This window comes from Rhododendron vialii, chromosome 7a (assembly GCF_030253575.1).
Source record: "Rhododendron vialii isolate Sample 1 chromosome 7a, ASM3025357v1".
NCBI classification, from domain to species: Eukaryota; Viridiplantae; Streptophyta; class Magnoliopsida; order Ericales; family Ericaceae; genus Rhododendron; species Rhododendron vialii.
This window is the reverse complement of record NC_080563.1, coordinates 3,891,743-3,949,268: the sequence shown is the minus strand read 5'-3', so window position 1 is coordinate 3,949,268 and position 57,526 is coordinate 3,891,743. Positions and strand designations below refer to the sequence as shown.

Sequence of the window (57,526 nt, the reverse complement as noted above, 5' to 3'; positions counted from 1 at the left end):
AAAAAATTTAGTGCTCTATTTTTTAATCCGTTTGAACAAGTGCGAATATCTTATTATTCTGAACATATTATTTTAAAAAGACATAATTAACTTTTGTCTTTAAGGCTCTAATAATCATGTTTTTGCTCCACGGGATCCTAAATAAAAAGCAGATACTTAATTATAAGAGTTCGAGAGACAAAAGTTAATTATGATCCTTTAGAATAATATGTTCAGAATAATAAGATATTCGCACTTGTTCAAACGGATTAAAAATTAGAACACTTAATTTTTTTAGATTGTTTATATATTAAAAATACATTTAAAAAATTATCTGTTTCAATTTTCAATCCGTTTGAACCAGTGTGAAGATCTTATTATTCTGATCATATTATTTTAAAGAGACATAATTAAATTTTATCTCTAAGGCTCTTATAATTACGTTTCTGCTTCATAAAATTGTAAATAGGAGGCTAAATTGTTTTTCCTTCCAAACGCTACCGTTTTTGAGCGTGGGTAAAGGGTGCTGTGCCTCCTGGCACAGCAGAGCCCCGCGTCCGCAAAATATACATATTTCTTAACAGCCACATAATGAAACCAACATCATTGATTAGCAATTGGACACTTTTGAGGTCCACACCACTTGGCTTTTGTTGTTTTTCCTGTCACCATCCATTACTATTTAGTTAATGCTCTATATGCATGCATGCATATGCATGGGATGTCTACATCCTTCATGAATATCTAAATGCCTTTGCATAACAATATCTTATCATAGAACTGTACTTACTATTCACTCCTATCATCATCACCAGACATTAGCAATTTGACATTAAATTTCCATGATTGTGATGACACATAAAGCTAAAATCCCACATCTGCTTTGATGCCTTCTCATGGCAGTAACTCATCACCCTTCAATTGGCGTCATCAAGAATTAAAATGTAATCATTTCCAGAAGAATTCTCCATGGTATGATGACATTTAATCAATGAAATGTAAGAAAATCTCACTCAGATCTTCATATGATTATTTTAGCTTTTAAGTTTTCACCCTTCTTAAGTACTGATGCAGTTCACAATTTGAGATATGAGTATGAAAAGCTTAAAGCAGAGTCCGAATATCATTTCTCTTCTTAATATTATTTCTTTGAAACTTAAAGGTAATTTTCCAAACCCTCGTAACTACATATTAGGAATTTCAAACAAGAGATTGTATCTAATACTTAGTACTCCCATCATTGTTCGTCAGGATCGAATTCTCCATGAGATTCATAGGACAATTGGTTAGACCGTAGGTGCAATGTTTAACTTTACAGATGAGGTCTCCGGTTGCAGTCCAGGATGGCCCAGCTACGCTTGGCAAAAGAGTAGAAGAAGCAACAGACTCCTTCATGCATGCTCCACTTAGCTCGGGGGCCTTTACTGTCTTTTTTATTTGAATTAAATAGAATAATGGGTTTTCATTCTTCTCTAGAACAAGAGAGGTTAATTCTCTATTTGGTGCAACCTTCATTTTGAAGCCTAGAGGCAAAAACGGTTATGTTACCCAATTTAACCGTTGCACTAGATGGGATTATCAAGTTGAATATAAGAAGAAAAATAAGCATCGGATACTCCCTGGATCCAAGATTACTGTCAAGAGTTGAAAAACTTAAAACTGGAAGATGCCACGCTTATAAAATAATCAAGAAGCCGTGTTCATTGCTTAACAGTAGCAGTGCTATTTTTTAAAAACAGTTGGGCTCATCTCGCAAAGTCAGCTTGCCAGATCCAAACGCAAAACCGGCCCGATACTTGACCAAGTTAATTGAACGACAAAATTAGGGTTGGAAAAACGAGCAAATCGAGAAATTTAGCGAACTTCAAAAAGATATTCGACTTCAGTTTGTTTATTAACAGAGCTGATCTCGGAAGAATCGTGGCCAACCATGAAAGGTCATGGATAGAAAAGAACAATCAACCCATGATAGAAAATTAGAAATGTGAGAGGGAGAAGAACTGAAGTAAGACAACATGATTTGTACTTCACAAAAAATGCTGAAGATAGTTTATTCACTGCTTGAAAATGTGTACCTCTGATACAATAATCCAAGTAATTTCCTGTGCACAGACATCAACCCCCTCCCCCCTTCCCTTACCCCTCCAACAAATAGGATGACAAAACTGCAAAATTCCATATATCTACAAAACAAATACAGAAAGGGGGCAAAAAAACAAGTCTCACTGCTCAGCCCTTAAACCACCTTCAACTTACCTTATACCCAAAAACAAAATATTGTACTAGTATTAGTATAACGAGTTGCCTTAATTAATAGCATACGAACGAGTGCACACGGTCTCAAGTGCCTCCATAATTAAGCCGGAAAAGCTGGTCATAGCTTGAAAAACACCCGGCAATCCCGTCTGAATGTTATTCAGCGTCATCGCTCTTGTCACCTCTACCGCCTTGGAATGCCTCAACATCTCCTCCTCCACTCGCCTTCGGCAAGCTGCCAGCTCAGATTTCTTCTCAGCAAGTGGGTCTCGGGCATCCAACGCATGCCCCGTATCAGGTCCAGTGTCAGGAAACCCAATACCCACCATAGAATACGAATGATAGTATTTCTTCTCTATGTTCCTAAGAGATGAGGACTTCTTCTCAAGCTCTTTGGATGTGGTTTCGGTCCTTTTCTTGATCTTGATCTCCTCTGTCTGTTTCAAAGAGATAGAGTGGACGACGTTAATGAAGCTCTTGATGGCTTCGGAGGCTACAGTGTCAGGTACGCGATCAAGGGCGAGCTTCCACTCGTCGCAAAAGGCGAACGAGTCAGACGGGTCCCGGTTGTTGCCGTTGGTTGGTTCGGCATTGACTGGGAGAAGTGTCAATCGGAACCATCCGTGGAGGGATTGGATGAAATCACGTTGGAATCTTATGAGGCGGCAGAAACTGGAGTGCCAGGCGGAGACAGCTGATTCCAGGTCGCGAGTGGCCTGTCGGTGGAGGTCGGAGGTGGACTCTCCCTTGGTTGATCGGTTTACAAGGCCCCGCACTTGCTGCACAACGTGGTTTTGGACTTCATGGAACTGGTTCATTGATCTCCACATGTACATGAACCTGGAACATTACTTCACTGTTGTGAATCGGGTTATATCACATAATCATCAGCTTAACATTAAGATCGCAACGTATTAAGCATCAACCGAAGGAAATTTTTTGAATCTTCTGGATGCTATTAAGGGCACTAAGCTATAAGCTCTCCTGGTTGTTTAATAGTGCAACAGGATATGTTCTGCCAAGGATATCAATTCCGCTAAGAAAGAAGGCCTTTTATTTTTTTGCCATCTGTTAGAAGATACTATCCCAATTCCTACCCAACTCATCAACAAAAGTATCTAACTTTCTCTCCATAGGAATTGAACCCACAATCACACTCGCCTAAGTACAACTACACAACCATTGAGCCAAGTGCCCCGGTTAGAAGCCTTATACATAAGTAATCAAGGCTTCATGAGCAGTGTACCTGACTAAACCATCAGCACACTCAACAAAACTTCTGTAGCTTTACCTAGACACTTTTCTTAGTCATCCATCAATCATACTAAAAAAATAAAACCAACTTTGATCACCCCACAGAGCAAAATGTCAATTTTGATCCAGAGTAAGCAGAACAAAGGGCCCTACTACAGTTAAAGCCAACGTACCTAACTCTTCATCCAGCCATTACTTTCAGCATAAGACATGGTCGATAATTGTCTAAAAGGTTGCAGATCAAAATACACAAGGACTCTTTGGTTGGGGCCACAACCTGTTCTGAAGGGGCAGCCAATGGGCGGACCTCTACTTACAGAGTATTGGAGGAAGTGGCAAGCCACATGCGGAACTGGGCTTCATTATTTTTCACCTAACATTGGAGAAACACAACCGTCTAGAATACCATGATTTACATGAGAAACTAGAAAGCATCCCAACTTACTTCGAATTGCAGAGTGACATGCCAAAACTCAAAATATAAAGAATAAAACCATCCTATGGGACCACATCCAATTTATTTTGTTTGGATAAATATTCTAGCAACCCCAAGTTTGGGGTTGAATACGAACAAGGGAAACCATAGAGGAAAGATTGTCAATTCACCTTCACAAGGGACACCACTGGATTTATGACTCATGATATCATGTGGAGCTGGGGAACTGATAAAATGTTCCCATCAACAAATTATTGAGCAAACTGTGGAATGAAGTTGATCTGTGGAGTGTGTCATCATCCATTATGCACATACAAGTAGTGTTATGATTTATAAAGAAATCATAAGAGCAATCAATACTTACCCATGACAAAGTTCGACAAGCTCGGGGACTAGTTCAGTGTCCCTTAGGCCGACGATGGCGGACGAGGTGGTGGAAGCAGCTTGAGATGTTACCACAATTAGTGACTGTAGCCTCTTTATTGATGCCTTAGTCTTGTCCAACTTGGCTTCGTCACCCCCTCTGTACTCCTGATTTTGTAGGGCAGCCAACTTCTTTTCATGCTCAATTTTCACCCCCTCTCTAGCCTACATTGGTTGCAATCAAAGCCCGCATTAACATTCGTCAACCACAAACTAAATGCTCAACACAATCAAATGCAGAAAGTAAAACCCATCTTCAACTGAACCCAGTAAGGAGTACTTGTGTTGTCAATTTAACCAGCTACTTGTGGAGTTTCACTGCCACAATAAAGTTGAACTTCAATTGCAGGCAAAACCCAGCAAGACCAAAGTAGGAAAAAGGGAAAAACAATTATAGCAGTCAGTTGCAGAGGGATTTTTATCTTCCTTAGTTATCATCATTAAATGCATTTAAGAATTTGGCGTTACCAATTAAGAACCCCTAATAAGTGAGATACAAGAAATTGATGTGCATTTTGCATTTTCATTAAATGGGCATGGTTCATATTTGGCACTTAACAATCCAAAAACTATCTCCAAAGCAAGTAGTAACATCCATTCCTAACTACGTTCAACATCCTAGCACAAAAGATCAGCACATGTGACAGGGGGGAGGCTTGCTACGCTACAAAAGTCACCGAGGGCATTTGCGTCAATTTACCACCGTAAAGAATCCAAACAACCAAACAGCACATTCCAACAGAGAAAGATACTGCTGCTTTATGGAAAGATACTTTGCTAGGTCAATGGTGCAATCCCTTCAAAGCTCAAACCCACCAAGATTACCCACAATAGACAACAATAATGTCACTCTATGATTCCCATTTCAACAATCTTTTGGGGGGACATTTCCGTCATTTATCAACAATGCGGCAGACCAACGCTATCCAATGCGGAGGGAAATCTCCCGTGCCCACAAATTCAAATCAAAATTTGATCCAAACTTAAACTAAGATCTCAATCGCAATAAACTATCAAGATTCTCAGTTTATAAGAAATTAGAATACCTTCACTTCCTCGTAGAGTTTTTTCTCCCAAGCCAAGAGCCGTTCCAAAGTCGAGCAAAGGCTCTTTGGACCGTCTGGCACGTCAATTGTACCCGGTTCGAACCGGTACTTAACTGCCAATGGCGGCTTCGAAGTCCAACTGGAGCTCAAGTTACTGAACACTCCACTCGAATGATACACCGTCTCTGCAACAAATCTCACAACAAATTCCAAAACCCCGATTGGTACAAAACGAAATACAAAAACCATAATTGCTAGAAAACGAAATTCAAATTCCTAAGAGGATGTAATAACAAAGAACGTGCTAAACTATTTGCTGGGTAGAAAGTAGAAACTGTGGCTTAGGCTGCTTTCAAAAAGTTTAACGCGAATTTCACAAAAATTCAAAAAACGAAAGCAATAATTTAGGAATTTAGAAACAAGCAGGGCTTACTCTTCAATTGTTTGAAACTCCGATCCAACTGAGCACGCCCGGTCTCCAGCATCTCGGACACTTGCTCGCCGGCCACAGCCGCTTTCTCGAAGTACTCCTTAAGCGCCGCCACTATCTCCGCCAGATCTCGGTGCCTCACAACCATTCTCATGTCAGATATCTCGCTTCCACCTCCTCCGCCGCCGTTGCCCCCGCCGTAATTCCACCTCGCAGAAGATCCAGCATCATCAGACTTCTCGGACTTGCTCATCTTCTCGTACCTCGCCGCCGCCGCAGGCACAGGTTTCGGCTCGTTGTGCACGGACGATCCGAAATTCGAACGCGAGCGCGTCCCGATCTCAGATCTATCGCCTCCGTAGTCTTCTTCTTCTTCTTCCTCGGAGGACGAAGTCGTCGAGTTGTAATGGTCGTTCCAATCGCTGTACTGAACCTCCTCCCTCTCCGTCTCCGTTGCTTCTTCTTCATCGTCCGCGTGGATGTGGTGGCCGTGTTGTCTATCACTGTGATGGTGCTTCTGGTAATTACTAGAATAAGTTGAGGCCTTATCGTCCTCGTGAACGTGGTGTTCCTGATGTCCATTACTACTGTAATGGTGCTTCTGGTGATTACCAGAGTAAGTTGAGGCCTTATCATCGTCGTGGATGGGATGGTCGTTTCGTTTACTCTGGTGGTTACTATGGTAATTATCAGAGTAGATTGAGGCCTTCTCGTCGTCGCGGTTTCGCCGTTCGAAGAAATCGGAATTTGGCGGGGACGGAGGGTAAAAGTTCTCCCAATTCCAAACCGACGACGCCTGAGAGGGAGTGCCCGAATAGGTAGAATTAGCGTTGGCGTTGTACGTGTAATTGTTGGGAGCGAAAGTGTGTGATCGGGCGGAATTGGAAGGGCTGGATTCGGAGAGGATGTGGGGGAGTTTAACGGGTGGTTTGCGGTGGCGGCGTGAGGGAGGGGCGGAGAGGATGTGGGGGAGTTTGGAGGAGGCGATGGTGGGGGACGGCGGAGAGAAAGCGGGAGGAGGAGGCGGCGGGGGAGGGTGTGGGGAGGGGACGACGCGGGGAGGGGGAGGAGGAGGGATGGTGGTGGAGGTGGAGAGGGAGGAGGGGGTGCGGAGGAGGACGGCGGGGGTGTGGTCGGAGACGGAGAGGGGTTCGCCGGCGGCGAAGAGGTAGAGGGCCGAACCGGTGACGCGGAGGGAGCGGCAGTAGTCGGAGTGGGCGGCGGCGAGGTGGTGGCGGGCGTAGACGGCGTCCTTCATGAGGCGGCGGCGGTCCTTGCAGCGTCGGACCGTGTCCTCGTTGTCTAGCTTCGACGCCGTGCATCCCATCGTCACCGTGTCCCTATTTTCGCTAGAGAGAGAGATCACTTACGAGGAGAGAGAGAGAGAGAGAGAGGCTACTACTCCATGGACGGGTGAAACGGGTGATGTCGAATCGCACTTTTACACATTTTCTCACTTCACTCCACCCTCTGAGTTGAACTTGTTGATATAGCATTGGAGCAGTAGTTTTAAATTCTTTCCACCTTTATCCATGGAATTTACACCACCATTGCGGGTTCCACCGTGGAATTTTCGGATTAATCTGGATCGTTCATTTTGTAGGGTTCATGGAACAATACGTTCACTTAAAAAAAAATCAAGTTGAACGGATATTGATAGATGAATCAAAAATTGAATTTTAGTTTATAAAATATACGGTCATGGATAATTCAACTTAAAACTTATCTACCGTCGATTTTATAAGTCAAAATTAATTTTTTTTATTTACTTATCAATGTCCGATAAAGCTTATGTTTCATGAAAATATACTATTCTACGAGCCCTACAAGATGAACATTTCAGATTTGGAGCTCACGAGGTGAAAGATTTCCACCTAAGGTAGATAAAATTTAAATTCTTTTTCTTTCTACTACTACTGGAACTAGTATTTTTTTTTTCCCTCACGGTTTGTTTTTCATGGAATTTGTTTGAAGTTGATAGCAGTCTCCAGTTGTTTACTATTTAGGGAATGAATTCGGTGTGCCCGGTCATTTTGAGACACCGTAACTTTTGGCATAACAAAACTACTATGAGTATAACCAAAACCTATTATGAGCATAACTAAAACCATTATGAGCATAACAGAACCATAGCAAAACATAACTTATTTGTTATGCCTTGGTTGTGTTTGGTTATGCCTTGATTGATTTTTTGGATATTCCTTGGTTATACCTTGTTTGGGTTCGGTTATGCTTGTAATGGATTTTAGTTATGCTCATAATGGTAAAGTTATGCCAAAAATTACAGTGTCTCCAAAATGACCGGAGACACCATAGCATCATCCGTTTATTTATTGTTGGATTTTTTTTGTAATAGTAATATACCAACAAGTCATTTTAAAAATACTTGTCGTGTTATTTGGTAACTACTTTTGAACCGACCTTTTTGTTTCTACGTTATATATATAGTATTTTATTGTGTCTTGTCTTTTCTTTTTTTGCTATCTCGGAAAAAAATACGTAACATCATCTAAGTTACTCGGGGTTTCGAGAACCAATTCTACTACCTCGGCATGATTTTCAATAAGTTTTCTTTCTGTTTATTTCCGAAATTTCTCTCAAAATCTTTACCAAACGACCTCCATGTGTATATGTTCGATCAATTTTATTTCTCACGTAATCGATAAGTTTTACAACTCAAATGATATGAACAATTCGGATCAAACTAGTAGGCCCGAGATATAGATATGTTCGATTTTGACTTTAAAATAAAAAACAAAACGAGAGGAATTGAAACACAACATAAATCATATACAAAACCATAATGGTAAGACCATAAGGTCTAGTGATAACAATTTTGCCACCTTTAAAAAAAAAAAAAAATCAGTTGTAAGGTTATGTGACACGGCTGAAAAGAATTTTTCAACGGACCCAGTGTTACCATTATCATTTTTATTTTTTATGACCATACTTTGGCAATATTAGTTGGTCCAACCAACTTATTGATGGGTCTATCCTCCAAGTGCCGCCCTAATATTTGTCGAAAAGTCTGAGGTTCCCGATGGCCTGTCAGGCCCACTCCGGCCACCGGACGGCTGATTCGAACCGTCAAAAAATTCTAAAAAAAAACCGAGTGGACCATCGCGGGAATCAACGGCATCCGACGTGTGTAGATGGCCGATCCAAGCACTCCATTTTTGTGTGTATAAACACTCATTGGCCGGAGTGGGCCCGGCGGGCCGTCGGGAATCTGATCGGGATTCCCCCTTCGGGAACTGTAGTGCTGCTCAATATTTGTGTCGTGAAAAGCTAAAATATCTACTGAGGACTAAATGTCGGAGCAAGCTCTCTTACACCTCGACTAAAAAGTGATTATTTATCAAAATACTTGGATCAAAGTGCCAAAATTTTTACTTTTCCAATTCCTCTCGTCGAGACGAATCAATAACCCATGAAAGTTTGTCGCAAAATTAAAAAATGCTAAAAAAAATCAAATAAGAACAAAATTTTTAGATTTAAATTAAGTTCAAGAGGACGCAGCCTAATATAGAGATCTTAAAATTAATTATCGGACAAAATTCGAGTAATCATAGGAATTTGATGATGGTGCAAACCGAACTTTCTTGGGTTAAGAGTTTTTCCGGGTACACAGCGAGGGTTAGAGTTACAAAATAATACATTTCTTGTGCATTTTTTTAGGGAGAAAAAAAAAAAAAACTAAGATTGTGAGGACTATTTCATGGAAAATGGTTTGGTAAAGCTGATGCAAAGGGCCATTACACTAGGGTCCCAACCCAATAAACTCATGAAGGGAGAATGTTTGGTAAAGGGTCCATTTAGGTCAATAAAAGGGGCTTTTATTCCCTTGCTTTTTTCTTCATCCGTACAGGATTTCTTTGGTCATGTTTTGAGAGGACTGGTAATCCATATAGCACAAAAATTATTCAATATATATATATATATAGCACCTAATTCATGGATTCCTGTTCTCTAAGAAAAAGCAAGGGGGGGGGGGGGGGGGGGGGGGGGGGGGGTGAAAGTAGGAGAGAAAAAGTGATGGAAAATGGTGAAAGGGGAGGGGGGGAAAAGTAATGGAAAATGGTGAACGGGCTTTTCTTTCTCCCCCCACAGTCTAGTTGGACCCAACAAACCCACATCACAAGATTCACAACTTTTCCTCTCTCTCTCTCTCTCTCTCTCTCTCTCTCTCTCTCTTGTGTGTTTTGCTCTTGTCGTGCTTTACAATTTGGCTTTCGAATGGGATAGAAAGTGTACCGGTGGGAAAAGGCCATGACCTCTTTTCAAATTCCATCTTCAACTACACATGTAGCATATTTTTTAGTACTTAAATACACAACGATTTATATAAGAGAATTGATTTTGTCACTCTCTTTTTTGTTAATGTCACTCCCATTCTTTCACAAAACAAACCATCTTATATAAACAGAGAGTAGTGAAAGACTTAAAAAAAGAATGAATAAGATCCCTTTTCATTGAGTAGCAACTCGGGGCTCAAGCATCAGATGCGTTTATTTAGAAATGGTACAAAGATGTTGGCATCCACATAAATATTCGTAATTGCATATAAAAACAACCCACACAAGAGCCACCTAAAAATACAAAACCCAGTAGAAAATTATTGAACCAGTTTGGATCATGGCTAGAGTGGTCCCCGCTCAAGCCAACCTTCTTCGCTTGGGAAATCATCTTTTAATCCATAGTATTCCTATTCCCCTCCAGAGCTTAAAGTCACATAATCTTTTGTAATATCCCACACTCCCACTCTCAATCCTCCTTTTCACGGATTTTAATAATTTGTGATGTATTTTAAAGGAGACTCTTTCATGCTCATACTCCCGCTCAATTATGTGTCCCAACTCCTGAGCACCCATGAATTTCTCGACCAACAACCAGGTTCTATTTTCTGCAACTTGTATAATCCATCATACACTTTATACATCCGTATCGGACACATAGAATGTGATTTCACACTGGACATTAGATCTTGTTGCCAAATTAGGTCAAATGATATAAACCAAAATACAAAAGGAAAACGACGAAAAACTCATCCCATTACTGCCTCCAGAAATTTGCTACTATAAGCGAAGAACTTTATAAAAAGATTGCAATGGCCAAAAAGAAGAATATTACGTCTTGTGAGTGCATTCATTTTTATAGACCACAAGAAATCTCAAATTTATAAGGTTAAATCTTTCTGATCCTTAAATCATCAATGCAATGAACAAGAATACTATGAGTGTCTCCAATGGTTCCAGCCACTTATTAAGAGCGAAAGCCATTTTTTTGCCTTGCTACAGTATTATTTGGTCAAAACTTGGCAAAAGTGTTCACGAAAGCCATTTTTTGCCTTGCTTCGGTGTTATTTGGTCAAAACTTGGCAAAAGTGTTCTAATGGTGCTAAAGCCATTATTTGGCCGCTACTTGCAACTGTTGGATCACACCCACATATTACAACCTGGCAACAAATGGCCCATGCCATTTTTTGGCTACCAGAATGGTTCCCAATTGGAGAGAATTTTGGTTTTTAAGCCGAAATATAGCTTCGGCTCCCAAAATGGCTCCCTGCAGCTAATATTGTGACCATAATTTACCAATGTAATCCTGCACCAGATAGATGACAGAGCCCTAGAGTAGAGAGAGAGGTGCTAGGGCTTGCTTTTTATCAACCATACAATGTAAGTACGGCTAAGTACTGTTCCATCATGGGAAAGTATATATGACAAACCCCAAGGGATTGGGCTTGGGACTTTAGATATTTAAGGTCCGAAACCTCTCAGATGATATCAACTCTTTCAGGACCAGTCCATACAGAGCTTTACTTTGAATTTAATTGGACCTCCCGCAAGTGGGTGGTGAGATTGATTCTTCAGGATTAGTCGAGGTGCGCGTAAGCTAGTCCGAACAAGTATAAAAAATGTAGATATGACAAAAACCACCTGGCCCTTATAAAACTAAATACAAATCAGAAGCCCTCCCTCCAAAACGGTTCGTATCAGAATGCCAGAACCATCCCCAGATCTCCTGACCCAAGGAGGAAGCTAGAGACACCTAAAGCTGCAACAAATTCCTTGTACACACATATAGTAGCTGTTGTATTTGGGGATTTTCTCAGCGTCCAAACAGAACCTAAAAAGGCAGAAAGAAACCAAGAGAGATGGCATTGGGGGCTACAATCAAAGGAGAATAATGGAAGTGTTTTCTCCTAAAAAGGGTCACAAAGAGCCAAAGATGAATCCATTTGTCAGCATTGTTAGTATCCATATCCTCCAATAGTTGGTGCGGCTTTTTCTAAAGGGCCCACTAACCTCTCTTCTTTTAATACCCTCAATTGGTCATAGTCTATGCAAACAACTTTAAAACAAAACTATGAATACACCTGTTTCCGAAACTTTTCGATGCACAAGGACCCATGAGCATCGAATGATCCTGGACACAGTTGTGTCCGAATTTGTATTTTAAAGTTGTGTCATGTCATTGTGCCAGAGGTTTCATATCTAAACAGTGGAGGAGGCCCCAGGGGGTCCAACCTATCAACAACATAAAAACAGGGGTCTTATACCTTCAATAGCACAGATACAAATTCATTGGTTCGAATAGGCATACCATTACCTGGTCATTGTTTTTGTGTGAACAAGGCCATTTCATCTTATGGGAAGTATAAGCTATAATACTACAGTGTACTTCAAGATGGTTCAATGATTTTGCATACATAACAATGGCATTCTGTTCAAATGAAAAACAGAAAGGAAACACACGGGGTGCAAAAGCATAAGAAAAGAGAGAAAGGATACAATTCAAAAGACCAACCAACCAAGCAATTTTTAAATTTTTTTTTTTCTAATCTTAGAAAGAATTGGACCCCACAAACCCAAAGGACGACACAGCTTTGTGATATGGAGGTCCTACCACGTTTTCTTTGCAAAACAGCTAGCAAAAGGCAAATGACTCAACCTTCTAGTCAAACAACATACAGATACATCCACACAGATACATCATTCTTTTGGAAACTTAGCTAGCACTAATAACTACTAGTGAAGATACCCTTCTGTACCTGGCTCCCTGTTTTGTTTTGTGCACATGTCATTCACGTGCTTCCAGCAATATAAATTCAACCTGCTGACTTGGTGAAAGAATTGAGGAAATGGTAGGAGCTCAAGCTGCCGCCTAGTGGCTGGTGGTCTCGGGCTGGTTGGTAGGGAAACCAAAATCCTTAAACAAGCCCTGAAAATGAATAGAAGAGTAAGAGTGAGGTGGTGGTAGAGAAACCAAAATCCTTAAACAAGCCCTGAAAATGAATAGAAGAGTAAGAGTGAGGTGGTGGTAGAGAAACCAAAATCCTCAAACAAGCCCTGAAAATGAATAAAAAAGTAGAGTGAGGTGGTAGGGAACGATATCGCTGTAATATCGGGTCCTTTCAGTGGTTGTGTGTGTATGAGAGAGAGAGAATACCATGGTGGCGTTTACAGCACAAACCACACAATAGTGCTCCTGAAAACAACAGCATTTCCAGGCAGTAAATCACATAAGTTCACACCAAAAACTTCTGATGTGCTCATAAAACAAGAAACTAATTGAAGAATGTGATTGAGAAATTAGACAAAACAGATGCACAGATAATTCATGAAGGATACAAGTATATGAGTAGACTACCCAGCAGACTAAACTAGTAGGGAGACAGTTACAAAGTCACTGGTTGGACATCCAGTTTTGGAGACCATAATGTACTTGTCAAACCCAAAAACTCTCTCACCCCCCACGGACCTCATTGAATCTTCCACAAAGATTTAATTTTCACCTACCTTTTATCTTATTCTCGTCTATCTTGTTGCGAAATAGTCTAATCTGCAGTCACAGCATGCCACTACAAGGCAAGAAGGAAGCTGGTTCATCAAAAGGAGTAAACCAATTTTTTTGGTGAGAGCATAGCATGTATACAGAAAAATAATCAGCTTTTTTACTACATCTGCAAATATTACACTTGCGGGATCATCTTTTAAAAGTTATATTCACCTATCATGTCAAGGCACCAATGCCTTGTGATTTCTCAAATTTTTTTTTTTGGTTCCATGGTCTCTGTCAGGAGACCAGTGGACCATGAGAACCAGCCCTCAACCACTAGTAGTGACTCAGATCAAGAAAACTTGTCCCCACAGAGGGTCTGTCACCCTATTAAGTTGGCAAAAACTTCATGAAAGTCCAACTTGAAGTTTCGTACTTTATCTATCAGCTGGCATCCAAGTTGAGCTTTGGGTGTTCGACTAGGAGTTAGATGCCTTGGAACAAAGGAAACATCAAGATACTTCCTTTTTCTCAATCACTTTTAGCACAGAAATGAAGAATACTTGCCTGCATCATGTGCCACTCTTCAAATTCATCGAACAACTCCAAACGTTCAATCCTAATCAACAAGAAAATTGAACATTATAATCCTTGATTGAATGTTTCAAAACTATGTTCAACTTTCCCACAGAAAGTAGAGAAATGAGAAAAATTGTATACAAGATTACAATAAGAATCACCACTTATTCTCGCATGGAAATACTCATTAGAACCTTAAAAGGAACAGTTGCATTTCATAACAACCAAAGAACATCATAAAGTTGAATACTTCTCGAAGAAAATTTTCCTTTTGAGGGCCGCAGGAGATACCACTGAAGCTAACAGTTTGTGGTTGTGATTAGGGTCTAACAACAACAACAGCAACAATTTACTTGCCCAAGATTTGGAAAAACATCTTCAATTACCTGCGTTTTTCTTGAACATCAATGAATTGACTATAAACTCTCAACATGTCCCAGGCAACCGCCCTCTGAAAATCCACAAAACCCCATCAGAAAAGGTACTATTAAGAGACTATCATAATGAGAACAATCCAGAGAAAGTATCAAACGGCAAGGAGAAGCTGAAAAAGATAGCTTAAAAATGACAAGGGGCGTGAAGGTACTTCATTTGGCTGGACCACCTTACTAATACAGGAGCTTTTCTCAGTAAGAATATAACTTCACAAGGAAGTGTCTCAAATGCAGAAATCCTAAATATTTTTCCACAAGCAAAGCCAACACATATTAATATATAGTACATATATATATATATATATATATATATATATATATATATATATATATATATACAGTCCCCTTCAGGTAAGGGCGTCCTTACCTTGTTAAGGTAAGGGCTTCCCTTTTTCTCCCTTTTCCCGATCGAAGTTCGATGATCCGAGCCGCTCAATGTGTTCAGAACGTGATTTTAAGGGTACCCGCGAGAAATCAGCAAAAAAAAATATTATGAAGGGCTTCATTCGAACAGTTTTTATTTGAACCGTTCGATAAAAAAATAAACAAAAACTGCTCGGATAAAGCCCTTCCCGGTCATTTTTTTTGCCGATTTCTTGCGAGTACCCTTAAAATCACGTTCTAAACACATTGAGCGGCTCGGATCATCGAAATTCGATCGGAAAATGGAAGGTCCTTACCTTAACAAGGTAAGGGCGCCCTTACCTGATTGAATCTGTATATATATATATATATATATATATATATATATATATATATATATATAGGAGACCTAATTTATTCCTCTTAGGGTCTGCTGTAATCATCCCAAAAACTATTTTGGCAAGGAAAATCTTCAAGGTACACATTTACTATAATTGCTGTTAGATATTTTCTTGCAGGACCTACTAGGCCCCCAATAATATTCTCCTCTGCAGATTAGATTGCAAAGCGGTCAAACTTCTCCTGATACGAGATAATATAAAAGAAAATTAACCCACTGTGCAGACGATACCTGCCATCCCTGGTCAAGGAATAGTTTTTCCTTGGCAAATAAAGTTGGTGTAGCATGAATGCCCAAGAGTGCACAGCCTCGACTCTGAAACAAAACAGAGAACATTGGAATCTTCCCACATATTAGAACTTTTTTTGAAATAATACAAGCTGTATGAAACCGCTCATCCTTGTCCAAGAATGAACTAGAACACGTCACAAACAGCACAATCAAGATTGTCATGCAAGAAGTTGCACTAGGCCACCTTGGAAGAAGTATACCACAAAATGGTATAACAGAAGGCTTGTCCATTCCATTTCTTAAAGTTTTCCATATTGCAGATACAAAATAGCATAAACCAAGGATCTTCGTGCTAATTTTTATTTTTTATTTATCACAGAAGGCTTGTCCATTCCATTTCTTAAAGTTTTCCATATTGCAGATACAAAATAGCATAAACCAAGGATCTTCGTGCTAATTTTTATTTTTTTTTATCAGCAGGGATCACCGTGCCATTTCATTCACAAAAGCAATGCTATATTCAGAGGATCAAGCATTATCTAAAAACGGCAATGATACAGAACAAAGGCTCAATACAAAATAGCAACATGAAACTTTCCAACTAAGCAAGGATCTTCATGCCATTTTATTCACCCAGAGTAGAACTACCAAAATCACAGCAGAGGGGTTGTAAGCTTACTGATCAAAACAGCAGACGAGAGAACAAAAAAACTACCCTCTATATAGAAGAAATTAGAAACAACCCTACGCATTAAAAACAATTAACGATATACCTCCAAATTTCTTATCATTTGCTGACCAAAAGCATCATCTGGATGAATCTGTTTTAGATTGAAACAGCAACAAGATGTACGAAAACAGAAACCACATAAGCCAGGAGCATGACCAGAAACAAATGAAACCACAGAGGAGCAACCGAGAAATAAACAAAAGATAAAAAAGAAAAAACCAAAGGAATTGAAGGCTTTAAATTCAACATATGTCCAACCTGCTCATATAAGAAAAAGATAGCTGTGGGAAATGTTTTGGAAGCCCAACCAACTATAGCACGGCTTGAATCTGGATCCAAGTATATCAAAACGCATTCTGCGATTATAAATGTTGGCAGACTGATAACAGCATCAGAGAGAAGCAGCTTAATCATTTCTTCGGCATGTAGGTATATCAGTGGCTCTCCATCAAATCATCAAGATGAAAAGCAAAAAGATGTACATGTAGGACAATATGACAATGCATTCCCAAACTCTATGTATTTAAATTTATAGGATTGCAAAAAAGAACATATTTAGACAATCATGACCAAGGAATGGATGGAAAATGAAGCTACAATGATTTACAGAAATGTCAAGCTTGTACAGGGCATTGTGATGTGTTCAAATTGACTGATTAGACACAGAAAAAGAGATGCTCCCATGCACATACCTTGTATCCATGTTAGCCAAACTCATGATCTCATCTAATCTTTGTATATCACGCAAATCTACAGGGAGCAGTTTGTAATGATCACCAAGAACTTCTCCTCTCTCTGCAGAGCCAACTATCGTTAATTAGTGCATCAAGTACATTTGATATGTGATTGATCCTCAATCCCGAGTGCCATTAATTTTAGACTTTGGGGATTTAATGGATTCACTGAAGCAGTTTTCTCAATGTAGTTTCCTTAACAGCAAAGTGAAACAACAATGCATTTGAAAGGAAAGTGAAAAACAAAGACATTTCAACTTTGAACAGTTAAAGCAATGTGTCGCGAATGGAAAAACGGCACACAATATAGATTACCAAAAGTCGAATTAGCAATTAAGACCAATAACTAAACCGCTATAATGTAATTTGATGGGAATGGACGTTTACATCACCATCTAAAGCCACAGACCCAAACCAGAAGAGAAAGGAGCCAGAATAGTTGTGGATCTTTCCACGATAATCTCCTCCAATTTTTGCAAATATTATGTTGTGTACTTGATTAATTAGACCTTTCCAGTACAGCAATGTTGTGGATCTTTCCAAGCCAATCTCCTCCAATTTTTGCAATGCGGACACTATGGCGCATACATGCTTATTCATTTTGCAATTTCTGATCGAACTATGTGAATTCAATAATTAAAGAGTTCAACCACGTACGGCAGAAATAGTTTCACTGGAGCAAGTTTTTTTGTACCACGGAGAGGTAAAAATTAAACAAAACATTTGTGAAATACGAAACGTTAAGTATTTCTCGCATTGGCTTCGTCATCATGATTACCTTGAGAGATTGATGCTGTTTCACCAACTTTGTCCCTTAACTGTCCGCATGTTTCAATGAGAGCAGCCTTCTTACTGGTAACCTAACAGAATGATGGTCCAGAACTTAGCGTTCTTCAAAATTTTAACAGTAGGTAACCAATGATGAACTTAAGTAAATATGTGCTGATATTGTTTAGTATAACTCATAAGCTCTGGGGAAATCCCAGCAAAACTTCAAGGAGTATGGGTACTTTGCTTCTTCCACATGGTATACTCTACACCCGCAAAATGAACTCTGCACCCTTAGTCCCTTATACCACAAAATAAGCCAGGCCAGTGTACTGCCCGGAAACCCACAAGAAACTTTTGATTGTTTTAAATTTGCACCTCCTTAAAATCCAGTTCCACGTATAAATGCGGTGCTTTCCCTTCTTCCTGCCAAAGAGAGTAACAATACTGGAATTAAACCTGGAGGCCATAATGCCTTTTATCAATATGCACATCAAGTAAATACACTTGTCAGTTGTCAAACAGTATGAGTATATTAGTAAACAAAAAACAAAGCCAAGGCACCTGCAACTGAAAAAAGGTTGTATCAAAACCAGCTCCCAGTGACAATATTTGCTTCTTTGTGGGGCCTCTTTCGTCATTATCCTTTTCACAACCTAGAAACTGATGAAGAAGCTGGCGGAAAGCAGCCCAACGAGCAAAATAACCTTAAGATAATACATACAGGAGCAAAAGCAACAAAACCATATTAAAACCAACGGACAAAAAAAACTTGGTATGTCAGTTCTAATCTCTAGCAGCAGTGTAATCATACCGCGGTTGATTATTGGAGCTCTTCTCACGGGTTTTCTCACAAACAAATGGACGTAGTTATCTTTCATGTATCCCTTCTTCACGCATGACCTACCAATGAATACAGTAAGACATTAGCACTATCGAAGGAGAGTAAACTAAAGTACCGTGATTTGTTCTCTTCCTCAATCGAGCTACAGTACGAAGCATAAACAACTCCAGTTTCAAAGAAGAATCACAAAGCAACAAGAAACATCATATTTGAACACGGTATCAACTGTACTACAGATCAATGGCTTCATTGTCAACTCTTTCCCATATTAACACGACCGTATATTACATATCTAACAAGGGCATTAACAACAGCTAAATAAAAATTGAGATCACCTAGTTTCTTCTAGATGGCTAGCTAACACTGACACCAACTAATGGTGGATTGCTTAAAATCGTAAAACTATTTGCTCCACGTATTTTCAATACAACTTGCACAACTACTATGAATCTTTTTTTCCCCCCATACATTGGAAGCATTTATACTATTCAAACCCCTTCCCAACCCATTATCAAGGGTATAATAAAACTTTCGCTTAGGAGTTGAAACCATAACCTCACTGCACCTACAAAACCATTGGGCCAGCTACCATGGTTACTTTGATAAAGCTGCAGTGACTCTGTGGAGTAATTTCCCGATAGCCGAAATTAGAATCGGAAAATTAACGAAGTTGAATCCGTGAACAAACAGATAATTTACGCATGTATAAATAAATGTAATTAAGGACGAGTTAAGCGTACAGCTTGCTGGCGGAAGCGTCGTCGTTGGTTGCTTGAACGGCCGCCCTGTTGCTCTGCGAATCGCCAGGTGCTCTCGCCATTTCTCTTTGTGAGAGAGAGAGAGAGAGAGAGAGATGTAATTGACGAATTAGGACAAAGGAGGAGGAGGAGTTGAAAGTTGGCTGTTTCCAGGTCAATGTCCAGTTGTTAACGAAAGATCGTGGTTTTCAGAAAACTTGTGCGCTGCCCTGGCAGTAGGCTAAAATTGACTGGCAATAGCTGCGACTGGATTTTTTTCCCATTTCTGTAATTCGATTTACACTTTAGCCTCTGTTTGGAACTTGTTGAGGATGAAAAGGGAAAATAAGAGAAAATAATAAAGAGGAATATTGGTGGAAACGTTAAGAAGAAATTGGAAAGAATATTCACTGGCAATAGCTGCAGATTGCTTCCCACTACAGGAACCGGAATAAAAGAAAATTGGAATGAGAGGGTAATTTAGGCACTTCACCGGAGAGATACAAAATGTGGAGCGCCTTTAGTAAATGTTGGAGCGCCAAAATCAGCCGCCTAACAGATCCTAACATATCATCGTAGAATGAATTTGCAAGCTGACTTAATTGGTTGGATGCTCGTTCCAAGGTTTGTCAAGCTCTTGAAGACCTAGCGTCTGCTAACTTTCTAACCTATAAAATTATATTGTATGAGTTTCCCTTTTTGAGGGTGATATGGTATGCGCAAGTATCATATCACTTAAAATAGGGAGGGTTGATAGTGGTAACTCTTAATAATGTATTGGTTCTGTTTGTTAATTTTTTCAGTTGAGGGTGGTTAAGTAATACTTGGCCATAGTTGAGGGGCTGTTATTGAAATTAACCCAAATAGAAAAGATTTCCAATGGCAGCAGAATTCGAAACACATATAAAAAGACTTCCAAGACCAGGTCACCCTAACCAGAAGCAGGGCAGGAGGTCTCTCTCTCTGGACTCCAAACCCTCGTATTCCGATTCCCAAACCCTAAAAACCCTCGTCTGGATCCGCCACCGATCCCCTAGTTTTCTCTCTCTATCCACTCAATGTTACCTAACCCTTCGTCTACCTAAATACACCATTCGAACTTTTTAGGATTACTTTTGTTTCGGCGAAGCCCGAAAGATGGACATCGAACAGAAGCAAGCGGAGCACATCGACTACTTCGTCAAGCAAGCGTCGGCCCACAATGGCGCCTCCCTGGCAAACGTCGCCGTCGAGGCCACTTCGCACCCGTCTCTCTTCGCCTTCTCCGAGATTCTCGCCGTTCCCAACGTCCTCGAGGTATATCTCTATATGTATCTGTAATTATGGGTTCATAGATTTTGTACGTAAGCACCTTTTAACAGTGTTCTAAATGGCGGCCGCCGGTACCCTGCCGCCACGCCAATACTCCTTGGCGTTTGATTTGGCGCCCAGGGAGGTTTGGCGGTGTTTGGCGGCGGCCTTGACGGCATCATCGACGTCTTTGGAGGCCTTTGGCGGCCTAAGATGTATAGTATTAAACTAATGTAGATCAAGTTTTGGAAGGGTATGGAGGAGAAGAGTTAAAGAAAGGAGATGAACTTTTAACTTGGCATTAGGGATCTCCGATCTCGTTTATTTCTGCTTATTGTCTTATTCAACTTATTTGCTAATTGCTACTACTTAATTTCATTTGGGTTTGTACATTAAGCTTTGTATTATGGTTATGTAGAACTTTGAACTCGTATTATGGATACATAGAATATAGTTTAATTGGATAATGGTTTGTTAAAAAAAAAAAAAAAAAGCCGAATTGCTTGGCGGCTTGGCGCTTGGAGGTGGGTCTCCGCCCTACTAGCGCCATTTAGAACATTGCCTTTTAAACGCACCCATGGGTATCTTTTTGGTGACATCATTAGATAGAAAACCTACTATTCCATGCTTTGTTTGCTACGATTTCGGTGGTAGACAAATGCTATTGGTTTGTTGATATTGGGTATCTCTAGAAGTTCTCAGGCTCAGGACAGGTTAATATTTTAGGTTTTAGGGTTTGTAACGACATGGTAGTGGTATTTTACAATTTTTGTATATATACAGTATACTGCTTTGGGATTGAATTAACATTTAGTTCAGATTGGTTTCTGCCCCCTGATACAACACACTTGTGAATGAATGTGAAAATATGCGTTGGGCAGCTTGTTCAGTTTGATCTTTGTGTCATATGGGGTGTCATATGGGTTATATTTGGTACAGTGAGAGGTGTGGTTAGTCGCAGATGGACTCTTGAACTAATGTACAACAAATGAAAAAGTTAGAGCTTGTTTGATTGACTTGGATCCTGCAAGTTAAGACCCTTGGTTACTTGAATGCAGTATATTCATAATGCAGAAATGAAGGTTGTCAATTTCTGTCGATAGGAAAACGTTGTGGTGGTTGTTTGGAGTCCCAGTGGCTTGGATATGGTGAAATTTAATTAGATTGACGATTTATCCTTTCTGTCACTTTCATGCTGGGTGGATGCGTTATGCTTTATTGTTGTTTTGAGGGCTAGGCTATGGCAAAATTTTTGTGTCTTTCTTGGCACTATGCTCGGTGAAAATAGTTGGTGGGGGGAAATTGTTGAGTTGGTTTTGTTTTGTAAGTGTTCCAGGAACTTGGATATGAAAAGTTGGGGGTAGATTGATCTGTTCCATTGTTCTAGGGGTAGAATGGGTCATGCTGTGAGGTGTTTTTGGGGTTTGGATAAGTAAAATTTGGATTGGGTGTAATCTTTTAGTGGCTTTGATCAAGGCCTAGCCAATGGAGAGGTGGAGAGCTTGAAGATTGTGCGTGAGGAGAGGTGGTTTTCTATATGCCTCATTTACATGGCTGGCATTCGCCACATTCCTATGTGGAGCTGTATGGTGGATATAGTTTGAACAGAATACAAAACATGGACGATAGGCCTGTAGATGGGATTAAAAGGTTGGACAGCCAAATGGGGGAGGCAAACAAGATGGACAAAGCGCGTTGTAAAGAGTCAGACTGAGCTAGGGAGCTTTGTGTGCTTGTTTGAGAGGTTATTTACTTACTGTTAATTTGTCTCCTGTGAATTAGGTACTTACTTGCTTGCCATTTCTCGGCACGAGTGCATTAGCTCTTGATCATGCTCACATTGAACTTGTCTTTTGTGTTTTATATGATGTTTATGTGTGCCCCTATGGATCCCGTCCTCTTGCCTTTCTTTGTGACCTTGTGTCTTCACATTCTATTGTTTAATTGCCAAAGTTTGCTCTTGTTCTCTCATGTTTTGATCACTGCGAATGGTGACTGGAATAGTGTGCATAATTCATTTTTCATTCTCTGTTGGTTAATCTTTGGGTTTGTTTAAAATCAATTCTGCTCTATGCATAGTTGGAAAGCCCTGGCTAATTTGATGATTTTCCTAATGAACTTGAATGCAGCTCCAAGGAACCGAGAACTCTGTGTATTTAGATTTGCTTCGTTTGTTTGCCCATGGCACGTGGAGTGACTACAAGAGTAAGCATGCATTTTTTTCCTGGTTTTTTTCACGAGTCAGAATGCTGCTATGTCATGGTCAGATAATTATTCCTTCTATTTTTTATCGGCAACACACAAAAAAAAAAAAAAAAAACTGTCTTGTACATTAAAAAAAATGTTCAAGAGCACGAAGGATAACGCAAACTACATTTTGTACTCTCACTTTTTTTTATTGGTAACATACATGTGACATTCACCGTCCAATCTTTGGAGGTCAAAAGCAAGGGAATCACTTAGAAGACTAGAATGGAGGCCCAAAAAATGTCAAAATTTGAAGGGTGAATAGACCTATTCTTTATATTTCTAATAAGAGGAGAAACCAACTTTATAATGGATGATAAGTTATCAGAAGTCAGAACTCACCTAAGAGTCAATGGCTTCTAAAACTCCTTTAGTTTACTTGAGTTAAATAACAGAAGAACGTTTTAAAAATTAGAAATGCGTATGCCATCTTTTTGTTTGCCAAGCCTCATAAATCTATCAGAAGGATATGAGAACAACTGAACAAGAACCGGAACCACTTAACGAATATTCACCCATTGAAATAACCGGTGCCATAACGATGAAGCCAAATGGCAATGCAAAAGTGATCGAAGGATTCATCATTGCATCTTATGCGTGACATAACCACCGAGGACAAAGGTTGCTATTAGGCCATCTGGCCATTACATTATGAGACTTTGGTGAGCCAAAGTCCTCCTAAAAAGCTAAATATGAACAGAAATAACCGATTCCAAATCCTTGTTGACAAGGACATGGAGAAACATTTCGATGATCAATAATTTTGGTCAGAAAGAGAGCAGAAATTGCATTACAATATCACGGAAGAATAAAGAGATCGCACTCTTTTATCACTAAGATTTGGTTTTAAGGAGACAAATCATAAGTCCGCAAAGGCAAGAATTCATCTTGTTTACCTTAGTTAAGATTTTTGAAAAAAATTTGGAATCTCATGTAGCTTGAGCCAAGGAAGAAGATGCCATAGAACAGATACAAGTGGGAACAAAATTTCAAAAGAATTTTGTCCCTGACATTCTTCTAATTCCAAATTTCAACCCAAACATTCTTCTAATTTTTTATACTGAATTGTTCTTGAATTTAGGTAATGCTGGCCGTCTTCCGCAGTTAGTTCCTGATCAAATTCTCAAGCTAAAGCAACTTACTGTGCTCACGTTAGCTGAGACAAACAAGGTATTGTTGGTATCTTTCAGATGTCTCGAGTGTTGGTTATACATTATTAATACTTTTGGCATTTTCGTGACATTCTCAGGCTCTAATTTTTGGTCCTTTCCCAGGTTTTGCCATATGATATACTCATGCAGGAGTTGGATGTTGCAAATGTTCGCGAACTTGAGGATTTCCTTATCAATGAGTGCATGTACGTGGTATGTATTACATCTCTGTTTCATCATCAGTGGTGTGCTAAATTTTCTTTTTATTTTATGCTCGGCGGTGCTAATTGTTGAGGTATACCATCCCATAAATTTTTGCATAATTACCAATGTGGGGAGGGAAGGAAGAACTGGTTGGCTTCCCCTCTCTCTCCCCTTTTAATATGTGGATTTTTGGATGCATGCATGGATGATCTGAAAGAAAGCTTTTATTTTGTTCAATAACGCCAGTTTTGTTTTCCTTAACATTGAAAGTAGTTGTTCTTTCAAATTATCAAACTGAAATAAAATTGTGTTGACTCTTCATTGGTTCTTTTGTAGGGCATAGTTAGAGGGAAGCTAGATCAGTTGCGAAGATGTTTCGAGGTTCGAATTCTTCAGAGTCCAGTTTGGGTTGTCTTTGTGTATAGATAACATTTGGTTCTTTTATTTTCTAGTAGCTATCAGATTAGTACTAAACCTAATTGTTTGGTGGTTGTAGGTACAATTTGCAGCTGGCAGGGATCTGAGACCTGGACAACTAGGGAATATGATACAAACTTTAACAAATTGGTAGTATTTCTGGTATTAATACGCTTATTTTGATTCAGATACTGTTTGGGTGTTTACTTTTAGGGTATAGAATGTGTCAATACTGCATGGGCTAACAGTGTCAGAATTCGAAGATCTCATTTCAAAAGATCTGTCTGGCTAGATTGCAAACTGGATGGTGAAGTATTCCTTTGGTTGCTAGACTTAACTTTGATGTGTTATGCATGGATCTATGTATGTTCTGCCGCACTTTAAGTTGGGATTGGGACGAGTTTGAAGTCAGTTTTTTGGTAAACAAACGGGGGAGGCGGAGACAACCCTGTACCAAACCCACCCTGCTGCCATTTCTTCCTTTTAGGGTGTAAATCAAATCACCTAGTATATGTGGATAGGTAGGTATCTGCCATTACTTTTTGGGATGGGGACTTACTTTTGCAAAAAAGTGCCTTAATGGTTCTTCTAAATGTGCAAGCCTGTGATTTGGTTTGCTGGAAGGTTCTAGCGATGTGGTGCTTTTGTTATACGTGGGATATGCTTATACAAGTTGAGCTAGTGTCTTGTGGGAAATCTTAATCTCTTTTTCTCTTCTATTTTCTCTTGAGATATTTTACTTATTAAGTTTATCGGTTTAATGTCGTTATCTTATCCTGTATCTGGAAAACGTAGGTTGACTACGTCAGACAATCTTCTTATCTCCATTCAAGAGAAGATAAAGTGGGCGGATTCCATGGGTGAGGTGGATAAGAAGCACAAAAAGGAAGTAGAAGAGAGGGTTGAGGAAGTAAAGAAGTCGCTCTCCACCAAGGTCAGGATCTGGGTTCTTTTAAGCTTTTAAGCTTTACTGTTCCTTTTTATTCCCTTGCATTTTTTGTCTTAAGCAAAGAAGTAAACTACTTTTTTTTAAGGGGAGAGAGGGAGGGAGGGTTGGAACCTGAATTCTGCATTCCGTTGAATTTAGAGACAGGGAAGCTAGCTAGAATCTAGCAACTCATCATCCGGAACTAATTTGATGGAGTTTCTGTTATGGTTTTGGAAAGACTATTGTTATAATGGTCTTAATTGAGTTGGTGGAATATGTTTGTCGATTGTCTTACTTACGTCGTGGCAGAAGTCACACACTGTGAGCAGGCCGACATGGACTTCCGAGGGCAAGAGGAGATCTTCTCTGAACCTGGTGGGGTGATGGACTATGAGGAAGACCGAAGCCGACCTAAGAGGTAGTTTATTAACTCTTGACTCCATAATTACTTCCCCATGATGAATATGGATTCTGAAGTTACTCTAATTTCAAGTGAATATAGCATGATCTGAATTCTGAACCACTAAGTTAGTTGCACTGTTCTCGAGCTTACCTTTATTTATTCAGGGCACCTAAAATTTCAGTCAGGTGCTTCTTTGCATAATGTGCTGTATGGATAAATTTCCAATAGGTCAGCATAAACTCGTCACGTTTGTGGAGTGGAAAACCTAATTGCAAACTAAGTTGCGAAACTAATGCATTCTTTAAACTCAGAAACATGTGGGCTTCGTTGTTATATGTTGGGATGCTTCATTTTGTTTGATGAGCAACTTGGAAAATTGCAGGAGGCGGCATCCAATGGGTTGAAGAGAGAGCATCAGACAGAGAATTGGTTGTTTGCCACCTACCCCCCTTTTTTGTTCGAGGCATTCCAACAACACACAAACACACACAGGATTGCTGGTTTTGGAGATACTCATGTCTTTCAAATTGAACTTCGATGTTATTTAGACTAAAAAATATCGCCACTTGTTAGTTTGTATTGGAACTCCATCGTTATTTGATTTTAAGCGAAGATCAGATTGGTTTTGGTAGTGCGGCTTAGTAAGCAAAGTTATGGAGGTAATATGCACCTCGATAGTTCAGTCAGCATGTGCCGTGATATTGCTTGTAGTCCTACTTCATTTAGGTATGAAATTACCTGTTGCAATGGATGCGAATGGTCTTACTTCACGGGAAGAAATAGCGGTTATTTCCCGCAACATGATGACTCTACCATGTCAGCTTTGGTTTGGGACATTTTCCCCTACTTTAATCATCCCAGGTGGTATGTTCAGCTATTTGGTCTTCTATTATACAAAGATTTAACAAATTTACAAATGCTCTGTTGTTAATTGGTTCATCAATTTGTGTAGGGGAAAAGGGAAAATATCTTCTTTCTTTGTTCGATTAGGAAAGGGAAGAAAATGATTGTCATGGAACTATCCATAAAAGCTGACAATCCGGAGTTTTAAATCGTAGTATCAAGAAATGTAACGGTTTTAGTGATAAGGTCATATATTGGCCGATATCAGATTGTATTGGCCGATACTTAGGTAAATAACAGTATAAGAGGTTTTAGTATCAGGAAATGTAACAATTTCAGTGTGAAGGTCATATATTGGCCAATACGTAGGTAAATTACAGTATCAGAGATTTGAAAGCGTGTTATGTACTGGCCCGGCCTTTATTTATAACCTTGCCGACATCTTTTATTCAATTCATTTACCTTCTACTGTTGGTAGTACCAGCCCTACCTATACAACTACCCTCTTTTGTCAGTGTCTTGGTTCATAGGGCAAATTTCACTGACCTCCCCTGAGGTTTCTGACACGAACAGAAACCTCCCCTGAGGTTTCTGAAATAACACTGCCCTCCCCTCCTTTACCTGAAAATACCAAGGGACCCCCCTCTCCGTTAATTGAACGTTAAAAACGGATGGAAAAGATTATTTCTCTCTTCACCCACTACTAAAACTAAACTAAACTCCCAACCAAACAAAACCGATGTCATTGTACTATATTTTTTACAATACCTATACTACCCTCACCAAACTCTTTACCCCTCTTATTTATAAAATATAAAATACAAAAATTACTACACTTTGTACCCGTTTCACTTTGAGATTTTGTCCTTATTTAAAAGGTTTCACATTTGCTAATTTTCTATCAAACTTTTTTGAATTATTCGTTCGTCTCGATAAGAGGAATTGAAAAATTAAAAAATTAAGATTTTTACCAAATATTTTGAGAAATTCAATATTTTGGATAAAAGTAACAATTTTATATTCTTTTGATTCCTCTCGTTGAGACAAACCAATGATCCACAAAAATTAACACAAAACTAGTAAATACAAAAAAAATTCAAATATGGACAAAAATAAAAAAGCCTAAAAATCCCACAAACAGGTCTGCATGAAAAAAATTCGAATATGAACAAAAACTAAAAAGCCTAAAAATTTCACAAACAAATCCCGTAAAAACCAAAAAACAAACTATTGGCAATGGAGGGTACGGGCTTGTTAGTGGGATTTTTAGGCTTTTTGATTTTTACGGGGTTTGTTTGTAGGATTTTTAGGCTTTTTGATTTTTGTTCATATTTGAATTTTTTCGTATTTGCAAGTTTTGCGTTAAATTTTTGTGGATTATTGGCTTATCTCAACAAGAGGAATTAAAATAGTACAAAATTATTATTTTTACCCAAAATATTGAATTTCTCAAAATATTTGGAAAAAATCTTAATTTTTTACTTTTTCAATTCCTCTTATCAAGACGAACTAATAATTTACAAAAATTTGATAGAAGATTAACAAATGTGAATCCTTTTAAATAAGGACAAAATCTCAAAATGAAACGGGTACAAAGTGTAGTGATTTTTGTATTTTATATTTTATAAATAAGAGGGGTAAAGAGTTTGGTGAGGGTAGTATAGGTATTGTAAAAAATATAGTACAATAACATCGGTTTTGTTTGGTTGGGAGTTTAGTTTAGTTTTAGTAGTGGGTGGAGAGAAAAATAACCTTTTCCATCCGTTTTTAACGTCCAATTAACGGAGAGGGGGGTCCCTTGGTATTTTCAGGTAAAGGAGGGGAGGGCAGTGTTATTTCAGAAACCTCAGGGGAGGTTTCTGTTCGTGTCAGAAACCTCAGGGGAGGTCAGTGAAATTTGCCCTGGTTCATATAATCACTCTGAGAGATGTGATTGCGTTCTGCAAAGTAGCACAGTTTCCTTAGATGGTTTTGGACAAAAGGAGAACAGAAACAATGGAAGGGTTGCATCAGCAATGGCTAGAGGACCTCAGCTTCAACAGCAAAGAAAAACATATTATGCAGAAAACAAAGAGCGTATTATGCGGAAAAAAAAAACCCACTTTTCAGTAATGAAATGCATTCAAAATACTTTGTGGCTTTTCTCCGGCAGCCCTCCTTACATGTCCAGATTTTGCAAACCGAATTAGACAGAGACAGCTTGTGAGAGATGTCGGTGTCTTTTTTTGCACAAAATCTGCGCCCAGATTTTTCTGTCCAAAGATTGCAGCTGCGTTGGAAACTACTCTCTCTCTCCTTCTTTTTTGTACTTGTCATTGAGTAGCCCTAGCTGCAATGGAAACTACTAATAGTGTTTGGTATTTTCATTGATAAGCCCTATTTGATTGAATTGTAAGGGAAAGGAAGCTAATGCCTTTTTGTGAGGCACAAGAAGGACCTTTGCTCTATATGGTAACATGGATTTGCTTAATGTCGGTTGAATACCCAAATATGTATGCTGTTTGAAGTTTTCCAACGCACACACAGAATAACAATCTTAGCCGTCGTAATTGAAATTTCTATGTGTATGCTGTTTGAAGTTTTGCGACGCACACACATGGTAACAATCTTAGCTTGCATCAGATAAAGCAAATATTTAGCCTAAGAGGCCTGCATAAACTATGACATGAAGCTTGGTAAAGCTATTGTATTACATAAGGTTCTCTCAATGGAACCATTATTTGGCAATATCTTGTTCTCCCTTTGGCTTATTTGTGGTACGCATCATCCCCTCCACCTTAGTTGATGCTGTCAGAAATGACAAGAAAAATATGTTTCAAATGTTTCAAATTAACTTCAGATATAATTTTTAAGGGGAAAAACTTACGCGTCACAGTTGGTGGTTTTGGAGACTGGGATATCCATTTGAACACCGCACTTGGAAGGGAGAGCTTGGGCAACATCGTCTTTTATGTTTGGGTAGCGATTAGCTGCTGCCTTGACACAGGTGCACGCTGCTCGCTTGTCTGCTGTAGTTGAAGCCATTCCCTTCAGGTTCTTCACCCCATCGCAGCATGCCGGTTGTGGAGTCCCCCCTGCCATGAGGTAGGACATGCATGGAACCAAGCAGGCGTCAACTTGGCCACAGGTGATGGCTCGGGTGGGCTCTGCCATGATCTGTACCATGGCTAGGACGATCATCACTATGACTAATCCCTTCATCTTTCTTTCCTTTGTAATATAGGTCACTTGAAAAAGTTTTGAGTTTGGCCTTTCAACTTTGTATTCTCTTTGTGCTTCTTTCTTGTGTTTGCTATAAGGGAGGCTTGGATAGGGTATATATAAGACTCAGGTGATAATGTGAAATAGAAAGAGCACCAAAGCATAACAATTATCTGTTACAGTTTTGGTGTTTTCTTTGCTTTCATATGTCAGCTGTAACTGCTTATAGCAACAAGAGGATAAACATGTGTAACACTTCTGTTTCTCTTCCGGTATGGCTGTTCATTCACTTCCTTGGCAGGGGCCAATAAACCCTACCTCGTCCACTTAGTCTATCCCAAACGAGCTAGTTGTGTCTCGGATATGACTGGATTACCAGTTCAGTGTACCATAGGGTAAATGATTTCTAATTACATCATAATCCTCATTTAATTTTCCAGCTGGCGTGGATTTCAGGATTCGTGCATTTGTTTGCGTATTGTCCATTTGCCGAAGATCTTGACATAACGGACAACGAAGAAGGACTAATGTACCAGACCTCCATTGATTGGATTATTGGAATGTTAGGCTTATCTTGGTTTGTTGGTGTATTTGTCTGCGTCCTTAGCTGGGCATGAGACTTGCTTGAACAATCAAACCTTTCGCCTCTTGTAGTTAAACCTGATTTTTCATAGTTCCTCAGAGAGCCAAGTTTTCCCTCTGAATTAAACTGTATTTCAGTAGCAATTGGTCATTAAAACTGTTGCTTGTGTATATCCAGCAATGGTCACTTGAATTGTATAGCCTAGCAGCATACGGCAATTGGCATACCCTCTGTCCAAGTGTGAAAGAAGGCTTACTAAGACACAGATTCTGGGAGCCTCACCAGTGAAGCTAAAAATGCATATAAAACCCAGTGGAAAGAAAGAGTGGTGAATTTCCGACGTACCAACAAAAAAAATAACAGAAAGAGTGATGAAGACCAAAGAGACGAAGACAGTCGTTAAGTTTTCTTCAGCCCAGAGCTTATTTCTTTCTGCTATTCTTGTCACTTGGCCAATGTCTTGGAAAAAGAAAGTACATATCTAATGCAAAAAGGCAGAAAAAAAGAAATGAAATTCAGGGAAAATAGGCCGTTGATCCTTCAATTTTAGGAAAGACAGTAACTGCGATGAAAATTTCGTACCTTCGCGGCATCGCTCTCTCTCTCTCTCTCTCTCTGCCACACGTGTGCACACTTATTAACCCTTTTTCGCTCATGTGGATGGATCTAATATAGCTAGCGGATTACGCATGGAACATGGCAGAGAAAATAAACCTTGTTGCTTCTTTTCAGTTTACTGTGAGACCACTGTTTTTTAAGTGAGTACTAACTCCCCTACATTGATTAAACAGCATCATTGCCTATGCAATCTCCGAGGAAGGACAGGAGATAGACCTAACCTTTGGCAATACACGCACAAAGTGGCTGCACTCACAAAATTTTACCACTTAAATAGCGGCCCTCCTTACCTACAAAATCGAGGAATTCAAGGGACACTATGCTGTAAAACAATGCCCCCAAATCCAAGCGAGAAAGCATAGAGAGGGTAGGCCTAGAGACCGGATACAATTTCTGTGCTTATTCGGAATCCAGAGCATCATTACTAACTCCCCTTGTTAATCTGGAAACATAATCATTAGATTTGCAGTGTTCTGTCAATACCGTTGCACTGAAATTCCAGTAACATTTTAGCCCAGGGAAGTGATCTTTCACAATAAGTTCAAACATATAGTAAAACCACCATGAGAAAAAGCATCTCTATGAAATTATACGGCTTCATTAGTACGTGCTGGAGCGGTGTTCACAGTGCTAACGCTTAGCTTATTTTCTCCGAAGTTTACACAAGTGAAAAGCACTTCTGGCCTTCAGTTTTAGGGGTTAGCAATCCTTTGATTGAGTTAAAAGGGAAAGAAACACAGTGGTTTGCTGAAGCACCATAATCCTGCTTTAAATGATTGTTGATTTGTATATCATCAATTGCGAACCAAATCCAGAATCCAGTTGAGAAAGCAATAAAATGGAAAGACAATGAGGGTAATCGTTCTTATTTTCTGAAAATATCAAGTACACCACTCAGGAAGCTTGGTAAAGCTTAAGTATTACAAAGGCTATCTCAGGTAAATCATTATTCGACATCATAACATAGTTAGGCATAATCAACTAGCTGTTGGTGCCTCAAATTCTCGCACTTTATTTCTTGTATTTTCCCCTCCAGCTTAGTTGATTCTGTCAGAAACGAAAAGGAAAATATGTTAAAAATGATTCAAATTAACTTCAGATATAATTCTTCAGGGGAAAAACTTACGCGTTACAGTCGGTGGTTTTGGAGACTGGGATATCCATTTGAACACCGCACTTGGTAGGGAGAGCTTGGGCAACGTCGTCTTTTATGTTTGGGTAGCGATTAGCTGCTGCCTTGACACAGGTGCACGCTGCTCGCTTGTCTGCTGTAGTTGAAGCCATTCCCTTCAGGTCCTTCACCCCTTCGCAGCATGCCGGTTGTGGAGTCCCCCCAGCCATGAGGTAGGACATGCACGGAACCAAGCAGGCATCGACTTGGCCACAAGTGATGGCCTGGCTGGGCTCCACCATGAGCTGAACCATGGCTAGCACAACAATGGCTATGACCACTCCCTTCATTTCTCCTACAAGTCTTCTAAGTTTCTTGAAAATTTTTGGTTGGGATTTTTGGAGCTGATATGTTATGAGCTTCGTTCTCACTTGCTGTGGGGGAAGATTTGATCTAGTATTTATAGCACTTCAGTGATTGCGTTCAGTGGGGAAATGGATTGGGTTGTAACAAGATCTGTTACAGTGTTTTGGTTTTTTTATTTGCTTGCATCTGTCAGCTGCTATTTATTTCAAAATAGCTGAGAGGATGAGTTCTTGAAGGCACAACTGAATCCAACCTTATCTCTTTTGCTTTAAGAAAACAACCACATATGATTTCATGGCAATAATGAATCGAAACCGAAGTAAGGCACACACACAACTTGTTGGTTTTCCAAGGTAACTAACGTACGTTGAGCTACCAAGTTAATACTTGTTCGCTCCAATAAACCGGGACTTCAGAGGAGTGTGACCCCCAGGATCCAAGTTTAGCAGCGAGGTTCAAGGTCATTGAACTGCTCTTGGAGCTAAATTCATGTTTGATACTTCCAATAGGAGTTCAGAGAGTTGCAAAAATCAAACCCTTTTAAGCTGTGTTTGGATCATGGAAGTAAAAATGAAGGGAAAGGAAAAGACGAAGAGAAGAGTGAAGAAGCTAAATAGTTTCTTTGGCTGTATTTCGTCATGGGGTTTGAAATGTTCATGCCTAGATTTTAGTTTCACTAATAAGAAGTATGCATGGGATCCGGGTTTTAGCACTCCGGAAAATATCTCTAAGAAGAACGAGTGATGAGATGCTTCTGTTGTTCCGTTGATATTTGTAACCAAATAATTATGAGTAGGGGTGATTTCGGTTCGGGTTTAGTCGGTTTGGGGTAATTATTTCGATCCCGATCGGAGTTAAGTTCGGGGTTGGATTGGTCCTGTTGGGGATTTTGGTTTGCCCGAAATCTTGTGATGGACAGTCAAGATTAAACACAAAATAGATGAATGGACCAAATTAATGTAAAACATATAAAATATATAGTCGGTTCGGTACTAGTCGGTCCACATAGTTTTAGTTAGGTTCGGTTCGGTTCGGTCCGGATAAATTTTCAGGTAACCGAGACCGAATAGAAATTTGATCGGTTCAGTTCGGTCCGAACGGAAGCGGAAAAAGCCTGACCTTACCTTGATCGAAACCGAACCGATCAGTGGATTTTTTCGGATTTTTCATCCGAAGTTTTGCACACCTTGAGTTTTGTCCTACTTCAAATTTTTTTTCGCATTTTTTAGTTTTGCGTCAAACTTTTGTGGGTTATTGATTTGTCTCGACAGGTGGAATAAAAAAAGTTAAAAAGTATTTTTACTCTAAACATTTTTAGAAATACCCAAGATAAAATTCAAAAAGCCATGATTTTTTAGTTTTCCAATATGTTTCGTCAAAGACGAGACGATAATCCACGAAAGATTGGCGCAAAACTAAAAAACGCAAATTATTTTGAATAAAAACAAAACTCAAAAAGTTTAAAAAGCCCCTAAAACTCTTGGAGGAAGAAGGCCTCACTTTTAGCTTTTCGTTGAATTTTTTTGGATTAATTGTTCGTCCTGATAAAAGGAATCCAAAAAAAAAAAATTGGACCGAAGTTGAAAAAATTCATATAAGACGTTACGATAGATAAAAAAATATCAATTGTTTGAGATTTTTTCTTCTTTAGGGAAATTATTTCTTAGTTTTCGTCATAATTTTTTATTTTAGACTTCTCTCATCGAGACAAATGATCAATCCAAAAAATAAATTTAAATGCAAAGGAAAAAATATCAAAATAAAAAATATAACGTAAACTCAGTGACTCAATCCAATAAATCCAAGTGGCCGCTTGAAATCTCACTAAAAGCCCAAATTCGCAGCCAGGAGGTTTTATAGTAATCACACTTTTAATAATTTGCAGCAAAAAGTAATTTGATGCGGCGAAGAGTAATTTTATACGGCCAAGAGGCATGTAAAACACAAAAGAATCGTGAATAATAATCATGTTTTCAATAATTTGCGGCGAGCAATTATTTGCGGCCAAAAGTAATTATTTGCGGCCAAAAGTAATTATTTGCGGCCAAAAGTAATTCTATGCGGCCAAGAGGCATATAAAACACAAGAGAATCGTGAATAGTAATCACGCTTTCAATACTTTGCGGCCACGAGTAATTCATTGCGACCCGGAGTAATTATTTGCGGTTAGGATACTTCCAATAGGAGTTCAGAGAGTTGCAAAAATCAAACCATTTTAAGCTGTATTTGGATCATGGAAGTAAAAATGGAGGGAAAGTACAAGATGAAGAGAAGAGTGAAGAAGCTAAATAATATCTCTGGTGTCCCTATCATTTTCTTTGGCCCTGATAAATCCCTCCCTGGAACCATGATCCAAACAAAACCTTAACTTATACTAATCTTTACACAAGGGTTTGAAAACACTGATTTTGGACCAAAGATCCCAGGAGTAGCTTAAGTGCAACAAACAAGAGCCACTGATTTGTTTGTTCCATCAGGTCATGGGATTTGAAATGTTTCATGCTTTAGATTTTAGTTTCACTACGGGATCCGGGTTGTAGCACTCATGAAAAAAATCTCTAAGAAGAACGAGCGATGATATGCTTTCCGTTGTTCCGTTCATATTTTGCTCTTTCGCATCTTTCGGCTCTCATTTTTGTTACGATGATGACCAAAAACCTCGAAATGATCATCCTTTGGCTAAGAGCAGTTTGCAGCTGACATATGAGAGCAGAGAAAAAACCAAAATAATGTAACAGAAATAGGTAAGGCCTATCCTCTTATCTGTTCTCCATGATGACCTTAACTCCTTATATACCCTTACCTTCCTTCTAGCAAACACACAAGAAAGAAGCACATTTTGAATTCAAACCAAAAGACCAAACTAAAGTGTCCAGTACAAGGGGGAAAAAATATGAAGGGACTAGTCATCGCCATTGTTGTGCTAGCCATGGTTCAGCAGCTGATGGCGGAGCCCACCCGAGCCATCACTTGTGGCCAAGTCGACGCTTGTTTGGTTCCGTGCATGTCCTACCTCGTGGAAGGGGGGACACCACAACCCGAATGCTGTGACGGGGTGAAGAACCTAAAAGGAATGGCTTCAAATATAGCAGACAAGCGAGCAGCGTGCAACTGTGTTAAGGAGGCAGCTAGTCGCTACTCGAACATAAAAGACGACGCTGCCCAGGCTCTCCCTGCAAAGTGTGGTGTCCAATTGGATATCCCCATCTCTAAAACCACCAACTGTGACGCGTAAGTTTTCCCCTTAAACATTATTCTTGAACTTAAATGGCTTGATATTGAGTTTGCTTTTTCTTTTGACAGTATCAACTGAAGTGAAGGTGATCGTGTATACCGCAAATAAGGCAAGGGAGATTCAAAAACTAGCATCTAGTTAAGCCTTTGTAATCCAAAAGCTGTACTAAGCTTCATGTCATACTTCATGCGAGCTTCTTAAGCCAAGTAGGCATATGTCTGATAATAAGACTGTCGCATTTATCTTTCTGTTTTATTTGTGTGATTCTTCTGTGTATGTGTGAGCGCGCACGCGCATTTGTGAAAGATCCGAGCAGAACAACAAATCAGAACCCTATTTTCATAAGCATCCATAAATGCTAGCAAATGCCAAGGCAATGGTTTCTGAATTGGGCCTCAATCAACAATGCACAAATTAGACTACGAGGCAAGGTTCTTGCCATGCCCTCCTACTCCCTCTCAAACTGCACCATATTCTTTTCCCCTTTGAATTCAATCAATCGTGCTTATCGATGAGAACAGAGGAAAGAAGCGCGTTTTCTCCAGTTGCTTAATCACTTAAAGGAACTTGTAGTCCCTCACTATTGGTACGGTGACATGACTCATCCCGGAGATATGTCATTTCACTATCAGTTCCGTCAATTAAACATGGTTTGACAAAAAATGCGGCGATATATACGCGGTTAGTTTCCTCCAAAGCTCCAAAACGGCAAAACCTTAACAATGGGAAGACCCTGGAACAGAAATTCACAATCCAATACGCCATTAAGCCGGTGTCTAGATGATGGATTTCGGGAGAAGACTGGAGAGGGAAAGAACAGAAACAAAGCCAAGATGAAGCTAAAAGTTTATTAATGTGGTTTCCTAACCATTTTCTTTCCTTCGATAAATCCCTTAACAAATCCATGATCTCAAGTAACACAACCTCTCAAGTAACACAACCGGTAGCTGTGGCCGGCGGGCTGCGGGTTTTGCGGGCGGTGGTTGTGGGTCGATAATAATAAGGTGTTTTAGGGTTTGGGGTTTTTTTTTTCTTTTCTGTTATTCCGGAGTATCCGGTTCTTCTCTGACTGGTTTCTCCAGTTTGACTGTGTTCCAGTTTGGGTTTTCCTCGGATCTGGAGGGTAGAGGAGGTGGGTGAATAACATCGCCGGGGTTCGGTCTCCTCGAAGCACTGTCAGTCTGAGGCTTCCTCAGATTCGCCGGTGTGCGGCAGTGGAATAAGTTTGTGGTGTGTTCAGCTTCAGCGACTCGATCCGACAGAGGAGCGTGCAGATCTTCAGGCGCCATGGGTGAATCAACTGTTGGTTTTGCTCCAGCATGAGAGCTGTTTTTCTCTTTTGTTGTTTCTTAGTTGTTGTTGTTGCTTTTTCAGATTTCAGTCGTGCTTTGATTTATGCGGGTTTGAGCTGGGGTCCGTTAGGATTTTCTACTGCCTGGAGCTAAATTGGTTCATAATTTAGGTGTTTTGTTGGTCCTGCTTGCAGAGGGTGCCTGTCTCGAAGTCTGGGTAGTTTTTGGGTTATTTCCTGTACCTTTTATGCAATCTTCGGGCTTTGAAATGAAATTGACAGTTTAAAAAAAAAAAAAACCCTCTCAGTACAGTTAAACTGGGATATTCTGTTAAACACAACGTAATTGCGCAAGTTGCTTCCAGAAATCTTGGTTTTGTCCTTTAAACTTTAGGCCCTGTTTGTTTGAAGAGATATGTGCATCCCAACACGGACAGACCTCCACGAACCATTAACTTTACGCCTGTTTGTTTGTTGAACTGTGCTACACACACAGCAATTTGTGCACAGATTGTGCACAAATTTCGTTGTGGGACCCACCACGGGTCCCACACAAATCATCCAAGCCGTTCATTAAATGTAAAATATTTTTTCAAGGGTCCCCGTAAAAAATAAGCTCAATCCAATACCTATAGGTACTTCATCCAACTATCTAACTTTTCATTCAAATTTCCGGATAATGAAAAGTTATATGATTGGATCGAACACCTATAGGTATCGAATTGAGATTATTTTTTACGGGAACCCTTGAAAAAATGTTTTACATTTAATGGACGGCTTGGATGATTTATGTGGAACCCGTGGTGGGCCCCAAAAAAAACTGTGCACAATCTGTGCACAAATTGTATGTATGTGTAGACTTTCTGTTGTTTGTTCGAAGGGAATATACAGTATAATCGGGCCCCCTCACTCCACTCCACGTATAAACGTGCGAAACGGCTGTGAGACTGTAGAAATTAGTCCAAAGTTCGCATAAACTGACCCGGATCACCTTCGTTATAAAAAAAAAAAACAAAGAATAATAAAAATATACAGTATACATTACTTAATACGGTGGAATTTTATTTTTAGTAAAATTTTAAATTATTTTACAAATACTCTGCGCCTCATTCTACATGACAGTGGACCCCTCTATAATGATCCATTAATCAGAAAAACCAAAATTTGATTAATTATAACCAAGTAGGTCTTTTTATTTATTTAATTAAACTGAATTAAATCAGACGTTCCTTCCTAATTTTTAATCCATACTGTAAAATGTAATTAAGGGGAAAACGTGTTTAAAAAACGTGGCTTCGTTAATTTTGTACTCCATCAGCTTCTTCTCGATTCTCATAGGCATAGCTAGGTGACGAAGGAAGAGGGTTCCGTTCGGTAGATCAGTTGGTTGATTCATGGAGCGTTGGATTGGAATTTTGAAGCTTCCATTGAACCCTAAGAGTAAGAAGGCTGACTACAGAGTTGCAGTGTCTCTCTGCCTCTCTTCTTCTACCAAAACCTTAGCTGTAAGTTCTAGCAATCAAATTCCCTTCAAACCGTCAATTTTCTCTTCAATACTGGTTTTGTTTTGCTATAGCCACACTCAAGGTGATTGATTACTCTTCCATTTCTTTTTTTGGACTGCATTCTTCAGAAACACCATTTTCATTCTGTTTCTTGTAATGTAAGAATCATTCAAGATTCAGATCCCTTGCCAAACCGCCACGAAGAATTAGTAGGTCAGCTGAATATTCGAGAGAAAACAAGCCGGTAATTTGAGAAGTCATTTTGTATTACACTTTAAATTTTGTTTCAACATCTTTCTGCTTTCAGTAATTCATGGAAGAATGAAACTGACCGCACCAGTTACAAGAGAAAATCTCATGATAGTGAATATGGGTCCTCCTCACCACCCATCAATGCTTGGTATTCTTGACTCATCGTTACCCTAAATGGTGAAGACATTATTGAATGTGCACCAATATTGGGTTATTTACACATAGGGATGGAAAAAATTGCAAAAAATCAAACAATTATACACGTTTTTTTGTCGGGAGAAGCTGAAGTCCGATGATTCTTGTCCCGTAGATCTAAAAAAAATCGCATTCTGCATCACTGAGAGATACCATGATTCCATTTTACATGACATGTGAATGACAGATACCTACAGCAAATGTTATCTTCTTCAGCGGAGATCGATGTGAAGGCACTGGAAATCCTGTGATTGACAGGCTATCCAATCTGCAGAAAATTGCTGAAATTCTGGTTTCGAAATTTGGTGGTTCTATAAACGCTTGGGTTATTGAGGCTTCCACTTTTAGTGGCTCTTTTGCTGTTTACAAGGACTTTATTCCCACGGTAAACTGCTGGGGAGAGCCAAAATCATACAACCCGACTGGATTTCCAGCTTCTGCATCAACCATTACCCTCTTGTCGAATTGCCTCCAAGAAGTATGTGTGATCAGCTTGTGTTTTCATGCCTCTCTCTTTGTGGTATTTGATTCTTAAGTTCAATTAGCACCTCCATATTATTCTGCTAGTTATACTCCAGCATGTCTATGGTACTTTTAAGAACTATGCAAAGGCATGAAAATGTGAAGCCTGATGGTGAGCTACAAAACGATGAATTCGAAGCCCAGAAACTATAGGTAGGTTCATGTAAAGGGAAAACAAATTTGGTACCATCTGGACTTAGAAAAGATGGGAATATCAAGAATGTTGAATCATATGAAAGTCTAATAAATTCACCCGAACATGAAGGAAAGGAAATCTTAAATCGAAGCAATGTTTCTTCATGAGGAGAATCTGCAATCAGGCAAAAAATGGAAAACTGGTAGTAGAACCTGGCATGTGTTCGACAGGGACACTGAATAAATCTTTAAGGGTGTGTACACCTTCACTTTATATTGCTGGGATCTATTCTGCTTGTTGCTTCTTTCCGTGACTGCAGGTTTTCAATTTGGTGTATCAACTATCAACCCAAGAAGGTGCCTCTAACTTGTGTTCAGGATTTGGTTGAGTCCTTATTCATCTGATTTAAATATTTGAAAATGTGTTATCCCAGCTTTATTCTTGCATTCCAAGGTGCTTCACTTAATGAATGTTATTATTTTCTTGTCAAGTTTCTTATGAAGTTCTGCGATCATCGCTGGAATGGTCACCCAACTTGTTTCCACTACATGTTCCAATTTAGCTGCGGAGGTCATGTATGTTGCTGCCACAAAATAAAATGTGGATTCATTAATTGTCCATATGGCAGGCAAAACACTTGATTTCTCAAAGGCATGAAGAACGATACGAAGCTGGGGTACCCTTGTCACATTTGCCTCAACCCAAAACATCGGTCCTTGGATTTAGCAAGGGTGGAACTGTACTGAATCAGTTAGTAACTGAGCTTGGCATTTCTGCTGCCAAATCCTCCGAAAACCCAACCAAGGTAAATAAAGAGCTACTGAATGAAGGCCCTGTTAGTATCCAGGAAGGAAAGAGGAATCAAATAATCCCAGGGTCAAAAGAAAGCCTCTTGGACAGCATAGCTGAGATCCATTATGTGGATGTTGGTTTAAATTCAGCCGGAGCGTACATCAACGAAGGAGATGTAATTGAAAGACTCTCCAAAAGCCTAGCGCAAAGGGCTTCTGGAATTCGTTTTGTTCTTCATGGAACTCCAAGGCAATGGTGTGATAGCAGAAGAGTTTGGATCAAAGACGAAAAGGAGAAAATGCTCGAGCTGCTTAAGTTGGGAGCTCAGACAAGCGGTGGTAAACTGCTTGTGTGTGAGAGATTTTATTTTGCTGATAAGCCTCCGAATCTGCAGATGCATTTTGAAGTAATAGAAAAATTGGAAGTGAGTTGATTGCTCTTATCTTGAAGGGAATGCATGGCAGGTAGAATTGGCTCCATGAATGGTCATAGGCTCATAGCTACAGGGCATATTGAAGACAAGATGTATAATACTTGCAAACTGTAAATCATTGGCAGATTGTATTGGCTCTTAGTGGTTATGTATAGCTCCTTGTTCTTTTTATCTGTTTATAATGTTAATGTGATGTATGATTCCTGTATAAATAGATTGCCGTTTTTGTGAATAAATTACAAGCTGGATCCTGTGTTTCATATTCGGTTTGGAATGAGAACGTATGCCGAGTTCTCGATCAGCATTCTTCAGACTTGACTGTTTGTGGACAAAACTCCATACTGTAGGCCTTGCACCATGCAGTCTCTGTCTCCTATAAACATATTCTGTGAAAAAACAAGCTCAATCCAGCGGACCTGTTTCAACTCAGATTCATAATTCAGCAACAAGCACTGAATAAGAATATTTGACTAATGATCACTGAATTCAGCTAAAAGCCCATAAAGTCTAGAAAACAGCGCTTTACTATAATTGAAGAAGATATTGTCACACTGTCAACCAAAGAAAAAAGGTAAGATGCTGGTCTCTGAGTTTGAACCATTTATACAGCACCATTATCGCTGTTTATAATCTATACAGAACCCAAAATAAGAAAGAGAGAAATGCAAGAAACCCAAAATGCATTTCAGAGGCGCTTTAAACTGCTGTCAAACCACCAATGGAATGTAACTTAGGCTAAAATGTATCCAATGACAATTCCGGTTGAACTTGTTTTCTCATTTGTGAGCTACTCTTTAGAATGGAGTATATATCTGGTGCTAAGGCGCCTTAAATGCTGTTGAACTACCAATGGAATGTAACTGAGGCTAAAAGGTATCCAATGACAATTCCGGTTGAACTTGCTTTCTCATTTATGAGCTACTCATTAGAATGGAGTATATATCTGGTGCTATTCCAGGTTTTGAAGGACAATTCTGGCAAACACTTTCGCGTCAAGTGGGGCCATTGCTGCTGCAGCTGCAACACGCAGAACCCGTGGAGCTCCAGCATCTCGAAGAAGTGCTACATGGTGCGGTGCGTGCCGGCTACCTAGAGCGGTGAACTGCAATTCAAAGAACATAATCGCAGAGGGATACATTCATATTAGTGGATATCATCCACTTCGAGAAAATGATCTTGCAGAGAGATACAGAGATCATTTACCTGGACAAGTGCAAATATGGCACATGCCTTGATTGTGGAAGAAGGATTTCGTAGCGTGGCCACGAATCTTGCAATCATGGTTTCACTGACAAGCGTAAAGTTGAGAACAAAAATGAAGTTGAAAAAATTAAGAACAAATTGAGGAAGCATGAAAGCTTACAGTTAAACAAGGAAAAGCTAGAGTTAATATGCCTTATCTTCTTTGACATGTAGACATAGCTTGAAATAAAGTAGAACTCCTTATAAAATTACAATGGAAAAAATATTGGGAAAAATATTATTTTGGAAACAAGTCTATTTTTTTTTTACACACAGAGAGAGAGAGAGAGAGAACCTGCATCTCAAATGACCTGCTTCCTGAATATGAGATGATTCTGCTACTCACCACAAAGGTGCAAGGGACGATGAGGCAGCAGCAGCGGCAAATGTTTGTGGATCAAAAAAAGAACGGAGAAAAGATTTAATGCTCTTCAATGCCTTTCCCTTAGCCGTCTCTATGCTAGAACTTCTAGATGTGCTTTTCAGATGAAGTTCCTATCAGTGCAAATTCATCCATTCTGTACATAGTATGCACATTTATCAGACCACACAATTCTGTTACCAGCTTGATATCCAAGAGGAAAAGATTCTAGTGGTAAATAGCATGATCATATCGCATACATTTGCTCAAACTCAGAAGATGCAACAGTTTCCAGAACTATTGAGAAGTGGACACAGTTGAAATTATAGGGAAATCTAGGGAATAACAAAATTCATTCTTTTGACCTACTAAATGGGATACATTCATATCTTAAATAGGCAAAAGGGTGTAAGCACTTTACAAAACTCAGGAAGAGCGGAAAGATGAACGGATTACTAAAACCATCTTATTTGGTTAAGATACAGAAGAGAGGTGTGATCAAGTACCTTCCATCAAACATGTATGCCATTGCCAATGCAGCCATGAAACGTACCATTTTGGATGGAGAACAAGAACAAACATGAACAAGGGCTGGGACTCCCCCTTCCTCCACTATACGGAGAGCATTACCGGGGTTGAAAGCAAGATTCCAAAGAGCTCCGGCAGCAGTCTCATGGACGCTCTGAAATAGGATAAACATGAGGTTTAATTCATGTGCAAAGCATGAAGTAGTACTTAGATGTTCAATGTGTTAAAAGTGGGCAAAACCCCTTATCCATCCTCGTCTTATGCCTAACTAATTGATGTAAAGCAGCTAACCGCGTAAATTTGTGATCCTAATAGATCAATGATGGGAAAGATGTACAAGCCTATCAAGAACGCCTTCAAAACTTCATACACTTGGTATATTGGCATCTCATAAATATAAAGAGATGAGTCCAAAGAAGGTGAAAAGAAACCAATAATAGAAAATCTCATTCGACAAATAAATATCCTTGAGCAAAACTAATACTCGAGCAGCAGAATGTACGAGCGCTATCAGAGGTCCTCCGCATTGTCCAATAGCAATGCTAACGTGGAAACAACAAAAAAATCATTTACAAGAATTGTTAAGCCAAAACTAAAAGAATGAACTTATCTTCTTTTTTTTTCGATTTTGGAATATGACCTGTTATGCAAAACAGTATAGACTATCAAGTACAAGATGACAATAACAAAGTACAGGAAACTTAAAAGAAAACTACTACTACGCATATCTTATTCATGGTTTGGTTTGTGGTTCTCAAATTTAAGATATCTAAAGGGTAATGGTTTCCACACTCCCTTTTTTGGTAAAGGCACTCCATTTTCCGTCCTTTAGTGAAGTTTTTAAAAGACAAGAAATGAAGTGCACTAATCAAGAAACGAGTGTGAAAATCATTTCCCTATCTAAATTCAGTGAACATTTATGCATTAGTTGGACCTTAGAAGTTCCAACCAACACTGTTTCTTGCTATTACCAAGTCATGCCTACTTGGCTTAAAGTGCACAGTAGTCTAGTCGTCCATCACAACCTCAGCACCATGTAGGAAATGGCTGTCAAGTACCATCCATAATGCCAGCAATATGTTAAAATTGTGCACATCCATGCCCCTACTTTCTGTTTAGAAACTACAAATCAAGTCTCTTAGTAACTTTCTTTTAAATGGGATAAGTTTTGTTGTCCTTCCCTTCCCTAACTCTTCTAGTTCATTTCCAATTTATTAGCCAGAATTTGGATCATTACAACTAAACCCAGTTTCTCCAAGTGTCTGGCAATATGAATTCACTCGTGCCAAACAAGCACCGATAGAGGCTAACTCCGTTAGATAGTTCAGCAATAGTTGAGGTAGAAGTGCATGGCTATACAAGTCCTTGTGCATTTTCACTGATGCAATGAGAACAGCTAAGAATCCGCCAATGTCAAACCAGAACAATGTAGCTGAACTAAAGCCTTTTAGGCTGCTTCAGAAATGAAAGGTGTTAGAATTATATTAGGCAACATTATCTTACCAAGTTTTCTAGGTTTTATTGTCGTGTTTCCTGTTTAGTTTAGGGTATTATTCATCTTTCCTAGTTAGTCTATGTTTTCTGGTTATGCATATTTTCCTAAATGTTTAAGTTTCTCAATCACCAAGTCTTGTAGCCTATATAAAGGTATGTCAGGGCTATGTTTTATACACATCAATGAAAAGACAGGTTCTCGTCAATTTATTTTTCTAACATGTTAAAGCATCCAACAGGGAAAGCTTAATGGACACATGTCCTTTCCTTATTACTTTACCGGTTTACCCTCAGATGGGTAGAGGCCCTGAATGTTGCCATGTCTACTTATACAACTACTTCATTGTTTTATCTCATTCACAAAGACAATCCCCAAGACGTCTCAATGTCTAAAATCTACTTCTCTTTCTACATATACCTATATTGAATCTGATCTTCCTCTATAATTATCTCCTCTTTTTCTTGAAGTTGACAGCAGAAACAAGTTGGTTACAGGCAACCTAACATACAAATAAATAGGATCAAGGGATGATGCATTACATGAAATGAAAATATATATTGGTATTGCTAAAACAACAGTCAGCAGTAGCAATCATGATTCATGATGATAATGACGATCATAGTAACACTTTACATGTACCTATTCTCTTCCAAGATTGCCAATCCCCACAAAGTGCCAGCAGCGTTCTCCTTGAGCACTCGAGAGCCATTTGAACAGGATTGTGCAAGAGAAACCTATATAACCAACATGAGAATTTACCCTCATCATAACATAACTTGGTGTTCAGATTCAGATCTTTTTTTACCTCCACAAAAATCATGTTTTAAACATTAAAAAACAGAAGTTGAACTGTTACAATTTATAGGAGCTCAGTATAACGATTTTCCAGGTGCATAATTCCCCTACTGAACTTTGATGAAACTAATAGCTCTCCTATTAACTAAGAAGAGCAGGACTCACATATGCCCTCTCTTTTCCACAAAGGCTCAAGGCAAACCAGTGATATAATAAGGGATATATAAAAAAAAACTTAAGAAATACCAAGCACAATAGACCCCATTTCCAGTGGCATTCCCAATTGCAAAAAACGGAAATCTTGTGTACCTCGTCAATCACTGGAAACTAACAAGACCATAACAAAACATAGAAGACTTGATAATAGACCCCATTTCCAGTGGCATTCCCAATTGCAAAAAATGAAATCTTGTGTACCTCATCAATCACTGGAAACTAACAAGACCATCACAAAACATAGAAGACTTGATAATAGACCCCACTCCCTCACTCCCAATTGTTTCTTGACTTTGTCCATCTTTTCCGCTCAGAGATTCCCAAAATGGTGTTTCCTTGAAAACATAACTTGAAACTTTCCTATTATCCTTTTGGAGGGTAAAAAGCGAACATCGTGAATCTTCTCATTTGGAGGGCAAGTTGCTGGAACATATTTTCATATGAGTTCACTTCATTAAATTTTTTATCTCCTAAATTCCTAATGTGGGGCAGGGAAGTACTAAGGATGAAGTATGATAAAATCTCTATATTGAGACTGAACAAATGACAGCACATTATTGTTCATAAGTGAATGATGCTGGTTACTAGGAGACTTCATGATATTTTTTTTGTGGGAGGCGGGGAGAGTATATATAGGGGCAATATTCTTCTTAAAGAAAATTTACAAGGAGCATTGGAGCTTTCCAACACGAAACAGCTATATCTTTGCTTAGTAATCATATAATATAAACCACATGTGTTACCAAAAATGACTGCCTATCCAGCACGTGAGAGAGAGAGAAGAGAGAACATATGCTATTAACATTACATCTGTTACTTTAACAGTTTATATTACATAATTGTATCTAGGACTCCTCACGCTGTCAAAGCTACTAAATTGCTTGCATAGAGAACGCAGGGTATGATGGAATTTCATTCTAAAGAAAGGAATATGTTGAACTCAACCGTTTGGGTTAGGGGGCAAAAAGGAGTGGGGGTTGGGACTTGGAAGGAGGTATTTAGCTGAATAATATATCAAGAAGAAAGAGAAACATCCTTTTTGATATATATTACAAGTGAGGGAAAAAGACAAAAGACAAATGACTAATATAATCCTATATTTTGTATATAGTAAATGGTAAGACACATAGTAAACAATTGAGAACTAGTATTTTCGAGCAAAGTTAGAATCAGCGGATCAAGTGAGTTCAAGAAATTCCCAATTTGAGACATTAACTTTACACTCATGTTCGTAGCTACAATTAATTTTATGGAGTGTCAACTGTCAAGAATCAAGATAACTAGAAGAGATTCCATTTAATACACAGATTTCAATTAATATGGCCCCGCAATGAAACCACTGATGGCAACAATTATGTCATACACATTCCTATGCCAATGTTTTGTAACCCGTGGTACTGTTATCATCAAGTTATGCATACATGATTACAGAATGCATATGCAAACATACATTCTGCTTCATCGGTGCATGAATATATGCACGCAGACACATGAACGGGAACATGCATTTATGTAACCGAGTCCCATGGAAAGGGAAAAAAGAGCCATACAAATGCTATTATTGAGGAGCCATGCAAATGACAAATATGCAAGCATTGAGGGCACAAACATTGCTAAATTTGTTGATCAGCCGGATTGACTTTTAATAGTTCACTTTTGTCTATTTTGCTTTATATCCCTTTTTTTGTCAAAAACAAACCTTCAAGTCGCACAAACGACAATACACATGTCGGGGCTGTTTACCCTGAAAAGATGGATAAGATAAGGTACATAGCACATGGCAAACAATCATCAACACCTTTATCAAGCAATTTCAAAACAACATCTTATGAAATACTCCGTTATGGCACATAACTAATTCTAGGAAGTTGAATTGGTACATTCAAATGTTGTGGATAGGAAAGGTTTTGACACAAGAGAACAATAACATACCAAGGCTTCAACACCACCAGCTGCCGCAATTGCTTCCGGATGTCTTCATCATCAAATGACAAATTCCACAATGCACCAGCAGCTTCTAGCCTGGTTGAAGCAAAGGGGCAACAATAATAAGAAAACACTCATTTAGGATAACCAAACCAAGCCTTAAGTCCCAATCAATTGGGGTCGGCTATTCATTTAGGATAATTATAAGTAAATTTACAAGAGAATAAATGAAGTTCGCAAAAACAAAGAAGGATGACAACTAGCCACCACATGACTAGAATGATGGTGAGTATATGAAGCAAAGTCCCACATTGCCTAGCTAGGAAAGTGATGTAGAGAAAATAAGTGTGAGGGTTCCCTCACCCCAAAAGCTAGTTGTTGGGATAGAGTTCTAAGGAAGACTATGTGAAAGGGTATTGATTGACTTTGATTAGCATGATTTAAATGAACTACGATGATACAATCTAACTAAAGGTCAAATTTTCACATTCAACTCGGCTCATCTCAAATGGAAAAAAATAAAACTTTAAATATGATTTTTTTGCAAGGGGTGGCTCGAATACAACTCGGATTATGATCATGACCATCGTGGAATTGGACAAACGATTAATGGACTGACGAGGTTTCCTCGCATTGGATGGATCCTTTAGTGGGGTTTCCCATATAAATGGAGCTCTAGGGTTTGTGCGAATTGTTACGGATATTGTTGGTTCAAATTCTCTTCTTTCATTGTTTTCATTGTGTTGTTTCCTTAGCTGATCTACGCCTATGGACATAGGCTTTAAGCCGAACCTCGTAAACCCTTGTGTATATGTTTTTTTTTTTTTTGACATTACCTTGTGTATATCTATGATTGCTTTATTTTTTTTCTCGTCTCTATTATAGGATAATATTAGAATCCAAAATCCAAAACCCTTAACCGAAAGGCCTAACATGGTAGGATAATGATTAGAATCCAAAAATTGTCTCAAGAGACATTGTGAAACTCGTTCTCACAAGTGGTATCAGAGCCAAGGTTCGCTCTTCAAATCACCACCCGAACGTGGTAGGAGGTGGGCGAGTATGTAACGTAAAGGACTAAAATTCCACCCAAACTTGCAAAGACTAATTGCCCTAGTGGACTGCCCGCTACGACAACCCTTAGAGCCTATAAGGAAAGCCTTCTCAGACACCACTTTTGTTTTACGTGGTGGAACTCGGTCCCAAAATAGACATAGCGATATATAGAACTTAAAGATATCATATATTGTGATTTAAAGACAACCTCGGAGAGGGAATAGAATGATAATTTTCCCTAATTTTCTGCATCCAAGCAATTGAAGTGATATATCTACCAAACTCAACAAAAGTCATGTCTCATGCACTGCAAGTTGGCTACATGAATCATGTCTCTCTATCCTGGTTGATCAAGGTTCACGATCAACTCAGCTCAACAAAATGTCGTAGAAACCATTTTTGAGGTTGATTACATTAATCCTTAGCCATTCGCTCAATCAAGGTCTTAAATCCAGTTAAACCCACATGCTAACATGTATTTCCTTACTGTCGCTGTCGATATCAAGCTTGGTATATTTTTCAAATGAAGAGAGATTTCGGGTAAATCTCAAGCATCAGTGGGTTGAAATATGAGCCACTTCTATCATAAAATGAGATTTTGCTCAAGTTCAACAAAAAAGGAGAGAATTTCCACCTACAATTTGACACAAAGTTTTAACCCCTACCACGTGGACCCAACATCCTCTCCATTATTTGCCTTGCACAAGTTATGCTCACAGAAATACATGGTAACTTTCACTGAGGCAAAATTTACATACATATCCCCATATTTGTAGACAAGTTGGAATTTCTTCAGATAAAAACTGAAGACCGAGTTAAATTCTAAAAGAGAACAAAAAATAAAACTGATGGGCTAGGATTTCCTTTACAAAGGAAGTGACAAACAGTTGAGAAACATGATGATTGTATGTAGTGTACGTATTAACACAAGCATCCTAATTCCTATGTTTCCTTCTCTTGACACTTTTGGTTTTTTATATTATAGTTCACAGCTACAACATTTCACTTGCCTCCTGTTTTGAAAATCTTCAGAAGCTCAGGTTTCGTGCGGAAGGTTCAAATTTGGACCATCAAGGGTTAGCGGATTGGACTAGATTACCAAATGACACAGTGATCCATCTGTTTTCAACTCTCAATTATCGGGATCTAGCAAAACTTGGCATCAACCTGCCGAATATGGAGGAATTTAGGTATGTCACCATGTTTGTGGCAATTGTTGGATCTTCGGGCCCACAAATGCGAGGCAACTACAACATCTTCACTTGCCTCCCGTTGTGAAAATCTTCAGAAGCTCAGGTTTCGTGCGGATGAATCTGCTGCTGCTATAATAAATCTTAAAGCAAGGGCTTTGCCTGAATAAAAATGGGGACCACAGTGGGGACATTTCTGACACTAACCTTACTGTGATTGCAGCTCGGCATGAGGCACTTGAGATCGTTCAAATTGGACCTTCCTGTAACAGGATTAGCAGCAATGCAATCAAAGCAATTGCTATTTGCTGTCCGAATTTTAGGAAGCTTAGGCTTTCGGGCATCCATGATGTTGAAGGGGATGACATTAATGCTCTGGCGAAGCATTGCATGAATTTGGTTGAAATTGGGTTCGTGGACTGTCGCAACATTGATGAGGCGGCATTAGGAAATGTAGTAACTCTTCGGTTCCTCTCGGTTGTGGGAACGACAAGAATGAACTCGGGTTTGGTTTCACAGTACTGGACTAAACTTCCTAACTTGAAAGGATTGGATATTTCAAGAACTAACGTCACAAGATCCATTGTTTGGATGTTGTTATCATCCTCAGCAAGCTTGAAAGTCTTGTGTGCATTGCATTGCCCAGCTCTTGAGGAAGGTGATAGGGGTTCCACCAATTATTACCCAAGGGGAAAGTTGGTAATTGCTTTTTTTCCGGACATTTTCAAAGAGTTAGCTTCCCTACTTAGGGATATTACAAAGAAAGAGAGCAATGTGTTCTCTGATTGGAGAAATACGAAGAACAAGGATAAGAACTTGGAAGAAATCATGACTTGGGTTGAATGGATCCTCTCGTATTCATGTTTATGGATTGTTGACAGAAGTATAGAGGGTTTAGATGGTTTCTGGCTTAGCCAAGGTGTAGCACTAGCGCTTAATTTAATGCAGAGTTCAAAAGAGGATGTCCAGGAAAGGGCAACAATTGTACTTGGAACATTTGTTGTCATTGGTAATGAAAATGCTAGAGTTGATGGTGGAAGGGCTGAAGCAGCTATGAAGGCCTTGCGTTGAACTCCCGCTGATAAGGCCTTGCTTACCCATACGTGTGGCTTGTGGGTGAGTGGAGGTAACCTGAGTTAACAGGGGTGGTCCAAAAGGGCCCTGCCATGGATAGGGTTTATCGTCACCAAAACACAAACAAAAAAAGAAACACAATGAAATGCACCCAAGGGAACTTAAGCGGCTGAAACAAGTCATCCAATTCCAATCCAAATTGAACTACCTGACACTTTCACGGTGTGAATATGTAAGTTCCACAAGTGCTTCAAGAGCACCTGCCTCTTGTCCAACTTTAACAGAATTGCCATCCACATAGGCCACCAGATTAGCTAAGGCATGAGCAACCTGGGGAACAACTAGACGAGACATTTATGAGAAATCAGCGGACAAAACTGAATGCTCCGACAGGCAGATTTTATATATGGATCAGCTTAAATTCCAATACATCCAAGAATTGAGTTCAAAATGGACAGAAACCTATTACAATATCCACAATATTCATAAATTTAATGCTACCAAAAATAGAAATCACTAAGATGCTATATTCATTCTACTTGAGTTTATTGCGTAATATGAAACAAGTACCAGTAGATGCATAAGAAGCTAAAGGGCCTTCCCCAAGGCAGAAAGAACGCATGAGTTCTGAAATGAAAACAGAGAAGACGCACAGAAGCAGGATCCACGAACTGTTTGGGGAAAATAATGCATTTGGAGACCTCTAAGCTGAATTTATCAAAACAGTTCTCTGATTGACGTCTTACTATGCATGAGGCATTTTTATGGTAAAGCAACTTAAATGTAAACAAACTTTGCAGCTAAAAAAATTGCTAGCTATAAGTATGCAAAACCACTGAGTACATGAGTTTCAATGAGAATGCTGCAGCAAAATAGCACCACAATGAGATGATCTGTACAATAAAAAGCCCATGAAAATAATGATCTCCACATTGGAAGCCTTAGACAATGTTGACTAGAACATTTAACATTTTACGAGTAAAAATGTCGACTAGATATGTCGAACTCAAAGCTGCAAAAATCAAATATTAGTAGGCTAATATTAGAAACAGTGCACCTGCTCTTGCACTCCAACTAACTTGCAGTTCTGAGCTAGCATCACCAGAGCACGTAGACCACCTACCTCTGCTACCACCATACTCAATTTGTCATCGGCTGCAATATTTGCCAGTGCACCAGCAGCATGTTCCTGCAAACAGAAACAGAAAAGAACAATGAACCACCCCTCCTAACAAAAAGAAAATAAGTAGTAAGTAATAATATGAAAAAATGGAGGTGCCTCTACTGAAAATATGTACCAGCACTCTATCCCCACTGGTACACCATCTGAGAATAAGATCAACTAAAGCTTTCACACCACCAGCCGTAGCAATGGCTTCCTACAAAGGAAAATCTGGTTGATTGGAGTCTGAAAAATGGAGCATGTTTAGATAATTAGAAAACAATAACTGTTAAAACAACCTTATGTTCTTCCGCGACAGAGAGATTCCATAGTCCTCCAGCAGCCTCTTCAGCCACCGACCTACTCATAGACCTTGCCAAATTTGAGAGAATTTCGATTCCTCCTTCCTCCACAACAGCTTTTGCAGCATCGACATTTATAGACAAGTTCGTTATGGCCTATGCACCCCAAAAGGAAAAAAATAAACCAAACTTAGGTCATTGCATGTGAAAGACAAGCTTAAGAAACCGTAACATGAGCAAAAGAAGTTAGGGGTAAGAATGTTAACTTAAGACCCACTGCATCGATGATGTATTTTGAGATTTTAATTAAATCAACTTAACTTTGTTACTAATGCACATACTTTACCTCAATAAGAAGATTGGGCAATGAATATAATGACTGTCGATAACTACCACCTAAATATATTACTTTTTTCTTATTTGCAACCCAAGAGAATGATATAAACCAAACGAAATCATTGCATGCAAAACATAAGCTTAAGAACAACCACAATGCAATCTCAAATGGTAAGATGATAAGAATGTGAACAGTAGGACATAGAAGCAGAAAATAGTCAAACTAAAACAAAGCCAATTTGGGTTGATTACTAATGGACAGATTTTACCTCAATAGAAAGGTTGGACAATGAATCATGACCACTATCACATATTTCACTATAAATCCCAACATTTTTTGCATCCCAAAGGAATGAAAAAAAGGTAAATTTGGTTCATTGCATGCAGGGATAAAAGCTCAATATCTACTATAATTCGAGCAAAAAAAGTTAGATGATATGAATGTCAATGTAAGACACACTGCATCAACAGAATATTCTAAAAATATAACAAAACGAATTTAAATTGATTCTTAATCGATAAATAAGCCTACAATATGAATATCAAACAATCAATCATGACCCTTATCCCTAACTTCCTTAATGTTACCTGTTTACGAAATAAAATCCCACATTGTTTGGGTACGCGACGGTTGATCTCTAATATAATGGTGGAACCTCTCCACCTAATAGCTAAAGCTTTTGGGTAGGATATAAGTTTCTACATGGTATCAAAGCGGGGTTCATTTCACCCCACATTCGCACCCCACGCTGACCGACACAACAAAAAGGCCGACGATAATAGACCCAAAAAGAGTCTACACCTGACAAACCTCAAAAACGGGTTGCACGTGAGGGGGATGTTGAGTGATACAATCCCAAATTGCTTGGGTATGAAATGGCTAATCACTTAAGATTTATGTTGGGACCTCTCCACCTAATAGCTTAAGATTTTGGGTAGGATATAAAGTTTCTACATTACCTTTGTTGCTGCTGATTGAAGCCCCTCCCTCCAAGATTTTGCGAGGTTGAAAAGGAGACATATCCCACCACCACGCATAATTGCTTCGGCCCTTCCATAATCAACTCTAGCATTTTCATTACCAATGACAACAAGCATTGCAAGTACCATTGTTGCCCTTTCCTAAACATCCTCTTGTGAACTCTGCATTAAACTAAGTGCCAGTGCTACACCTTGGCGAAGCCAGAAATCATCCAAACCGTCTATACTTCCATCAGCAATCCATAAAAGTGAATACGAGAGGATCCATTCAACCCAAGTCATGATTTCTTTCAAGTTCTTATCCTTGTTCTTCGTATTTCTCCAATCAGAGAACACATTGCTCTCTTTCTTTGTAATATCCCCAAGTAGGGAAGCTAACTCTTTGAAAATGTCCGTAAATAAAGCAATTACCAACTTTCCCCTTGGGTAATAATTGGTGGTACCCCTATCACCTTCCTCAAGAGCTGGGCAATACAATGCACACAAGACTTTCAAGTTTGCTGAGGATGATAACAACATCCAAACAACGGATCTTGTGACGTTAGTTCTTGAAATATCCAATCCTTCCAAGTTGGGAAGTTTAGTCCAGTACTGTAAAAACAAACCCCAGTTCATTCTTCTTGTTCCCGCAAATGAGAGGAACCGAAGAGTTACTACATTTCCTAATGCCGCCTCATCAACGTTGCAACAGTCCACAAACCCAATTTCAATCAAATTCATACAATGCTTCGCCAGAGCATTAATGGCATCCCCATCAACATCATGGATGCCCAAAAGCCTAAGCTTCCTAAGATTCGGACAGCAAATAGCAATTGCTTTGATTGCATTGCTGCTAATCCTATTACAAAAAGGTCCAAGTTGAACGATCTCAAGTGCCTCATGCCGAGCTGCAATCACAGTAAGGGTAGTGTCGGAAATGTCCCCACTATGGTCCCCACTGATTTCACGCAAACCCCTTGCTTTAAGATTTATTATAGCAGCAGCAGATTCATACGCACGAAACCTGAGCTTCTGAAGATTTTCACAACGGGAGGCAAGTGAAGATATTGTAGTTGCCTCGCATTTGTGGGCCCGAAGATCCAATGATTGCCACAAACATGGTGACATACCTAAATTCCTCCATGTTCGACAGGTTGATGCCAAGTTTGCTCGATCCCGATAATTGAGAGTTGAAAACAGAAGGATAACTGTGTCATTTGGTAATCTAGTCCAATCCGCTAACCCTTGATGGTCCAAACTTAAATCTTCCACAGTTTCCGGGTAACTAGGTAAAACCCCCTTATCGTTTCCCGTCTTTGCCACCTTCCTACAGGCCCTTCGATCCATATTGTTATCAGTTCCACACACTATACCTCAGCCCTCAAATTAATCAGATAAGAAAAACAAATCCTACAACCTGAATGACCCAAATTCTGAAAATAGTCAAAGAAAAGAAAGAAAACTTGAAACCAGAACCCTTTCACCTCAAAAACCCAAATCTTGAAACCAGCAAGGGATATCACTACAACAAAATCTAATACCCCTAAACCACAAAGGCCCAAATTCTCACAGCAGTGATGGACCAACAATAGACATGAGAAGAAAAAAGCAAAAATCAACCCAATAAAATCAAACCATAAACTCTTTAAACAGGAGATGAAATGGACACAAACACAAAAAACCCTTTTCCCCACTCTCAAAACCTCAAATCAGGAATCCAGTAAAGGACCCATCAAACCCAAAAACGATTGCCCTTCAACCTCAAAACCCCCAAACTAGTGACATTTGTTGAAGCAAGAAACCAGGCTATATACATGATCACATGGTATTGCACAATGCACATAGTATTGAAAACTCTTACTACTATAGAAGAAAATCCAAGCCAGCAATGTGAAAACCACCAACCATAAATGCGTTACTGTGAATGAGTTAAAAGTGTGATTTGGCAAACCTTGGAAAGCTTGGGAGTTGTTGGCTCGGGGATAATACCCTTATTAACTCCTCTAACAAACCCATTGTCTTTGTATAAGACTGCATGGACAAAGGTCCAATGAAGCTTTAATGGCGTGGCATCATAGAAATAGAGATAAAGATAGAGATAGTAAAACAGGTAGAGAAGGAATGAGAAATGAAGGCAAAGCCGAACCCACAAAGAAGTAGTCCACACCTCTCCCTTCTCCTAAAATTCCCTCTTTGGGGTTACAAAGTATGAATTCTAATAAACACACACAAACACACACACACACACAGAGTGATGGGTATGGGCTAAATGTGTCAAAAAATTAGAGCTTTAGATGGAAAGATCAAAGAAGGAAGCAATGGTGTGAAAGCGCCAAGCAATTGTGAATGTTGGGACGTTATTTGAGTTAATCATTCCCCTTTTTTTGGGGTATATACATATTGGAAGAATTGCATTACTACAAACTCGACTCGCCAGTAAAACATAATCTCGGAGCAATTACAAAATCTAGCATATCAATAAAATGTAATCTCGGTGCAATTACAAAATCACCTATGCTAATTAGTATCAACCATACTTCATAGTGCTAATGTGGAAAAAACATAAAAACATTTAATCGGTTTTCTTAAAATGTAGAAAAGTAAGTCTCTTTATTGCTAAAGGAGCTGGCGGGCTTATGCATCAAATCTTCTCGTGATTATGGAGATATTTCGTTGGTATATAGGCAGAGAGTTCAATAGTCAAAGAAAGTTGTAACGAAGGAAAGATGTTGCTTGTAAAATATTACTACTCCTTTTCTGGTCAAATCTAGGAAGTAGCGTATGCATATAATCTTGCCAAGATTATGTGGATAGATGGGCACCGTATCTATTTCCCTTCTTTTCTTTTTTTGAATTACATGAAACAATTTGTTCCACCGGGCAAGAATGCACCTATTCAGACACAAACTCCTCATTTAAAGCCCAAGTTATTTACAAAAAAAAATTTGTTGCAAAGGTGGGTCAATCCATCTGAATAAAAAAGGCAATTTTATTTTTGTTATTTTACTAGCAGCAACCCTGTGCTATGCACATAATGAAAGTAGAGCTTAAGTTTAAAAGCCTCTAACAAAAATAAAAATGTCTAACAAACTATTCGTACTCGGCACAAAATAATTCATTTACGCGAAGCAGATAAATCTTGAGGGTGGTACTATAGATTTTCCCTGAAACTAATTAGAATGTCCTATTAGAACAGCTTTCTGGCTTTTATTTGGGAACATTTTGAATCTCAAGTGGTAGACAATTGGTTGACTTTTTGTTGCCCGCTCCCTCTTAATTCATACAGGTGCATGTTAAGCACAAATTAACCTCACCCTACGAGTAAAATTCAATTCTCATGTCTGCTATGGAGAAGTACTAAAATTATTAAAGAATCTCATATGTGGTTCACCTTTTGATTAAGGGTTTTTTTTTTTGTCAATCGATAGAAGAGATCATTTCTATCCAGTAAAGAACCCATCAAACCCAAAAACGATTGCCCTTCAACCTCAAAACCACCTAATTCTCAATCAACCAAACTAGTGATATTTGTTGAAGCAAGAAACCAGGCTAAATACATGATGAGCACATGGTATTGCTATTGCACATGGTATTGAAAACTCTTGCTATTATGGAAGAAAATCCAAGCCAGCAATGTGAAAACCACCAACCACAAATGCGTTACTGTAAATGAGTTAAAAGTGTGATTTGGCAAACCTTAGAAAGCTTGGGAGTTGTTGGCTTGTGGATAATACCCT

General features: G+C 39.1%; 7 protein-coding genes and 1 pseudogene across 10 annotated transcripts; 3 read left to right on the top strand and 5 right to left on the bottom strand.

Moving 5' to 3' along the window:
• Positions 1 to 1,998: 1,998 nt before the first annotated feature.
• On the bottom strand, positions 1,999 to 7,296 carry LOC131331801 (nitrate regulatory gene2 protein). The gene is made up of 4 exons (XM_058365732.1): positions 5,828 to 7,296; positions 5,395 to 5,579; positions 4,290 to 4,513; positions 1,999 to 3,075 (listed from the first exon to the last, which is right to left on the bottom strand). Exons 1-4 carry the CDS (start codon positions 7,149 to 7,151, stop codon positions 2,286 to 2,288), a joined length of 2,523 nt encoding a protein of 840 aa, XP_058221715.1. The 5' UTR covers positions 7,152 to 7,296; the 3' UTR covers positions 1,999 to 2,285.
• Positions 7,297 to 12,642: 5,346 nt separating this feature from the next.
• LOC131331800 (leucine carboxyl methyltransferase 1 homolog) lies at positions 12,643 to 19,670 on the bottom strand. 2 transcript variants are annotated; one of them, XM_058365730.1, is made up of 13 exons: positions 19,427 to 19,670; positions 18,657 to 18,745; positions 18,407 to 18,549; positions 18,221 to 18,268; positions 17,853 to 17,934; positions 17,033 to 17,135; positions 16,599 to 16,719; positions 16,384 to 16,431; positions 15,611 to 15,694; positions 14,569 to 14,633; positions 14,171 to 14,222; positions 13,274 to 13,312; positions 12,643 to 13,173 (listed from the first exon to the last, which is right to left on the bottom strand). In XM_058365730.1, exons 1-13 carry the CDS (start codon positions 19,504 to 19,506, stop codon positions 13,099 to 13,101), a joined length of 1,029 nt encoding a protein of 342 aa, XP_058221713.1. In that variant the 5' UTR covers positions 19,507 to 19,670; the 3' UTR covers positions 12,643 to 13,098. The 2 variants fall into 2 exon arrangements, with proteins under 2 accessions (XP_058221713.1, XP_058221714.1); XM_058365731.1 differs by having other exon boundaries at positions 12,643 to 13,045; positions 19,427 to 19,645.
• A 659-nt stretch (positions 19,671 to 20,329) lies between these two features.
• LOC131331799 (COP9 signalosome complex subunit 7) lies at positions 20,330 to 26,694 on the top strand. Of its 3 annotated transcripts, none has more exons than XM_058365727.1 (9): positions 20,330 to 20,719; positions 22,843 to 22,918; positions 24,042 to 24,130; positions 24,235 to 24,324; positions 24,652 to 24,696; positions 24,812 to 24,882; positions 25,528 to 25,666; positions 25,990 to 26,078; positions 26,446 to 26,694. In XM_058365727.1, exons 1-9 carry the CDS (start codon positions 20,561 to 20,563, stop codon positions 26,465 to 26,467), a joined length of 780 nt encoding a protein of 259 aa, XP_058221710.1. In that variant the 5' UTR covers positions 20,330 to 20,560; the 3' UTR covers positions 26,468 to 26,694. The 3 variants fall into 3 exon arrangements, with proteins under 3 accessions (XP_058221710.1, XP_058221712.1, XP_058221711.1); XM_058365729.1 differs by having other exon boundaries at positions 25,973 to 26,078; XM_058365728.1 differs by having other exon boundaries at positions 25,970 to 26,078.
• A 2,753-nt stretch (positions 26,695 to 29,447) lies between these two features.
• LOC131331798 (non-specific lipid-transfer protein 1-like) lies at positions 29,448 to 30,453 on the bottom strand. The gene is made up of 2 exons (XM_058365726.1): positions 29,773 to 30,453; positions 29,448 to 29,693 (listed from the first exon to the last, which is right to left on the bottom strand). The coding sequence occupies exons 1-2, from the start codon at positions 30,105 to 30,107 to the stop codon at positions 29,684 to 29,686; spliced, it is 345 nt and encodes a 114-aa protein (XP_058221709.1). The 5' UTR covers positions 30,108 to 30,453; the 3' UTR covers positions 29,448 to 29,683.
• Positions 30,454 to 32,209: 1,756 nt separating this feature from the next.
• LOC131331797 (non-specific lipid-transfer protein 1-like) lies at positions 32,210 to 33,087 on the bottom strand. The gene is made up of 2 exons (XM_058365725.1): positions 32,435 to 33,087; positions 32,210 to 32,355 (listed from the first exon to the last, which is right to left on the bottom strand). The coding sequence occupies exons 1-2, from the start codon at positions 32,767 to 32,769 to the stop codon at positions 32,346 to 32,348; spliced, it is 345 nt and encodes a 114-aa protein (XP_058221708.1). The 5' UTR covers positions 32,770 to 33,087; the 3' UTR covers positions 32,210 to 32,345.
• A 2,591-nt stretch (positions 33,088 to 35,678) lies between these two features.
• On the top strand, positions 35,679 to 36,162 carry LOC131332540 (non-specific lipid-transfer protein 1-like). Its single transcript, XM_058366846.1, has 2 exons — positions 35,679 to 36,009; positions 36,089 to 36,162. Exons 1-2 carry the CDS (start codon positions 35,679 to 35,681, stop codon positions 36,160 to 36,162), a joined length of 405 nt encoding a protein of 134 aa, XP_058222829.1.
• Positions 36,163 to 38,614: 2,452 nt separating this feature from the next.
• On the top strand, positions 38,615 to 41,406 carry LOC131331796 (uncharacterized). Its single transcript, XM_058365724.1, has 3 exons — positions 38,615 to 38,816; positions 39,451 to 39,741; positions 40,550 to 41,406. The coding sequence occupies exons 1-3, from the start codon at positions 38,706 to 38,708 to the stop codon at positions 41,144 to 41,146; spliced, it is 999 nt and encodes a 332-aa protein (XP_058221707.1). The 5' UTR covers positions 38,615 to 38,705; the 3' UTR covers positions 41,147 to 41,406.
• A 219-nt stretch (positions 41,407 to 41,625) lies between these two features.
• LOC131331795 (protein ARABIDILLO 1-like) lies at positions 41,626 to 55,734 on the bottom strand (annotated as a pseudogene).
• Positions 55,735 to 57,526: the final 1,792 nt, after the last annotated feature.

Bases quoted from the DNA above. Each gene is read 5' to 3' on its own strand.
- LOC131331797 (XM_058365725.1), bottom strand. From the start codon at position 32,769: ATGAAGGGAGTGGTCATAGCCATTGTTGTGCTAGCCATGGTTCAGCTC.
- LOC131331800 (XM_058365730.1), bottom strand. From the start codon at position 19,506: ATGGCGAGAGCACCTGGCGATTCGCAGAGCAACAGGGCGGCCGTTCAA. The intron at 18,746-19,426 runs GTACGCTTAACT...ATTCATTGGTAG, and splicing joins GACGCTTCCGCCAGCAAGCT to GTCATGCGTGAAGAAGGGAT. The intron at 18,550-18,656 runs GTATGATTACAC...TATTATCTTAAG, and splicing joins AGCTCCAATAATCAACCGCG to GTTATTTTGCTCGTTGGGCT.
- LOC131331799 (XM_058365727.1), top strand. From the start codon at position 20,561: ATGGACATCGAACAGAAGCAAGCGGAGCACATCGACTACTTCGTCAAG. The intron at 24,883-25,527 runs GTAGTATTTCTG...TGGAAAACGTAG, and splicing joins ATACAAACTTTAACAAATTG to GTTGACTACGTCAGACAATC. The intron at 26,079-26,445 runs GTAGTTTATTAA...GGAAAATTGCAG, and splicing joins GACCGAAGCCGACCTAAGAG to GAGGCGGCATCCAATGGGTT.
- LOC131331798 (XM_058365726.1), bottom strand. From the start codon at position 30,107: ATGAAGGGATTAGTCATAGTGATGATCGTCCTAGCCATGGTACAGATC.
- LOC131331796 (XM_058365724.1), top strand. From the start codon at position 38,706: ATGGAGCGTTGGATTGGAATTTTGAAGCTTCCATTGAACCCTAAGAGT. The intron at 38,817-39,450 runs GTAAGTTCTAGC...TGTGAATGACAG, and splicing joins CTTCTACCAAAACCTTAGCT to ATACCTACAGCAAATGTTAT. The intron at 39,742-40,549 runs GTATGTGTGATC...TCCATATGGCAG, and splicing joins TGTCGAATTGCCTCCAAGAA to GCAAAACACTTGATTTCTCA.
- LOC131331801 (XM_058365732.1), bottom strand. From the start codon at position 7,151: ATGGGATGCACGGCGTCGAAGCTAGACAACGAGGACACGGTCCGACGC. The intron at 4,514-5,394 runs GTATTCTAATTT...CAACCAATGTAG, and splicing joins AACTCTACGAGGAAGTGAAG to GCTAGAGAGGGGGTGAAAAT. The intron at 3,076-4,289 runs GTAAGTATTGAT...GTAATGTTCCAG, and splicing joins CTTGTCGAACTTTGTCATGG to GTTCATGTACATGTGGAGAT.
- LOC131332540 (XM_058366846.1), top strand. From the start codon at position 35,679: ATGAAGGGACTAGTCATCGCCATTGTTGTGCTAGCCATGGTTCAGCAG. The intron at 36,010-36,088 runs GTGACGCGTAAG...TTCTTTTGACAG, and splicing joins CATCTCTAAAACCACCAACT to TATCAACTGAAGTGAAGGTG.